Consider the following 71,455-nt stretch of genomic DNA (forward strand, 5'->3'; position numbering starts at 1 on the left):
AGAAGGTTCCAGCCTGGCCTCAGGGCACCCACAAAGAGCATACTAAATTCTGCTACTCCTTACACAAAAGCTATAGGTCCATTGCTGCCTGTTTGGAAAGGGTCTTAGCATACAATGAGGAAAATACAGAAAACTTAAAGAGCCTAGTCTAGTTCAGCTGGTCAAGAACAAAGTCCCTTCTAGCAGCAAATAATACAGCATGGCCCTGACTCCTTCCTCTAGGAGGTGACTTCCATCCAAGAGCTCCTCACCAGGAATTACACCTTTTCAGCCAGCTCTCTGCAGTTCCTACTGACTTGGCCTAATGAAAGTGACTCCTAATCAAGACTGGTTTAGTAAAGTTCCTACCGGATCAAAACTGACCTCAGCTGGCTCCTGTTGTTTCCAAAAAGCTCCTGCTGATTTGGCTGACTGTCCGAGCTCCAGGAAAATTGCATGTAAGCCCTGCATTTGCAGAGGGTAAATTCTCCTTTTCTGGAAGACAAAGGAGACAGGAGCAAAGCCAACAGGAATAAACAGAGTCAATTTGGATGGATGGAAATGTTTGTAGCAACCCCTGCTCTAGAGCTACTGACCCTGAGCAGGACACCAAGACATCCTGGGCAGACCAGCATCTGGGGCCTCAGCAACACAAGCTTCCCCAGCGCCTTGGCAACTTTCTTTCTAGCTTTTTTTGACTGCTCCAGGCCTGGACACCAGCACTTCATGCTGCAGCCACTTGCAGAGAGAACTATCCTTACAAAGAGTTATTTTATCTTGCAAGGGGCCAATAATTTAGTCCCAAAGAGGACACTCAGAAGCACCCTGTACTTTGGAGATGAGCCCAGCAGGACTTTCATGCACTTTCCTCACCCCTCTCAAGCCCTTGGCAGAACCGGGATTCAAAACAATCACTTTCATTAGAGGCTTACGGCCACTTTAGCATCTGACTTCCATGCGTGGCCCACCTGGCAAGGCAGGCACACCTCCCCCAAACCCATGCTGAGCCCGTAACATTTGCAGGCTGTGTGGGCTGCTCTGCTTCAGGGCCAAGGAGCCAGCCGCGTCCCCCTCCAGCTGCGTCGTCAGCAGTGTCATGCTGACAGGTTCAAGCCTTGCAGAGAGGGTTGTTTTTATAACTGGCTCTCTTTTAACAAAACTTTCCCAAGCTTATTCCTCTATGTTATAGTAAAGATCACCTGCTGCTCAGGGGGATTCAGATTCTTAAAGGAAAATTGCAAAAAAACCAGGAAAGATTGACACATAGTGGCATCCAAGGAAGAAGAAAGCACCTTAGCACTAACCAGTTACTCCAAATACTGAGCTCTGCCAACATCCCTCGCTCCTGACTGGCAACTCCCCTCCTTTTTCTGTGTTCCCTGGTGTCACCACAACAAACTCTGCAGATGGTTCTCATACTGACCTGCAGCTCCCCTATTATTCCAGCCCTGGGACCACAACATATTGCTCAGTAGTTGTCTTTGAGCCTTAATCGATAGACCCCAATGCCACAGTGACATGCTGCTCTACTCACAAGTTAATCACAACTCAGCTCCGTGATCCCATAACCCATCTCTGCTGGCACACCTTGGCCTTCACTTCTGACACCCCAATTGTTCTTGCCCCAGATTCGCAACACAGCTCATTCCATGCACCTCAGTCCTGACTTGCCACCTCCTTTAGCCCGTACAGACAGAAACCAGCAGATGTGGAACATGTGAGTCACTGCTGTATCAGTCCCGAGGTCTCTATAGTTCAGTATTTGGCCTCTATAAAAAGCTACCAGACAAGTCAGGAGAGGATGTAAAATCCACTCAGTAACTTGTCGACCATCCAAATTTGAACTGACATTAGTTTAAAAGCCTGAAACATGATGTTTATTCTGGCTTTCAATTATCTTCTTAATAACTACAGTGACTCCACATACTTGCCATTCACACACTGCCCAATCAAGTATATTCTCAGTAATAGTGATGAGCACACTGAGTAGTGTTGCTCAAATCTTTTCCTAAACTAAAAGAATTAAATTAGAGCACTTCAAGATGTCTGAGCAAATGAGTTTTCTCCCAGTCATGCATTATCTTCTGCCATTCTACAGGGAACTTAACTTGCCATTGAGCTGCCTTTTCAATAAGCTTAGCTGGGTCTCTCTGAACTTCCTTGCAGTTCCTCCCTAGTCTTGACCAACCTACATTTGGCTAGTGCTCACATACTAAGATTTAAAGCTCCCGCAGTGCAAATGAAAAAAACATGCTATAACAGGATTCTAAACAATGCCATTTGGTTTTTGTTTTAAAATTTTTGTATTGAATTTCATGCTCTTGAATCCACAGCTCTGGAGACCAAAGCCCCCTTCTTATCCAAAAGGAGCTGCACAGGCAAAACAAGAACAAGTTCCTTCCCAGTGTGCTGGAGGATCAATTTCTATGTTCCCTAGCGAGTTTAGACTCTGAGGAATATTTAGTCCACAACTTCTTTGATTAAACTATCAATGAGCACAATGAAAGTCCAGTGCCTTTTTGAGACAGTGATATTCTCACCCACTAGGAAACGGACTACAAAAAAACAACTTATTTCACACATGTGCTGCCAAAGAGCTGTCAGATGGAAACAGCCTATTGTGAAATGTTTTTGTCATGAGAATGAATATTCACTCAAGAACAAAACAAAACCTATCAACCTCTCTGACTTTAAAAACAAAAAGCCCTGTGGCCAAGAGTTTCAAAAAGTTGTTCACCACCCTCAGTTAGCTTGAGATCCAGGATCCAACAAAGTTCAAGAGCTGCTGCCCAGTAGGGCAGGGAATGAGATCCCAAACAGGTGTGGACCAGGTGTGAAAAAGTAGAAGGTTAACACACCCCATCCATCACCAGACAGCACATCTGTAAAAATGGAAATAAATATTAACTCAACTCAAAATCTTGTCTGGAGATGAGCAGAATTATCCCCAGTGGCAACTAAAGAATATCGTGGTGAGGACTGCAGCTGAGCTGATTTACTGCTGAACTGTGCTTGTATGGCTGCAAGAGGCTCTCGTTCCCTCGCTGCTGAATTGCTTCTTCTCAATAAGAGACAAAGTGTCCTAGTGCTCTTCTGGATATCTCTCTGGTTCATTTTTCCAGTTGCAAAGCAAATGGTTTGAAGTTTCATTGTCTTGCCAGACTCATGAAAAGAAACTATCAAGAGCTAGCCAAATTGTGAAGAACAGCATGTTTTATGAAAACCCAATTAAACTCTGGCCATCAGTATCTCACTTTCATCTCTGCTGAGCACTGTCTCAGCTTTCTTGTTGCATGCCAAGCTCATATTCTTCTCTGATTCACTCAGCGAGATTACAGTTAACAGTTTTGTTTTGTTGTTTTGGAGGGGAACAAAGGCAGAGTCCTTCTTGTTTATATACTAGATCTGCAGGGTACCAGAAACAAGTATCTTTGGGGTCAGGAGGGGGAGTTTATTTCCATGTCTCAGATATCAAAATGGGAATTGCTTGTCATTATCACTCACACTTAACAGACACTGAATGCCTTTCCCAGAAAGAACTGAGAAGCTAAATGAAAAAAGAGCAGCACTGCACTGCAATACACTTTGGAAATCCTCATCAGTGGAACAGCTCTTTGAGCTGCACAACCTGGCAGAGGCCCATGTAGACCCTACAGTCCAACATACCAGGAGAATTGGAAAGTGTCATAAAAGTACTCCCGTGCCCTTCTTTCCCCAAGGGAAATTCCCTTTTCCCCTACCTCTAAACAGATAAGGTATCCAGCCGGCTGTGACTCATATTAGGAAGCCATAAGAAATGCAAAAGCATACTGTGTTTTCACCTGACTGGCAAGGAGGCCAACACTATTATTTTCCAGCACCTTCCAAGTCTCTTCCAGGACACTGATTAATGAAAGTAAAGAATTCACTAAAAAATGCAATGAAACAGATTGCAAAGCAGAAAGCACATACAGCTAGGGATGAAGCAAAACCGCTTTTAATAGACCAACAACTGTCACTCCAGCCCATCTGATCTTTTTTCCAACATGCCAGTCCAGGAAGCAAGCTTGATGATGACTGAAACAAAACAAACAAAGATGTCCTACTGTCTTGTACTGTTATCACTCTTCCATTGTCTTCTACTGTCTTCTATTTAGAAGACTAATAAGACTGTCTCCTATTGTCTACTACTTAGTGTAATTTTGGTGCTAAGTGATAAAAATCCAGTGAGAAGGGCAGTCCCTGCTTTTATTTGTCATGATATTTGGGGCTTTTCATATCAGAAACATGAACAATATCAGAAAATGTAAAAAAAAAAAAAACCTAGAGAGCAAATATGTTCTTTCCAGATTTGCAAAATGCAAAGATAAATCAAGGTTCAGATAACTATGCTCTGCTGATTAGACAAATCTGCTAGGACTCAGGGTGGTAGCAAACATAGGTGTGTACAAGAAGTGCCACATTCTAAACTTCTAACCAGCTGGAAAACAGCAGCATCACAAAGAAATACCACTCTGAGAGCTACATCAACAGCACAGTTGCCTAAATGAGTGCTCTTCTCAGAAATACTTGGAGGAGTTAGATGACTGAAAGCCTCCAGAAGTGAAGGGCTTTGAGGCGAATCCAGCTGATATATTTGTTATATGGTGCCAGCATAATTTCCCCGAATGGCTAGAGAAAAGGGGAAGCATGAAAAGGGTCAGTTGGGAATATATGTGCATGTGGGGGAGGGGGGCAAAAAAAAGGCAAAACTAGCTGAGAACAGGCTCCATTTAAATTGCATACAGACCTCACACAAAGCACAGTGAATTGGTCAGTAGATTGAAGCCATCTGGCTGGAGGAGCCATAAGAGTAAAACCCTGCTGGAGATCTCTCAATCACATCCCATCATGGTCCAACATCAGAGCACAGCATGGGCTTCCCCCACTCCAATCTCATGGAGCTAAATATGGGAAGAAGAGCAAGAAGAGGACTGCAAAGTTCATCATTATGACAGAGCCTCTACTCTTCTCACAAAGTATAAACCCAGCTGGCACTTTCTCCTGCAAACTATTTCAGTCTTGACTCTACGCCTTGTTACAAAAACCCCGCTTCACTTAAAGTTTAGGTGTTTGATTCCTGGCTGGATCGGGCTGCAGAGCCTGCTCTGTGCTCAGACACCATCACGTAAATCTTGACCAGAGTGATCAGAGGCTGAGCTTGTGGGTCTTCCTGCACTCAGAGACAGGGATGTGAAGCTTACAGATGTCCACACTAAATACTCAGTGAAGCAGTTTCTACAGTGACACATTGGTTTGCCAGAACCAATTGGGCATCACTGGTTCTGCCTACGCTGTCCCAAGGCCTCTGTGGTAAACCTCAGGCTTTGGTGGCAACAGGAGAGAAACTGAGTCAAGGCTATATGTGCTGCAGCCAACAGCACAAAACACTGATGCAGACAGCTGGCTTCAGCCTTTTGTGACTCCCCAGTGAAAGACCACCCCAGGGCTCTTCCTCATGTGAATGAACCAAAGGACTCCATGTCTCCTCCTGCTCATCCTCGCCATTTACAAGCACGTCTGTTGTTGAAGGCAAACTCAGCATTCGTTACAATCCAGCCTGGAAATGTCTGAGGACACAACATTTTTATTATAAATGCATATAAACATGTTTTAAAATTAATAAAACATATTTTATTTTTATGGCCCAGATAAACCCTCTGACTTCAGTTAATGCAAATTAACACTGCTTGTGTTTCAGCACACTGGTATCTGAGCATTCAATGATGTGGTGGTCTTTATGCCAACCATCCCTTACAAATTCAGTGTTTTTCATTGTCTGTTTTTCTGAAGTTCCTCCTTCACCTGGGTTGGAAAACAAAAGGCACTTAACATCTGGAAATATTAAAGCTTTGGAAGTCTGCCAGTCTGATTGCCATGGTGTTGTTACAGAGTTTTTGTTCCTTATGATTCTCCCATGTAGCCCAAATATTAATTGCCAGAGATCAAATCTCAGTGCAAGTGGTTCAGTTGTTTTCCATCATTTTGACTTGCCCATATGGAACATGCCCAAAATGTCAAAAGTCATTAATATTTTTTAAACACTGAAAATCTCAGAACTTATCATTTCTGTATCAGAAGTGATCTTCAGGGATCCTAGAGGTTTCTCCGTCTAACAAATGCCATCACTGAGTGTCAGCAATGCCACAAACACTGGGTATAAGAACAGTAGCAGTGAAAATATATAAGGGGGGGGGGGGTGGGGCAGGGAGACACAGAACTGAAGTGCTCTTGAAAAAGGAAGTTGGATTAATTTTCCCACTGGATTTTTCTTGTTTACACTTAGTTTGAAATCTTGGAAGGAAACATAATGAAATTATTACTTGGTTATTTTACTTTGAAAAATAACCATATCCAGTGGGAAAATAAGAAAACCTTAAAACTATAAACAAGTTATTTTCAAGTGAGTCGCTCATTCTTCTACCAGGGTGCCATCCCTCCCTGCTCTCTTTGCAGCATTTCCTTCTTACCATCTCCAGCCACCTTTTCATCCCCCTCCACACTTTGAATTATTAATTTCTGTCCAAATATCATTCTCCTCCACCCTCTAAAGTCTGTTTCAGAAGCTGATTGTTACATCTTCACGGACACAGGCATTTGGGGCAAGCTATTGTTGTGTGGAACAGGCAGGCCTTTCCTGCTGACGAGCATGTAGTCACTCTCAACCAGGACACCTGATTCATATACGTGAGATGAACCCTACAGGAGCCTCCACGCCCTAACAGACTCATGACACGGGACAACCTTCAGAAAGGTTTCTGTATCGCAGTGGTTGAGTAGGATGAACTGCATTTTTGGTGCAACATGGTTGTTATTCTCTTCCTTATTCAGACTTAAGAAAGCTTTTGTCACTTTTGGTTTTTACAGTCAGAAATTTCATTTGAATTATCCAGACTTTTTTTTTTTTTATGTAACTATAAAATATTATTGTAATATGCTCTTTCTAAGTATGGACTACCCAACAGGATGAACCTTTGTCTTTCTCACTACAGCCAAGCATCCCCAAAACAGTTCTCAGAATCTGTAGCATTTAATATACATACATAGCTAACAAGAAATTTTTAAGAGCTCACTAAATTTCCTCATTTAAAATCTTGGATGATCAATTGTTGGATTTGAACACATTTCTTCTGGTTTTGATCACCCAACATCAAATTACAAGCTATAATATAAATTCTAGACATTTTGCAACCTACTCGTCACCAGATTCAGGTTTCCTAATTTTTCAAGGGGGAAGGGAGACAGGCTATTGGATGCAAAGTGAACACTGACCTGCACTGACCCCTTCTGGAAAGCACCAAAAATGTACCATTGGAAACGAACCTGTACTGGTCCAGGGGGGGCGTGTGGGAACTATGTGACCTAATAGCTTTTTCCATCTAGATTTCTATGACTTTTAATCATGTTTGGTTGGAACAGCCTCAGCCTTCATAAGCTATTTGCATGGGTAAGGCTCTGGAACAGATATACATGTCATCCATTAGCATCCAAGGGACCAGAAAAGGCCCAAAGGACCAGAAAAGTTTCTTTGTAGTTGGAAGCAGAAAATAGTAATACATTATAGGAAGCAAGAGAAATAGCAAAACATATTCCATTTTTCAGACAAGAACAGAACTCAAATTAGTATGAAAAGAAAAACAGAGGCTTACAGAACATCTACAACGTCTAATCCCAAAGCAGTTCAAACAAGGGAATACCATTTCTTTGAGACCAGTCCCATAAAATCTCTAGAGGCCATAAGCAATTAGGACACAAGTTTCTCATCTAAAATACGGTACTTCCTTGCTCCTGACCAGACCCACATTTGGGAGCACAGGTTTGATTTTAATTCAAAAGGAAAAGGTGTCATTCTTCAATGGCCGGTGACATCCCATTCCATTCCTCGGAAACGTCCAGTTCTATCTAAACTGGACAACCCTCTACAGTGTTGACAAATCACAGACCATGGCTGAATCGACTTAAAAGAAAGAAAATCACTTTCTTTTCTCTCTTGTATACACAGACATAGTATTCAGGGCTATTTTTCTTTTCCCCTGAATACAAGGGCTTGATGGAATAAACACATTCAAAAATTATCTGCAAGAAATCAGAAATATGTCAAATTTCCATACTTGGAAAGAGATGATGGGCTTCAACTCAAATTGGCACATGCTTTGTTTGTCTCCTTGGGACTCGATGGTCTGCATTGCTAACTGTTGTAGAAAACATTCAGAAGACAAAGAAAACATCTCGGAACAAGAGACAATCGCTCAACCCAGAGACTGCAGGTTTTTAAGAAAGCAACTATTTTCCTTCTTTGCATTAAATTGTCACTTAAATTCCTTTAGAGACAGCATTTGTTTAAAGGTGAGGTGAGCAAGCAGAGTACTTACTGTATCTGAACTACCACCATGTTGCTGGCCTCTTTCTGTCCAACCAAAAGCTATAGTGCTGCTTAAGTGTCTCCATCAAAAGCCCTATTGACGTGGAGAAACTCTTGAACAGCCCCTAACCCTTTGTCTACGTATCTTTACCATGGTGAGCCAGCACTGTGCTTACCAACTGTTGGTTTCTATCCCATGAAGAGAGCCTTTAGTTTTCCCCATCATGAGAGGCAAGGAAGCCAGCAGAAGAAATTGCATTTAATTTAAGCCATTGAATAAACTCTCCTGTTAGGTTGTTGCAATCAAACTCTTTCCACTGGGATAAAACTCTCTATATTAAGAAAAAAAGAAAAAAAAAACCAACTCATAAATACGTGACATCGCTACACCACTATGCCTAGCAATGTTCCTTCTCCTCATAAGGAAGTTATCCCTAGACTGGATGGCAGTAAATATTTTGTTTGGCTCTTATGTTTACGCTTTTGGACAAGCTAAAGATCACCCTGCTTCTAGAAATCATTATATAGCATAATGCGGCAAGAAAGGAAGAGATCTCTTCCAGTAAGCATTCTTACTCAATTTGTTCTGTGAATAACTGGGATGGCCCTGTTTTCGTTGCTTGGCATAGAGCACGAGAGTCTGCACAGAAGCCCTGCCTTCATTCCCACTTCTTTGGAAAGTCCCGGAGTTGAGTGCTTAGATCTGCCACAGGAGATTTGCAAACTGGACTGTAACAAGAAGCACATGTAACACACAAGAGGAAGGAGGTGGAAGACCTCCCTAGACAGGAAGATCAAATTTTATTTTACATTAAATTTTATATTTATGTCACAATTTATATTTTACACCACATTTTAGCTAGAAACTCAGAAAAATGTACAACATCTCACATGAGCACTGTTGACCACTAACGGTATAGAACAGCATCAATGTCCATCAATGCATATGACTTCCAAGGGATTTTATCTCACTCCACTAATTTTGCTTCCTGAATTTTTTTAGAGTTGAAATGACAAAGAGAAAGCAAACAAGCACTTGGGGAAACCCCATGAATGACCTTTGCTATCAAGTACAGTTCAACTCAACTTTAAGCATGCTCCTCGTGAAGATACAGCATTACCATCTAAAATTAATGGTTTGTTGGTCTCAGCTATCTGACGCATCCCCTCAACTGGCACCTCTAGGCTACCTTCCACCAAAGGCAGGGGGAAGAAGCTAAGAGATGAGGCATGCCAAGAAAGATGACGGGAGAAGTGATCTCTCAGCAGCCTACAAGCAACCCAAGACCTGTCAAAGGCAAGTAATATTAAAACAAAAATGGAAAGCATCTAAACCGGACCAACTGGTTACAAGAGTAAGTTTACATCCTGGCAACATGCTGCTTCAAATCTTCACCTGCCAAATCACAAAAGCCAGTGCAGGAACATGCACTGACCTTGGCATCACTGGCAGATACAGATTTGAAACAAGCCCCTTCCCTGCACCCCACAGCTGGCCTGAAACACCCCCCACAGCCCATCCAAACAGAGGACCCTCTCCACCACATAGTTTAAGCTAAACCACCCCTTGTTCTCCCTCTCACTGAAGAGCCAGGAGAGATTCAGGAGCTGTGGCAGGAGCGTAGCTCAGGCCTCCGTAACACAAAGCCAGCACTACCTCTAGATTCACCTCCATCCCAAGCTCATACAAGCTCAAAAAAACCCAAACAACAACAACAAAAAACCACAAAACCAACAAACCCAACAACAAACCTTAAAACAAACAGACAAACAAACGAAAAAATAAGGAAAACACCCCATGGGGAAGATGCTGGGCAGGGGAATAACAGCGTCCCGCCTCCTCCTCCCCATCAGGTGACAAGCGCGCGGGAGAGACACGCATCAAAATGTCGCCAGTAAAGCCCGCCTTCCCGCCGGCGGAAGCGGGAGTGACGGCAGCGTCAGCGACGGCAAGATGGCGGCGTCCAGCCTGCTGCGCGGTGGCCTTAGGCGGTTGTTCACCGGGCTCTTTGGAAATGGTTGGGCCTCGCCGCCGGCCCGAGCCCTCCGGGAGGGTGAGTCCGGGGGTGGCCCCGGGCTGCCCCGCGCTGCCCTGCGCCCCGTTGCCTCACGGCGGTCGGAAGAAACGGTTGCGTTCGCTGTATTTCACCCTCTCCCCCCCCAAGATACTGTTTGTTTTAGGCTGAATGAGTCTCATTGTGTCTTCCTATCTCTTTTTTTTTTTTTTGCAGTTGTGGAGGTCACTGAAGGCAACACGACCACAGTAAGTCCCTGCACCCCTTTTCCTCAGTAGCTGCCTTTGCTGTCGCTTCTCCCTCCTTCAGCCTCCCGTTGTGTCCACGTCTGTGTCCATGTCCGTCCCCCGCCACCCCCCCCCCCCCAAGAAGAAAAATAAAAGGGCAAAAAAGTCGGTTTTCTGCCTGAAAGACATCTCAGGGTGTGAAGGCAAAACCAAAGGAGGAGTGTGTTGCACGTGGGGGTAAGTGATGGAGGGTTTGGCTGCTGAAGGTCGGGATTGTCACCCTGTTGCTGGTGATGGGTGGCTCCAGTCAGAGCCACCCATGAGTGCCAAACCTCTCCCTGCACCCCTGGTAAAGTTGGAAGCCGCGACCAGCGGCATTTGGGACCCAAAACACAAGAGGCAGTTCTTCAGATGGGTTCCTTTTTTAAAGTAGTGACACTTGGCATCATCTCCAGTGTGGGCAGGCACAAAGGAGACTTGTCTGTTGGCTTTGTTACTTCACCCTGGGCCGGCAACACAATGTGGCATCACAGGATGGCTCTGTACCGACTGCGTACCACGCATGTTGCTTGCCTTTGATCTGTGTTATGTTTGTTAATCACTGAGCCATAGTGACTGTAGGTGATGCAAAGCTTGCATCTTGTAATGCACTGGGTAAGAAAAAATTTTCAGTGAAAAGGGTATTGTCAAAGGAAGCGCTTAAATACTAAAAGAAAACTGCTCCTGAAAATAAAATAGAAGTTCTGAAGTAACTAATAAAGAACAGCATTTTCTCAGCTGTGGTTTAAGACAGGAAGGAAAAGACCAAAGCAGCAGAATTAGAATTTTACTTAATTAACAGTCTGATCTGTTGCACTTTATCAACCGAATTGTCATTTTGTAGAAGAAGCACTGAAATTACGGGGAGGGGGAAGGAGATTGCATTATTCTGCTCACATTACATATGCCAGTAGCAATCTATGCCTTGGCTGGAGCCAGGTGGTACAGGTATTTTGAAATGTGTAAATATGATTAGGAGAGTGGAGCAGGAATTATTTGGGGATAGCTAGAAGACAGTGCACCTAAATGCTAATCTATATATACATAAGTAATAAGGAGGGGACAGACTTTTTTGCTTGCTGATGAAACAGGCAAAACCTGGTTGTTCATGCCTTTGAAAGTCTGAGTTTCCTTCTTGTCATATTTGTATTAGTGGACACTGTCATGTTTGAAACCTGAATGGAGCAGGTTACTTATATTTTAGATATATAATAGAATATGGCAGTTTGCAAGATCTCTAAGACTGTCAACAAAAATAAGTTTGAGGTGTGACAGTAGGTATGATGGAATGTCTCTTTTTCTTCTCTTCAAGTGCCAGACTACTAATCTTTGACCAGAGACTTGAAGAGAAGAGCTTGCAAGCATGCCCTGAAGTTGTTTTAACCAAAACAAGCGGGGAGTGTGCACACCAACACAACACACACAGTGGATTGCTGTACTTTGCACTCAGTTTCAAAGGGGTTGTAAATTATAATTGTGAAGTCCCAATACATTAACTGAGGCTTGAAGTAAAAACGGTATGCATTGCAGTAGCAGAGCCTTTAGAAGAATAATTCTTCCTGGCCCATTGTAGAAACATAAGGGAGATCTGGATATATCTACTGTATAATATCCTAGCATCAATCTAGGATCTATCAGTGCCCCTAGATGAGGAAAATCTTGTAATAGGTGGTGTAAATTGACCAACCAAAGGGTTGATACGTTTCTCAGCACATCCTCTGGTCACTCCATTTATCCTACCAATTCTGCGTCAGTCTTTTCTGAATCCATCTTTCTATGCTTATCTTTCTATGTGTCCTTGCTTTTATCAGTATTGAAGGAAGTGTTTGACATGAACCAGATGAATGAATCTGAGAGAAATCTGGATTTCATCAGCATACTGAGAACGTAGAGCCCCTATATTCCCTCTTAGTTTTCTAACGGAAGAATAATAACTGAGTGGGTTAACAATATGAAAGTACTCAGTAGTTGGGGAATAATTGCCAGAAAAAATAATTGCCAGAAAAAATTTATCTCAAGAAAAATTGATATTGACATAGCATTCTGAATCTTTATTCATTTCTAAGATGGAATTACAGTCAAAGTACAGTCTGAAGCTAGACTGGAAAGAATCAAGACCAGATACACCGGCTTCCCAGAAAATAACTTTACCAATTACTAGAAAATTAGATACTGACCTGTATTTTATATTCATAGTTACTATTTTGTTTTTGTAAAGCTGGCTGTTCTACTTGTGGAGGAAGGAATCTTACTTAGAAATTGACATTGTTCTCTCTCTTTGAGGTACTGAGGTGCTTGAACTACAAATAACTTACCTGTTTCCATTTTGTCATCACTAGACAAGAAAGACACAAATCCGTGGTATAAAATAGTTCTGACAGTTCAGCTGGGTGCCAGTGTCCCATGCACACTTACAGAAAATGTCACTGGGTGCCAGTGTCCCATGCACACTTACAGAAAATGTCATGCTTTTCTCTTCCCAGGTTTTCAGGCACAGAACCTGACAGTTCAGTCTAAATCAGTCAGATTTTTTTCTTAAAATTAACACTGCATTCCACCTAGGGGCTTGTGCTGTTTGAAGCTGTCTGATGGTGTTCAAAATCTGGTTTTAATCTTAATTTGACCAGAGGAAACTTCCAAAACATTTTGGAGAAAAAAATGGCTTAGTTTTATTGTCTTTTCTGTCCGTTCAGCTGCAATTTGAGATAGCTCTTGCTTCTATTCATAAGTCCTGAAAAAAAAGACAGGCACACATGTAGATAGACTTCTTATTCCTAAAATACCTACACTTACAAAACAAATTTCTCAGGCTCTTCCCACACACACCTTCTACATCTCTTTGCATGTTAATTCTGAGAAAACTTGAGTGTTAGATGTCACCACTTTGTAGTGATATAGAAAAGGTTGTAAAATGATCTCATAAAGGAATTGTTCAGGGAATTAAACTGGATAAAATATTGGTGTGTTTAAAAAAAACAAACAAACAAAAAAATCCAAACACAACCCAAAAAACCCATAGACATCTCCTAATGGTCCTTTCTTAAATTTAACTTTTGCTCAGAATTTTCCCTGTTGGTGATTTATAATCTAGCAAGCCCCTGCATGTTTTCATCCAAAATGTGCATCTGCTATTCTGTGACATTCTCATAGTCCCAGAAAAAATGTGTTTTAAATCTTTTGGCTAAAGGGCCAGTACAATTTCAAGGCATGGTGGTTCAAAGGAGTACTGCAATAAATGGAATTCAGGTGGATACGAGAACTTCACACTGACTGTGAACTAGTTTACACTTAGTAAAACATACACAAGAATTTATCAAATCGTTCTCTATGGCCCTTGGATTTGTTCTTTTCCCCATAGTCTGTGAATATTCAAAGTGCTTGGTACGTCTATATATAAGCGAGTTGAATAATGCAGGTACTGTTCCCCTTACATCTGCGCAATACTGGTCAACATGTTGTGGACTGGAGGAAAAGTATTCCTCGAGTCACAGGTGCAGGTAGAGGTCTAAACTATGCCTGATCATTATATCCTTTGAATTGTTTCCTAGATTGAAGGGAGAATTATAGAGGATGCTGAAACACCAAATCCTCCAAACCCCTCTGGCCAGTGTCCCATCTGTCGCTGGAACCTGAAGCATAAGTACGACTATGTGGTAAGTTTAATGAAGGAGAGTTCCCCCATCCTCATAGATAAATATTGCTCTCAGATCTACATACTGCATAATCTGCCCCTCTTGTCTTTTGCTGGGTGTAGAAAAGATAGTTAACTCCATCTCTGCTTCTCTTGGGTATAACAAGAGCTTCCTACATAGTAATTGTTTGCCTTGGCTGATGGTGTTCCTGGGTAAAAGAAGGATGAGCTCATATCAAATAGGAGGTCTGGAATTATACACAGGGCCATCTGATCTAAGAAGGCCATATATCTCTTTTGTGCCCAGCTGCCTTTCAGCATTGCACTTCCAGGAGAATTAAACTGGAATGCAAAATTTAGTCAACTGATTCAGGCCTGTTCTAATTCCAGAGAGGCCAAAAGACTTGACTAGATCAATTATATGTCTTCAAGCACTACAATTTCTCTTTGGTCATTATCCATTAAGGTAATAACTGTTTTATATAACTTTTAAAACTCGATGAGTATGAAGAAGGGCATACGTGCGTACATCCCTCGCAACAGAAAAAATAGGTTTGATTCAAGCTTTTTGCAGGAAATGCTAATGAGAAGTTTATTGACTAATGAGAGGATTACTAACACTAAATGTAGAAGGTGGGAGGGAAATCCTGTAATGCCTTACAACAAAAGCACAACAGTCAAGAACACCTTAGAATAAGAAGCATGAGATAGAAGATGCATAGTGTAACTTTACAAGAGGTCATTCAGACACTGAGTTTACAAAAGGACTAAGTGCCCCCTTGCAAGCTAAAACCCCAGTACTGGAATTAGAAAAGAAGAAAACAAGACAGGAACATGCTGTTACTAAGATAAGGCAACAGAAAACTCAGAATAAGTTAATGTCAATAGGATTAGAGCGAGAGAGATACAAATGCATATGGAGGAAAAGAAATCTTTGTGAGAAAGAAAGTCCATTAATGAGAGGAGAAAGGGATTGAAAGCCACATTGGCTGCAGAATGACTAAGCTGCTCGCATGCAGTCCTAGTGCATGCACACAAAAGAAAAATTATGTTTTAATACCTAGGTAGTAATGGCAATCTTGCAAATGTAAAACAACAGAAAAAAACAGGTGCAGAAGTAATTTAAGCATTGAATTAGGTACAGACCAGCAGGCCTGGATTGCGTGTAGCCCCAAGATCTTAAGGGAATTAGCTAACTAACAAATACATTGCTTCACTTGCAGGAATTGCCAAATGGTTTGAAAATAGCAAGTGAAATACTAAGTAGTTGAGAGAGGAAGGAGAATGATGCTGATGATTACCACTTGGTAAATCAAATGTTGCAAATTCCAAGTTAAATGGTATCAACTAGGAGTAAAAACAAATAACCTGTTGGATAGGACTAATTATGACTCATGAATTATGAAGAACATGAGTACAGAAATAGTGCCAGACAAAATACTTGCAGTTACTCCAGGCAGGTGAAACAACAGATGTGAGATGTAAATGAAATACCAGTTTACTATCTTTCAAAGCCTATGTTGCAGAAATTAAGTTGTCTGTGATCTGGGTGTTGTCAGTGATTCTGACTCGGGCTGGATGCAATATTAAACAGTGAAATAAGTTGGGGGAGGGAAGTATTTAGTGTTCTCTGGTATGGTTTCCCAACAATTTGGGAAAGCTAAAAATACAATGAATTTGCAGACGATAGTAAATTAGGAGAAATGGCATATACCATTAAGGTTTGGAAAGTACTACAAAAACAGATCGCATTTGTTTTGTGTTGCCCATGTTTGAATGCAGTGATTTCTTGCAGCTCTTTTCTTCTTCATGGTTGCTGAATTGTGTTGTGATCAAAACAGACCAATCACTTTTACAATGGAAAATACTTTCTTAAGGTTGATAGAGTTTTATGTGACTTTTAAATGCAAGGAGTCAACAGCATCATTAAACAGGGTAGTTCTACAGATTTCCGGAAAGCATTCCGTAAGTCACACATTAACAACTCCAGAGAAACTATAAACTATATAAGATGCTCAGGGATGAAATGAGCCATGGGAGTGGATTAAATCTTGGAAATTAATATGTAGACTCACTTTCTACTGTTGTCTGTGGTAGAAGACTGTTGCACGTAGAGGTAACAGTGCTATCAAGAACCAAAGAAGCAGTTTTAGACAATGTGATGCTGTAGAGCCTGAGTTCCCCAATTAGAAGTAGGCTGTTGGTCCCAACAGACAATGTAAAGCATGAGCCTTAGGTGTGCTTGTAGAGTGAAATAAGATTATGAGTTTTCTTCCACACTTCAGTTTGATTCTTAGATCCTGTTTTCTACTGTTCAGTATGGAGGCAAGAGAAAAATGTGAGGAGAGATCCTGCAGCCAAAGTCTTGAGAATCATTGCTGACATCATTCCTAAGAAACTGTGGTCCTGAGAGACAAACTAGGAATGTGTCCATCCTGGCTGTCATGTAGTTTTTGAATGCATATGCATCTGGTGTATATATATCCAGTACTCCTGCTATAGAGCAGAGGAGAACCTGGACAAAAAGCTAGAGAGGGCAGCGTGAGCTGGTATTTCAGAATTGTAGAAGGTTCTTACCTCAGTATTTAGAAGGATTCCTCTGGGGCTCTGATAAGAACTAGGAGAAATTTCAGTTCTGGAATAGACCACCTCTTCTGCTTGAATAAGTCCCTTATATGTTTGAATGCTTTGTACCAGTCATAGATTTTCAGGCTTTTAAATGTTAAGGTGAATAAGATCTTCCTTTTCTTCACAAAAGCACTCTGCTATTTTTCCTTGCTGCAGCAGTGATGAGTAGCAGAATCTTGAAATGCTTAGATAATAAATTGCAGGCTTTTAACTGTGTGAGTAATTAAACAGTGGTACAGTTTACTCACTGGTGGTTAATTGTCCTAAAAGTCTGTAAATTGAGAACAGCTATTTTTGTTAAAGATACAGCCTAGTTCATACAGCGTAACCTATAATCTGTGCTTGGTAAGAGATCAGAATAGATGGATCACAGTGGTTCCTTTGAGATTGATAAACTGAGATCAGTCGGTTGCACAGAAGGGAAAGTGTGAGCTTTTTTGCTTGGGATGCTTGTAATTGGACTGAATGAGGCACTATGAAAAGGGAAGTGTTGAATTAGCCCCTGAGGGAGCTGAGTAATATGACCTCACAGGACTTTCCTTTTGTCATGTGCAACTAGCACAGTCTAAAGTAGTGGCATAATGAGTTACTTTGGCTGTCAGAGAACTGGGGGACCAATGTCTCCCAAGTTATTAATCAACTGAACAGGCATTGTGAGCACTAGCAGGTCATGATTCCAACCTGCTTCAGCTGTGGTGTGGAGGGCTGCAGTTGTCTTTGCCAGTTCAGTCCTTAGTCTGTGATGAGGCTCAGGATAACAGACCCCAAGGTATACATTCCCACAGTTTGTGGTCTGCGTGTGTCTGTCCATTAGAACTGAGAGCTCCGTTGATTTTTTTCACATCCATTGGAGATAAAAAATTATTTTGGTCGTTGTCAGGATGCAACTAGATTGAAACCTGCAATCCTGTTACTAACTGCCTGGAGAATGGTGTATAGCTCCCAGGAGTAGGGGGGAAAGGAAGAACTAGACTCTTGTATAACTGGAAATAACGACTGGCAGACTTGTCTGATACAGTCCAGTAGTAATTTGGCTACACAGACAGAACTCTTCTTGCAGTAAATTAAAGTTTTAATGAAATTGCATGTAAGCAGTCAAGGATCCTGCTTTTCAAAGTGTCTGCAGATATTAAAATGCAGAGATGCCTCTGCATTTTGGTTGCCATCCATTCACAAGAACATGCTGTACATAGTGTTTCATTTAGCAAGTTTATCCAGCCCTTTTAGAGGTGAAGGCTAAACTTGTTTTTCATTTTCCCCCTTATCCACTTCAAACATCATTAATCTGAGTAGGTAGTAAATATGTCATCTTGCTTTGGCAGCAATTAGGGGAAACCAAACTGCAAGCTTTGCCTATTAGCCCTAGATTAATTCAATCCAAGTTGTTTTCATCAAATGCTGCAGATTACAGGGGTGGGAATCTGGGTCCAGCCTCGTGGGAGCTGTCCAGTGATTAAAGCAAATCCGTGGTTACAGGCTTGGCTGTCCACTAGGCACAAAATGTGAATTTCATGGAACATGACGGCACCATGAGAACTTGCCAGACTTTTTTTTTTTTTCTCTGACTGCTCCACATACTTGTTCACTTCCCTCCACAGCTGCCCCATAAAGTTGGCTGTACCTGTCTGCTTTCTCCCTGGGGTAAGATGCATCTGTGCGAGTACTCTGGGAGAGGCACCTGGCCTGTTAACTGTGGGGATCTTCAGAAATGGACAAACCTTCTGTCAAGTGTGCAGCATTTTAAGCCAAATGGCATGAGTGTAATTTGGAGCTGCAGCGGCTGGGACATAGATGATTTCAGTTAAGAAATGACTGCCACACAAGGGTGTTGGTCAGTTGGTGACACTGTTGGTCAGAGGTGGTAACAAAGAACGGATTTTGCTGATTTTTTCCAGAGGGAGAAAAAGAAAGACTATCTCCCTTTGCTTCCCACCTCCCCCCTTTGCATGGAAACACTTGATAACAAGCCTGTGACTCCTTGAGGCGTGGTGGTAATATGAGAAATCACTTGGACCACACACACCCTTCACAAGAGCCTGTGGCCTACTTAGGATTTCACGGCTGCAAAGGCTGGAACAGCCTCAAACTTGCCATCAGCTCCCTTTTTCCTCTTTCCCACAGAGTAATGCAGCAGGCTAGTAGAAAAGTCTAGAAAGTTTTTCTCTTTCTAGGCACTTGGAGCTGAACAGCCCTTTTTCACTTAGAGAAGTGATATGTTTGTGCTAAATGGCAAATTGAGCTGTTGGTGATTTGGAGAACTGGATGGCTAAAGAGGAAAAAAGGGGATGGAGTCTTGCTCTGGTTTCCTGAATTCAATCCAGTGCATTTCAGGAGTGGCCGAAAGTCAGGGCCCTTGGACGGTTTGGCTGGCCTCCGTCCAGTTTCCACCAACGCAGCTGGCACCAACTGGTCCCCTTGTTACTGTTCTCATTAGCAAGGCCATGTGTTAGCTGGGCTGAGGACACTTCACTTCCATTTTAACCTCTCAGGAGCTTGCTGCTAGTTGCTCAGCTGTGCTTTTCTTGTTCTTTGGATACAACATCACTCTGTATGGTGCTTGATTAGTCATTTTGTATCAGTGAGAAGTTGCCTAACCTGCCATGTTTTCAAAGGAGCTGGATCTGAAAATCAGTCTGAACAACAGACAAGTGGAGGTAGAAAGGAAGCCAGATAAGGGAAGAGGGAAATTGTGTGTCATGATGATATTAGTGAGGGTGGGATTGAAGGCAGGGAGCGGGTAGGACAAAAACAAACCACAAAAAACCAAAACAAAAACCTCTAGGTTTTTACTGCAGCACTTGTACGGCAGCATCTGTCAGAATCAGTCATTACCTGAAAGCCATACTGAATTCCAGCAGCCTCCTTCAGAGCTGAGCTGGTCTTGTGCATTGAGGGTGGGTGTATAATTCCTAGATAGCTAGGTTTTCTGAATATTCATTTTTATATCCACTTGTGATTGTTTGCTTTTGCAAGGGCAGTAAATGAAGCTAGGAATGCTCCAGGGAGCTCTTTGTAAAAGAGCAAAGATAGGGGAGTGGGAGCAGGTCTGCGAATCTGTGAGCAACAGGCAGAGCCAGGGTCACCCGATGTGAAAAGCAACAAGTACTTTTCATTCTTGCCTGTTGCCCTAGACAGTGGGGGTGTAAAGTGCTGACGTACCTGGTTTGAATTCTGGAGGTGCTCACTGGCAGGTCCCTTCCAGCCTGCAGGTGGCCTCCACATGGTCCAGCTACCTCAACTATGAACGTGTTTACAACAGCGGTGGAGAAGTAAACTCTCAACCAGCAGCAAGTCTGTCAAGAGATGGGGAAAAAAACAAGCACAGAGTCTCCAGAAGGCCTTTGGGCCAACTTATGCTGATGTCAGCATGTCAAGGGGACCTGCTTGGCCTGAGGGGTACATTTTCTCTGGTGCTGTGTGTGGAAATGTAGAGCACGTATCAAAATACTGGGCTGTTGTACTGTGTACAGTTAATGGGACACTCGTACAACAGCTGTTGCCACTGTGTTTAAAAATTTGTCATCCCAGTACTGTGATACTATCTGATCCTAGAGATCCCTTTAATTTTGTTTCTATTGAGTGCTTTACATTTCTAGAGCTCTTAATTGGAAAGGTCAACAGCAGTGTAATCTAAATGATTATTGAATCACAGACAAACCCTTGGCATGCTCCAAGTGCTCCTTCCATCCAGCGTGGCTGTAACAGCCCCATCTAATGCACACACAGTCGAAGGACTGAAGGCAGCGATTTATCCTATTAGGTCTTTCTCATCAGTACACATTCTTTCCTTACAAAAAGCTTCTTCGTGCAAGATCTTGGACCATTTTCCTGCTCTCCACCCCTCCAGAGAGACATGAGGGAAGTTCCACCATGGGAAACTGGATAAAAGTTTGAGGAGTAGATGGCAGAGAACAATCCTGCTCTGAGGGAACAAGAAGGGGGCCAGAGGTGATCTAACATATCTGTGACCTTTAGGATAGCAGCTGTGATGGCATTTCAAGTTGTGTAAACAGTATCCATCTGTAGGTCTTGTGTAACTGTGCCTGAGTACCTAGGACACATTATCTTAGCTAGAATCTTGGAGCAAGCAACAGTGAAGTAGCAGGAATTGCAGCTGACATCATGTGTTTACACTAGTGAAGTCGGGGGAAGGCTCAGACCATCTGAGTGACCTTACTGAGCTAAGCTGGCAGGCAGAGTGACAGCAAGCAAAAGCCACTTGTCAAACTGCAGCCAAAATGCGTAGGAAGGAATCATTGTTTTGCTTTGCTTTGTTTTGAGTTCTGGACACAGTGCAAGGGTCAGCACAACACCTTAGAATCACAGCAGTTAAAGCAGCTGTAGCACTGATGGTTTTGCCCTTCTCTTGCTCCCTCAGGACGTCTTGCTGCTGAGTCAGTTTATCCGTTCTGATGGAGGGATGCTGCCACGAAGGATCACAGGCCTCTGTTTCGAGGAGCACAGGAAGATTGCTGTCTGTGTGCAGATGGCTCACCGTGCAGGTACCTAGCCTCCTCCTGAGACAACCCTTTACTGTCGGGTACCTGTAGAACCCTTGAGAGGGGTCTCCTGCCCAATTAGTATAGCTCAGTGAGATGTCATTGTTCAGTCACCCAGCAAACTCTTTATGGTCCAAGTGCTGGGACAGGATGATGGACCAGAGACTACTTGTTCCACTTTCTGTGTATCTTGGCTCCTGCCTTGGCAGCAGACATTTATCCCCATAGATGAGTCTACCATTGCAGAAAGATCTGGGAAGTGGCTCAGTCTCTAGTAACTAATGATTAAATACCAGCTTCTGAAATTACTTGATTTAGTGTAAGCTTGACCTACCCCATTAATAACATGCACGTGTCTATCATCTGCTATGTGAAGACTTTTTTGCTTTATCCTGGGAGTGGGACCCAGGTTGACACAGTTGGAGTATTTTGCTGATCTTCATGCCTCGTACCTGAGTTGTATCCAAATTAAATGGACTGAAAATTTTAATAGTCAGATTTTCATCATGGAGATGGAATCTGATTGGACACCAGTGCCCTATGCCCTCTCAAAAAGCCTCTTCAATGAGACCAAGTGGCTGTGTCTGGTGTGTGTTTCCTCTCTATACCCAGCAGAACATCCTAGCTTCTCCTTGGCTGGGGTGCACATTCAGCAATGACTAAAGATAAAATAGCCTTTCTACTGTACTTGAGTTTTTGCTGTGCTGTCCCAGTAGGGACCTAGGTTGCCTGGCTTACAAGGTGTAATGTAACTTCTGTATGTTACAGAGGCAAGGAGGCACTGCAAAATATTCTCACACCTTTTTCTGTTTCAGGTTTGTTGCCAAACCACAGGCCTCCACTTCCTGAAGGGCATATTCCCAAGAAACCCAAGCTCAACAGGTGAACAGTCTTGTCTTTCCACATCTCTCTTTTTCAGGAATACATTAGAAGAGGAAAAGCAGTTCCTTGTAACTGGGTAAAACATGCCTCAGGCAACAGGGCTCATGAAGAGTACTCACAGCATTTTGGAGAAGGAAGGTCTGTCATAATACTCTCATGTCAGTCTTTTAAGGACAAACCACATCTTACTCAAACAATTTATCCACACAGGATTAAAACTGCCACACATGTTAGAGTCTGCCCTCCCTTCCTCAGCTGCACTTGCCTCCTCATCACTAACACTCGGTAGGGCAGTCACAGGAGGATGCCACAGACATGGAACCACAGGATCATAGAGTGGTTGAGGTTGGAAGGGGCCTCTAGAGATCATCTAGTCCAAGCCCCCTGCTCAAGCATGGTCACCTAGAGCAGGTTACCCAGGACTAGGTCCAGTTGAGTTTTTAATATCTCCAAGGATGGACCTTCCACAGTTGCTCTGGGCATCTTGTTCCAGAGAACAACCCTCATAGTGAGACAGTGTTTTCTTAGTTCAGACAGAATTTCTTGTGTTTCAATTTGTGCCCATTGCCTCTTGTCCTGTCACCAGGCACCACTGGGAAGAGCCTGGCTCTGTTGTCTTTACACCCTCCTTTCAAGTGTTTACAAACATTGGTAAGACCCCCCTGAGCCTTCTTTTCTCCAGGCTGCTCCCTTCTCTCTTAGGCTTTTGGTGCCTGGCCCCCAACAGCAGGAGGGTGCCCAGGAGGGGTACTAGCAGTGAGTGGGGGGCTGAGCAGCCAGCAGGGGCCCATCACAAGCCTGTTCCCTTCTGCCCCATCCCCGTTTCCCCCAGTCAGCGATTTGCCCTCTGCCTGCCCTTCCTATGCAACAGGGTCTCTTCCCCCTCCCCAGCCTGAATGGCCCCTGGCCTTTGATGGGCGAAGGGAAAGCCTGCTGCTGCCTCCTGCACTGTGCTGGGCGCTCAGAGGTGCTAATCCCCTGTTTATGACCTCACACTCTGTTTCCATGGGGATGTCAGAGCGGTTTATGAACCTCGCATTAGCAAGCCATGGGGTTACCAGAGGCCATGGGGCTGTTGCTGGGAGAGCTTAGGTTGCAAGGCTGAAGGCGGCTGGAGACTCCTGCATTTCAGGTCTGACTCTCTGCAGTGGAGATTTGAGGCAAGCTCTTGGAAATGTCCCTTGGATGCTGACAGGCTGCGTACTGGCTGTCAGTGAGGATCAAATTAGAGGACTCTAAATTTGATGCAGCCCTGTAACCATCAGCTACTTCAAGTCTGAAAACTACTTCTTTCCTGTGTCTTACAAGTCTTTGGGATTCTTAAGTAGCTGTGTCTATCTAGCAGCTGTGGGGTGGAGCACATTGTCTGGTTAGCATTCGCATAGCAACCCTGCATAGCAGGTTGAGACAGGAAATGGTAAATCTTGTGTCTTGCTGGCATCACACCAGGACTCCAGATCTAATGTCCTGACTCTTATAAATTGTTCCACAGACTTTTAGTGGGAACAAAGAACGGATGCCTCTGGATACGTTCTACATGAAAGTAGGTGTGCTACACCTCTAAAATCAAGAGATTTAAATTGGAGATTACTATCCAAGCCCTCCCTATTGCATTATTAGTCCCTCCCTACGCTACCCTTGTTTTTCTTCTCCCAGCAAGGGAATGTAGCAAGCAGGATGGAAGCAGAGTTTAGAAAAAGAGAGCACAGCTGTTGCTGAGGAGATGGAACAGCACTGAAGTAGGCAAGCTTTGGGGTCTGGGTGGAGACAAGGGAATGGGATCAAGAAAATGGATTGAAAGTTTTGGTGGTGGGGCTGGAACTAAACAAATGAGTCCCAGAGCCAGGATAGAGCACAGTGGTACTTCAGGAGTGCTCTCCTGGTCCCTCATGATACTGTCTTCTCAGCCTGCTGGAAGGGGAATGCTCTGCATGTTGGAGCCTTGTGAAATCTTGGCCATTGCGGTTCTGTGAGAGTTTTGACTGTGCGTACCCCCACCTACACTTCCTGCATTGCTCTCTGGAACAGTAGCTGACACCACATAAGGCAGGAGATACAAATTGCTTCCTTCCTCTAGCCTGAAGGCTACATGCTGAAGACATTCAACTAGTACTTATTTGGGTGTCGTGGTTTAACCCCAGCCAGCAACTAAACACCATGCAGCCGCTCACTCACTCCCCCCCACCCAGTGGGATGGGGGAGAAAATTGGGAAAAAGAAGCAAAACCCGTGGGTTGAGATAAGAACGGTTTAATAGAACAGAAAAGAAGAAACTAATAATGATAATGATAACACTAATAAAATGACAACAGTAATAATGAAAGGATTGGAATGTACAAATGATGCGCAGTGCAATTGCTCACCACCCGCCGACCGACACCCAGCTAGTCCCCGAGCGGCGATTCCCCGCCCCCACTTCCCAGTTCCTATACTAGATGGGATGTCACATGGTATGGAATACCCCGTTGGCCAGTTTGGGTCAGCTGCCCTGGCTGTCCTGTGCCAACTTCTTGTGCCCCTCCAGCTTTCTCGCTGGCTGGGCATGAGAAGCTGAAAAATCCTTGACTTTAGTCTAAACACTACCGAGCAACAACTGAAAACATCAGTGTTATCAACATTCTTCACATACTGAACTCAAAACATAGCACTGTACCAGCTACTAGGAAGACAGTTAACTCTATCCCAGCTGAAAGCAGGACATTGGGAATGAAGCCAAAGCTCTTACCAAAAGTTTCCCAGATAAATGACTTGTCCAAGCTTACCTTGTCTTTGCCTCTGTACTTGTTTCTAAAGCTTTCTGTAAGTCTGTAGTAATTTGGGAACCACTCAACCTGTGGTGCTGCCAAATGCAAGTGAGCTGATGGGAGGACAGGGGCAGAATTGGGCTGGGACTTTTGAGTGGAACAAGCTGCCTTGTACAATGCCATGAGAACATGACCAGGTCATTCTCTAATCCTGTCTAGTGTCATATCAGGGTTACACACCTAACTTAGCCTGTTCCTTCACTGTGTTTGTGTTGTCTGGGTTTTTAAGTGCCAGTTCAAGAAGGGATCAACAGGATCTACAGAGAGCCTATTATAGCAGGCAGTACATTGCACAGTTAAGTGATGTATTTTCCAAATCCTTGAGCTTCAGCTCTTCTTGGGATCACTGTGTTGGCTGTTCTAGTCATCTTCACCTCTGCTTAAATGAGAGGTAACAGTGCCTTTTTGCACTGCTGCTGTAGCTCTGGAATGCCAATGGGGAAAAACTGAGGTGCCTCATAATATGCTTGGGCCCCTTGTTAAAGCTCTTTCAAGACAGGAACACAGGTAATGTACATTCCTTAACATCAGTTTAACCAGCCCTTGTGCTCTCCAGCTCTGCCTGCAGTGATGGCTTTTTCTGTGTTCCACCAGTGGGTCTACTCTGAGTGTGGTGTTGAAATATGCCCTTCTGCACCCCATCCTCTCCAAAACGAACCTCACCAGCCACAGTACAGGAGCAAACTGAGGTGCCCATGTTTTAGATGCTGGAGCTATTGAATTGTCACCAGCTGCTTGAGGGACCTTTAATGTGATCTGTGAATGAACCAGGGATTCTGGCACAGCAGCTTGCCCATTGCTGTGCACTGATGCTTGCAAAGGTGAAAGAGGCATCACTTTCTTGGCTCTGCAGGAGTCTGGTCCTCCTTGGTCAAAAGAAAGTAGTCATGCAGAAACAAGCCAGTGAACAGAGATGGAGACAAACTTCTATCAGGGCTGCAAACTGGTAGTTCTCACAGGTGGCTAGCAGTATCCAGTATACTGAGAATTTAGTCCATTCCCAGTGACATGTCCTCATTCCTGCTGTCTCTCCCCCTCACTCATCTGCACTTACTCTCTTGCCATCAGGAGCTTGCATTGCACATGGAAGAAAGCTTTGCATACAGAAGACAGTTCCTGCTATACTGTTCTAAAATAGGAAGGTGCAAGGTGAAAAGAATAGACAGAGCACTGTAGAGGCATATAGTCTGTCTCAAGACTGACAATAAGCTTTGCCCTGCTGAAGGACAGCGTTTCTCTCAGAGTCTTATCTGTTGTGTGTTCACCCCTTCTGCCCTGAAATTCCTTTCATTGCCCCCCTGTAAGCAATCTGTTGTCTAACTCTTCACTCTGAATTGAGAAATCTTTCACTTTTTTAAAGGAGGGACTTCTGAGAAGTCACTGTCTACTACAGATATTACTCTACATACTTCTATGAGGATTCCTACTATCTGGGGACAGAAAATCTTACACTGAGCTGAAGAATGTTTTGCTGATGATAGAGCTCTTGACATTAGACTACACCATCAGCTGCTAGAGTGACAGGACCAAGATGAAAGCCTAAGCTAACCTTAGGGACTGATTCCACTCACACCACCAGAGAGTGAAGGAGATTCATTGTGGGGAGTGTAACTTGAAGTGGGAGTTAGAGCCCAGCACCTCTGCTCTAATAGAGACCTGAGCATTCACTTACTGCATGTAGACTCTGTGGATGTTCTGTAGACTCAGAGCAGCAACCCCTGCCTGGCAGAAGTCTGGCAGGTTACTTCATTTGGATGAGCAATCCCTTTCATTTCTTTCCAGTCTGATAAAGTTCTGGTTGATGCTCCCTTTGGCCAGGCTTCTTCCAAGGTTATGTCAGTATTTTTGAGAGCAGCTTCATCTGCTGCCAAAAGAGGGACAAACCAGCCTGATGAAAAACTGCTTTGTCTCTGTTCTTTGCCCCTGAGATGATATACAGGCCAGCTGCATGGGAGAAGCTCTGTGGCTCCTGGGCAAAGGTGCTAAGGAAGTACATAAAGACGGGCTGAGGAGCTGTGTTAATGTATACTTTTGAGAGCACCAGAAAAGCTGCTCCTCAGCTTTTCCTTGGCTGCACGTGTGGCTGTCTTGGCCAGAATATTTGGCCCATGTCATGGTCACCCTGTTTAAAGTGAGCCTGCTTCAAATACAAAGTGTCTGGCATGCATTGGCTATCACCTAGCTGAGATTAAAATGTAACATGCCGCCATATGGAACTATCAGCAAACTGTCTGGTTTTAACAAGGGTCAGGGGTGCTACCCTGCTGTTGATCTAGTGATGTGAATTGTAGATTTATCATCCAGAACCCCTCTGCCTGCTCTGCCCCTCCAGAATGTGCTCTTCTGGTGCTTGCTCAATGTTTTCCAAAAAGCAAAATCCTTGCTCTATTTTCTGAAGTGGTTTTATTGTCTCCATTGTATGAACTTTGGACATTCCCTCCTACATGCCCCAGATTTCTCTGCAGAGAGGTAAGAATTTCCCTGCTTTGCACTGGGTCACTTGGCAGCTGGCCTCCCACTACCCACTCCATCTCCTGATCCTGTTTCTACTACTGGAATGCAAGAGGAAGAGCAGAATGCTTTGGGAAGTAGCAGCCTGCAGATCCTGCCTTGTTCTCGGTCTCCAGCTGTCTAGTACAGTATGGGATCACCCAACCAGGATGTAATGTAACGTAGAGGAGGAGATTAGGAGCTGCAGAAGAAGGTATAACATGAAAGTGAAATGCCAGTTTGAGCCAAGCTGTGTGGTCCTGGGGGTGGTAGGAGACACATGAGAACACCTTGTGGTCAGAATTCAACTGGGGAGCACTCCATAGCTCACTCTTCTATCCCCTGCAGTTGGGACACTATCCAGGTGAGACTTACCGTGATATTTCTCATTTCTTGGACATTAGTTCTTTTTGCCTTTTTGCTTTCTGCCTGATTTGTTTCTGACAATGATAGCTCATGAATGTTACCACTTAACTGCTTTACTAGCTGTGGGTGCTTTTGAAGAAATATGGCCATGGGAGTACCCACATCATCCATAAACTCTTGAGTCTACTGCCCTCCTCCTCTCTTCCATATCATTTGTCTGCACAACTTGGACATGGAAAACCAATGAAGTTTACCCCCATCAATGCAGAATTACTCCCTACAGTTCATTTTCTCATGTTTGGCCCAGTCTGGGGCTTTCACTGTTTCCAAGGGATGATTCCACAAGCAAACCTGTCTTGCAGCCGAGGATTGTTCCCTCATCCTCAGCCTGAATTCTCCCTTTCATAACTTCCTGCTGTTATTTCTGCATCCATTTGTGCTCCAGCCTGGCATGTTCCAGTGAAGTGCTGCAGCAACAAAATATTTTCACTAGCCCATGTGGCCAAGGAAGTTCTCAGGGATTTCACCAGCACCGTGCAGAGTGACAGACTGTTCTCATATTCCAGAGTCATGTGTGTGCAAGCCACCACACACCAGAACCATTTGGGAAACAGTCAGGCACAGCTGCAGAACAAACTTCTATCCTTGCTTTCAGGAATGGAAACCTGAATAGCTCAGCAGTTTTCTTTCCAGCATGGAGGTTGTTGCATGGATAGGGTGGACTAACACTCTATCCAGAACAGTCACTGAGTTCAAGCCAGCATCTAGATGCTCTCTTAATGTGAATATAGCACTCATTTTCTTCTGGCAGATCTAAAATACTGGTTAAAGCACAACACTGAAGTTGTTCCCTTTCCAGAAGGACTAAGCGATGTCACGGGTTCCCCGAGTCTGGGCTCTGTCAGCAAGAGGTGCTGTAGATTATGGAGTACTTGATTTTGAGTGCTCAGCTACCACTCCATTTTCAGCTTCCTACTGGAAGAACAGAACTTGGCACAGATAATATCCAAGTCAATCCCTCCTCCATCACCTGAACTGAAGAAGTTGCTATGTGTTAGGAAAGAGGTAGGTTCCACGTGAACTCCTCATGAATTACAAAGTTCTCGGGCTCGTCCCTGGGAGCAGAATCTGGTTTCACTATCGGCTTTTCACTCCAGCAGCATGTGGTTTCGCTGATCTGCATGGAAACTGTGCTGTGCATAGCATGTGAATTCAAAAGCAAAGAGCCAGAGTGGCTGCAGGTGAGCAAAGCTAAGGGGTGTCACGGGAAGGGATGTGGCAGGGAGGAGGCAGTCTTGCCAGCACTTTGATCGAGTGCTTCCTGCAGACTGTAGCCCTCTGCCTTCTGCTCTTAATCCAAACAAAAGCCAGACTGAAAAAGTTCAGTGAGGGTTCGGAAGTTCAGCCTTGAACTGCACCAGCATGGCCTTTACTTGGGCTGCATGCAGGACTGCAGTTGCCTCATGGGTACATCGTTTCCCTTACCCAGCACATGGAAGCCCTGTGCCTAGTCCTAGGGGTTAAGTGGCAGCCTCTGAGTGGGAGGGCTTTGGGGCCCTCCTGCCTACTGAATAAAATCCATGGAAACAGAATTCCATGTGCCACAGAGATTTTAGGCAATTGCAATGACTGCAGGTGACTAACCATAGTTGTTTCCATCCTGTTTATAGCTTGCCGTTTCCCATCAGGAAAATCCCACCAGGATTCCCATCACTTTATCCAAACTACTCATTTATGCAGCTGGAGTCTAGGGATTCTCGTTGTTGCCCAGGATCCTATCATACTCAAGGGGGCAAGCAGAGCCCCGAGGTGCATTGCCAGTCCCAGAGACTGGCAGTTCTGTCCCCTTTTGTCCAGAGCGAGAGCTCTGCATACTGAGATAACAGGAGACTGCGGACCAGCTGCATTTGGCATCCACATGGAGGTTCCGTCCTGACAACACTCAGCTGGTTGAGAAAATTCAGACCATCTGCCAGTGTGTGTTTGTAGGTCGTTATAAAAACTCCCCAAGACAAACTGTGTGGTTGGATACAATGGAAAGTCAGGTGACTTGGCTAGGAAGGGGGTATACTACCTTACATGGACAGCAGAGTTTGCAGAAAAGTCCTGTGTGCTGGACTTTGAAGCTCTCATATGTGAGTTTTGTGGATTATTTTTACTCTCAGAAAAAAGATAGTCTGTGAAATAGTACGAACTGGGGTTAGTCAAAGAGGAAAAGGAAAAAGGAACTTCAGACTTGACTGCTCCCAGGCATCAGGCTTCTGCCACTGCTGAACCAAGGTAAAAAAAAAAAAAATTTTAAAAAAGACGCAGCAAACAAAATAGGACAAGTTTGAGTTTGGGACAAACCAAGTATTAAAAGCACTAAAAGCAAATGTGCTCCAGGAAGGGAAGGCATCCAAATGTCTGTTTCAGCTAACAATGAAAAGCCCCAGCCTGCCGTCCCCAAAGGAAGCCAAAAGCCTGGACCAGAGGGCTGGATTAGACCTGCTCAAAAGAGAAATAACAAAAGCTTTAAAATCAGGCCATTACTAAATCCTCCTTCCTGTGCAGAATTGGGGTGTGCACTTCCAGCCCCCCAGCCCCAGAAACAGAGGGATTTCTTAAAAAGCCACTGTCTGTTTAAACCTGCACACAGCATTGATGTGTATCTCACATGCACGCATTCACTTCTCTCCCAGTGAGATCATTTATTATCACAGGAGCACTTTCCCGTAAGCATGTGGACACATGACCAGAACTGCAGTTGGCACAGTGATGCATTAAAACAATTTGGGATTTTTCTCCTCTGCTGTAAGCGCAGTCTTGCAATACCAAAACCTGTGCTACAGACCTCCCCGTGCAGCAAGGGGAATATGAAAAGAAGGACCTAGCCCCATGTGCCCATCTAATATCCCTACAGCTTCTCCCAAAGGAGCTGCCTTGCCATGGTTCTTTGCCAGATTCCAAACTGATGACCTGTGTTTGGTCTCTCTGAACTCCCCTTGCATGTGAAATTAGAGACAGGAGAGTCTCTCCTACTTCCTGTCCTGATGTTGTTATGTAAGGGATTCCACTAATGCACTAGCATAACATTAAAGGTCAAAAGGGGCCAATTTAATGCACGCATAGAACAAGTGGCTGGATCTTGCTCTGTGCTGTCTCCCAGATCCCTCCTGCTGTTGCTTCTACGTGTTTTAACTATCATAAACTCCTCGAAGCAAAAGCAAAGCATTTTGGAAGTGGCTTCATTTCAGTGGCAGGAACCTCCAAATGTGATTCATTTTTCAATTTATGCTGTTCAGGATTGCTGAGGAAGAAAAGTGCTAGGAAAACAGGCTGCTGTTATATAGTCTGTAGTTGCCTGGCATAGCAAGCTTTCTTTGTAGTTCTCCGGAATGTGCCAAATGCCTTCAAACAAATGCATTACATGGTCTCTGTCCAAAGTTCTTAATATCTCAAATTTGCACAATGCAAATAAAAGGTAACAAAGCTGTTTGGGGAGAGGATGACTGATTGAGGTTACCTTAAGACTATGGGATTACTCAACAGAGGCATGCAAACATCGCTGGACAAAGTTTATCAGTCTGTTCCAAATTCTAATTTGTTGGAGCATTGTTTGTGCAGATTATGCTAGGGTTTTACTTTGGATCTGTATTGTCTGAAAAGACTCCTCTTTCTCTAAGGACCTCTATTCCCCTCTCTACTGGTAGCAAAAGATTTAAAGCCTAACAAAACTCCAGGCCACCCAGCCACAGGGTAAGATTTCCAGTAACTGATTCTGGATCTGAAATCCCCTGCTTGTTTGCAAAGCCAAGTCTAAAACTTCAAATGGTAAAAAAGCAGAGGGTATTTGCCAGACATAGCTCTTCACAGAGATTTGTAGTTGTGATGATAATTCCATTCTAGTACCTCTTACACTGTAAGTTCTGACATCCTGCACCAGTAAGCTGCAATAGTATTATACAGAGAACACTAAAGCAAATTTGGACATATGAAAATACAAGACTAGGCCAGAAACCCATCCCATGCAGAATCGATTATCCACCAAAAGTAAATTAATCCCTTTTTAGAGACTTTATTTCTCACAGAGTTTAGCCTTTGTAATTAGTTTACCTTATTGAGGCCAGCTGTTGAAATAACATGTCCCATAGAGGCTGGATGCATTCAGTCTTGGACTTAGTTGCAATGAAGTGATTGGCACTCCAGTTTAGCTACAGGTGGACAACTTGCCAGCAGCCTGGAGACTACACCTGGTTTGTTTTGTGAGACTGGAAGTCAAGCAGGTGCCAGTGGGTTCAGTACAGAGGTGCACCTTAGAAGTTCCAAAACAAACAAAAATTCCTTTCTAGTGGTCCCTTCTGAATTGAGGGAGCTCTGCTCATGGTTATTCCTTTTATAAAGAGGCATGTGGGGAGGCAAAGGCAACAGTGCCTGCTCCTGCTTCAGCTGGAACCTTTTCTCACTGATCAGTCTCAAACTAAAATGTGTTTGTGTTTTGACAGGTATCTGACCCGCTGGTCCATCAGATCAGCAAAGCCCATCTGGAGGAGGGGCCCTAAGTGGTGCAAAAAACCCATGCCAGTCGGACACCCTTTGCTGAAGGATAATGTCAAGTATACACACAAGCCTCTCTATTTAAACCACTAGGGGCTGGGACTGGCATAGTCAGTAAGCACAGCTGTTTTCCACTGTTCTGCTTTTTTTGCAAGTTTGTCATTATCTCCAATTTTCTTATTCCAAAACTGTCATTAGTACTCTGTATTGCCTCCAGTGAATAAGCTGCGATCTGCTCCTCTAGGAGAATACAAGATTCAGCAAAGCAGTTCAATGTGCAGAATGATTTGGAGAAAGCAGGGGGCAAAGACTTTTACCTCAAAGCCAGAAAGGATGTGAAGGCTTTTGTTTCATTATGGTCCACAACTGGGTTGGAAAAGGATGTTTCCTTCTTTTGCCAGCAGTGAATGGTGATTCCCCATTAACTTGTGTTTCAACTCGGATTTGCCTCACTTGGGCTTTTGTACCTGTGACACTGATGGAAGAGAAAGTCTCCTGCAGCACTATGTTTCCTTGGCAATAACAGAAATTGTTAATGACTACTGAAATTACGTTTTTAATAATAATTTGCAGCAGAACACCTGTGGCAGTGGTAGACAGGCATGTGTGTGTCCTACATGCCCCCTTAAAGATTCCTGGCTTGTGCTTCACTCCTGGATCTAGCAAATACAGAATGTTGACATCCTTGATGACTTGGTCTGTTTTTTTCCCCTTGCAACTACATTTGCCATAAGTCTTCCATGTCAGTGATATGGCTGCTTCCTGAGATAGTTTGAGGCCGATAGATGTGTGTAATTTTCCACCCTGTAACTAAAAGGTGGCACCATTTCTCTCCCTGTACATTACATGTATGCACCTTCCACCTACTGACCACTGCTACTTGAGAAGTGCTACTTATGGGCCTGGTATGAAAGGCTCATTACATTTATCAGGGTCATTATTGCTTTGCCCCTTTTATTTGCTATTTATCTGGGGGGTACAAATCAACAGGGTTTTTATGTACTACTGTGCCCTTAACCTTGTACTGCTTTCATCAGAATCATCTGCTAATACCTATCGGCATGAACAGGAAAAAAAGGGTAAGGATACACTGGTATTACCCAGGAAATCAAATTAGATTGTAATGGTTCTTTTTAGCCTTACTTTGTGAAATGGAAGCCGTACATTCAGCCCCTTCAGCTGGCCAAGATCTTTTTGCTTTGGGAGACAGAGCCAAGACTTCATTAACTATACTGAGATATAATCTCTGGCTGACCATCTCTATTTTATGAAGCTTTGAAACCTACAGCCCTTCAGAAAGGAAAAGATTTTTCTTTCTCCTCCTATGTACAGAAGTTACTATGTCTTCTATCCCAGGTAGCTTGGCTTAGTGATCTTTACTAATGGAAAAGTCACTGGATTAAACCACTGCCTTGAGATGAACCTGAACGAGCACATTTTGCAAAAGACCAGGTGATGCCCATGGTTAATTTTTTTCTACAGTTTAGTGCCAATAGCTGGAAAGACCCCTCTAATTTTGGTGAAACCTAACATCTGAAAAACAAAATACTCTCCTGTCTTTCATATGCCTTTCCAGAGCTCAAGGTTTAGTACAGATCCCGTACAGTATGCATCAGCTTTCTACTCTGACTCCAACTCTGGTTTTGTTTGTCATTCATGAGTGACAGCAGGCATTCATTCATGTTGCCTCCACATTAGTTTTTGTGTAAGCATGGTGTCTTTGTAATCAGACAGATGGCCTAGGTTTGATTTCTGACCTAGGGCTTTGCCTGTCGTGGAAGAAAATGCCATTTGTTACTATCTAAACTATACAGTGACATATTACAGGGAATTCAATCTGGAGTTGAGCGAGGATTGCACACAGTGAAGTCCTAGGAAAAGAATCAGGGCCAGAGTCCAGGCACAAAAGAATCCCGCTCAAAGTGCAGAGGCTTCACACATTTATTAGAACAAGCAGTAAACAAAAATCTCCTAAGTATAAAATCTAAACGTTCTCGAGTCCTCATCCCAGACAGGGTAGTCACAGCATGAAGGGCAGATCGAAGTTCTTCTCGCCAGTGCCAAAATAGACGTAGCCGTATTGCTTGGTCATTGGGACATGGTAGAACGTCAGTCCCAGCCACAGCAGGCTCCGCAGCACCACCACAGTGTCTCCCTTTTCTAGCTGGACAGTCCAGGAGCCTGTGTGAGAACGCATGCTAATGAGTCACTGGAAAGGAGAAAGAGGCAGTGTTCCTGGAGCAAGCTGTCCCTAAGCTGAGAGAAAGACTGCAGCGGGTTCTGCCTGACCAGTTAACAGTGCACAAGGCTGCACTGGTGTTTGTGACACCTGAAAAGAGGGAACTCAGGGAGACCAGAAACCTTGATGCCCTTTTTTCTTTTGTCAGTTCAGCATTATGTGCTGCCCTCATTTCCAGATGTCTGAGTCTAGGTTCACACAGTAGCCTATTCCCATAGCTATGATGGTGATCTCATACGCATCACAGGAAGGGACCCCTATAGCTCCAGACTTGTATACTTGATCCCTAGGAGAGGCTACAGCTGTTCTTGGCTGCTTCTGAGTGGGCAGCAGTTACTCTTAACAAGCTCTGCCACCTACTTGGCCTAGCTAATAGCTATAGAGACCCAAGAGTAGCTATAGCAATCCTGCATATGTATGAAATTTCTTCTTAAATAAACTTGTAGCATTAGTAGTGGGAAGAGGAAGGCAGCGCTTTCTGTTCCAGGGAAGACTGGTTTCCCTGATGCAGCAACTGGGAAAGAGGAAGAAGTGAAAAGCAGGGTATTTCCTATCTGAGAGAAATTTACAGAAAAGGTTAATTCTCTTCAGTCTTTCTTGGCTCCACCATTGAAGAGGATGTGCGTGGTAGGGGCAAAGGGATTAGTTTCCGCATTAATTTTGCTTTGGCTCTGCAGATGAGGTTCAGAGCCAGTGTGAAAATCCAATTTCTCCTGGATGCAAGGAGCTCTGAGCCACTGAGGATTTGTTTTGCATCTGACATGACAGCGTGGGAACAATGCCGGAGGGGAGGGGGCTGGAGCATCAGCTTGGATTCAATGCTGGAGGTCAAGGAGCTGCCAGGAGAATAAAATACCAGCTTCAGCACCAAATCAGTAATGCCTAGACGCTACAATGTAGGGAAGAAGGTTCCTCCTGAATCTCCATCTAAAAGCAAAAGCAGCAAGCCCAAATAAAGAAAAAGAATGCAGTTGGAGCTGTCAGGCTACTACTGGCCTGGGGTCAAGTGGTCAGCCTATCTGCACCCAAAGCCAAAATCTGCCAATTCCAGAGTAAGCAGAAAGCCCGTAATGTGTTGGGCCAGTTAGACAGTATTCATCTTTGTAGATAATTTTAGGCTCATCAATTTATGCTATGACTCATGCTTACTCATGTCATGGTTAGCCTGGGGAAGGGCTTCTGTGATTGCTGTCAGCTGCCAGTCCTCCCCCTCCCACTAACTTCTTACTCTTGGCCAATTTTAGTCACACCCGACAAAGGGCTGAAGGGCTTTAACACCACAAGTTCCTACAACAGGTCTCCACAGGACATGGCCCAAGGGTTGACTGCAGCTCATGAAGCTATTCATTTGGTCTGCCCGCAGCTGTGAGAAAGCACAGGCCATTGAGCTTGCCTGGCAGCCAAGAGGCAGCAGCTAGCTGGGGAATTGGTGTTTATGTAGCTTTGGGCTCTTGCACACTTGCTCACAGTACACATAGTCTCATATGCAATTTATGGCAAACTACAGTAGTTGAGGGCTTGAGGGAGGAGGGAAGTTGAGGGGAAACATATATATGGTGGCTGCAGAATCAGAAAGGAGCAACACAGTTCAAAGCCCTGTAAAACCAGGTGTCACGAGTTGTGCTGCTCACCTGTTACCTATCTCTTCTCTTTGTATTTCTGTACTTTTCAAGTTTCTTGGACACCACTGTTTCCACTGTCTCCTTCAGTAGCAAGTTCCACAGGTTTGTTATACCATAATATGCACAATGTAAGTCCTGTGTCATCTCTGATCTGTTACCTTTCAAAGTACCCTCTTCAGTTATGTGCAAATATGGAACTAAATGAACAGCAAGAATGCCTACCTTCTGTGACAAGCCACTGAACTTTCTGCAAAATAGACTATGGCTGCAGGATAGAAGTACAAAGGAGACATTCACAGTCTTTAAAGACTTGGGAGACTTCTGCACTGGAGAGCTTACTTCTAACTCACTCAGCTCCATGTTTCCACTAAAGAAAAATAGCTGGAATCACAGTAAAGCAAAGCACTACTTAATATAGGGCAGCATCAGTAGAGGTGTGTGTCATCTTTTCACCTTCCTTGCACTGTGACATTCTTTGCGCAGGTCCTAGTTAAAACATGACCTGGTGTCTTCACAAGCAGTGGTTTCACATACAAGGCAACCCCAATCTCCCATGCAGTCTCTCCAGTGCCACTTATATGGACACAAACTGGACTGGATCTTAATCATACCTGGAGTGAAAACACATACTATGGTTCAGCCACTGGGATTACAAATTCTGACTGACTGGGCCTCTGACAAAATCTTCATGTTCTTAAGAAACTTCACTACCTGGATAGCATGGAAACCCAGATGAAGAACACTTCACTACAAGGCAGATCATCCAGTGGCTGAAGCACTAGAGCCATCTGCTGTCAAAAGGACAAGCTTTCAAACAGTTTCTTGAACTTTGCCTCTACAAGTTTGCAGCATTTGCTAGTGGCAGTAGCTAGACTGTGCATAGGGGTGTTGAGCAACAAGTGGCAGGCAAATAGGTCTGAATGTAATTGTGACAAAACTTTTTCCATTTCTCCTTTGAACACTGAACTGACTTTGCTTTTGGTGCAGGGTTCTTGCAGCTTGAACTTCCAGAAATGATCTGCAAGACCTTCATCCAAATACTGGTGGTTCTTGCTGCAGCTTTACACATTGGTTTGCAGGGGGGACTGTAAATTTTTGGAAGAGTTTCTCTGACAAAAAGATAATGGAATGAAGAACTCTGTCTTTGATTTAGGACCAGTCCTCTGAAAAGCAAGTCTGTCAAGAATAGGACTGTGCCTTGCTTTGCTGGGTGGTGAAAGCCTTTAAGGATTATCTAGTTTGCTAATGCCTCCCAACATACTGGAAGCATCCAGCAGCCTGGATAGCTTGTATATATATGTTCATGTACACAGATGAACCCTCTGCCACAAACTATTTACAAAGAACAAAAAGAAATGCCTGGAGCGTGACAAGTGGGAAAGGTGAGAGGGAAAACAGGGATATTAATGCTCTCAGGAACTATATCTGGATTCAGACTTCTTTTTGTTGGAGAAATTTGCAGAGAAAGTAGAGTAAATCAAGTTCAACTTGATTAAAAACCCATATCTATGCTCTGGGGCAATACAGTACATGGATCCATGATCTTCTCAGAACATTTACCCCGTGTCACACAAGCTTATCCATCTCTGCAGAGTATTCATCAGCAGTTAACTCTCTGATCAAAGGAACTTCCCATGCACCTTCACACCTGGCAGAAATGGACAGATGTAACTGACTCCATTCACTTTTATGCTAAATCTCTGAAGACTATGATGTGCAGATGTTTCATTTCCCTACCATCTGTCCAAACTTCAAACTCTCAAAGGGCTCAAATTTGTCACTTCATAAATGTGAGACCTTTGGGGAATACTAAGTTGTTATACTTTCTAGCTCTTCTCTGATGCTTGATTCTGCATCTAGTTCTATGCAAATATGGACAATGAAGTTTTGCTGACGCTGTGTAAGTCTTCCTGTGAAATGAGGACCTGAACAAAACAAGCAGGTTACTCTAAGGGCAATCCCAACTGGACCAACGCAACATAGGTGGAGGACAGGAAAAAATTATAAGAAACTGCCTGAAACTATAATGTCATTTTCACTCGGATCCTGTTTTCAGCCAGAATGATGATTAGTCATAGAGTGGCTCTTTATTCTGCAGAGCCAAACAGCAACAGCAGTGCTACCTTCCACATTTTACTGACCAGATCACTGGGGACGTTTTTCTAACCCACCTATCAAAGTTGATTTATTCAGTATACTTTTCTATACTGGACTTTTGCAACACACAAAACTCATTCAGAAACTGCATTTGATACACAATGCTGGTGTCTGCCTTCTAAGAAGACATCACATTAAAGTTCTAGAACCTATGTACTTATTTTGGTCCTTCTCTTTAAAGGAAGACATTAGAGCCCATTATCTCAGCATTTATTTTTTTCCATACCTCACCACATTAGCAGCATTTGAGGAAATGGTCCAGAAAACAAAATTAGTATTTGAACTCATGAGACATGGAGAAATTTGTTCTCCTTGAAAGATCCAAGACAATTGTCTTCTCTTCCATCACAGTTCAAATCTCACAATCTTCAAACAAGATGCTTTTTCAGGCCCACCTTTCTTGTAGGAGTTTGAAATAATGATGTCATAAATCACTAAAAGTACTTTAATCAGTAGCTAATGAACAGTATGACATAATAGCTTAAAATGAATAAGCCTTCTTTCCTCCTTCAAGAGAAAGTCTGAGAAATGCATTAAATAATTCAATATAAAATATTGTTATTATTATTGGATAATTATGAAAATTGAATGCTGCTTTTATCTTTTTTTTTTTTTTTTAAACTTCCCTGCTATTACAAATGGTTCTAGGAGTAAAGTCATTGCATAGGTAGCTGTAGGTCTGTATTACTATAAAAATGCAGAAGCAGGATGCTGGGTTCAAAGCCTCTCTAATACTGGCTCAGAATATCCCATGGCAGTCCCTGTGCTCATCATTGCCCCTGTGTCAGACAACATGTCTCTTACTGGGAGGCTGGGAAGCTCAGAGCATCAGTCTGTAAGGTACACCAAGGCTCCTAGATAAAAGTTGTCAGGAAAAAAAATTTTAAATTATTGCTTTTTGCATTGGAGGGAATACAACTAGAACTAGGAGACAGCAATTAAAAGCTGGATTTCCTAGAGTTAAATACTGATTTTAACTTGCATCTACATGTGAGCTGTAGCCTGTATTGTCCCTTAATCAGGCAGCAGAGTTAACTTCACTCATCATGCAAAGCTCGCTGAGGTGCAGGGAACCAGAGGTCATTGCTCTCATGCCAGAGACTTCTAACAGTAACACTGCTCTGGTTAGGTTTCCATTCTTCAAAATACATTTTTTTTAAAGACCAAGTTAATTCTTAAGCTGCACCCAGCAAACCTAAGGAAGCCAAGCACTGTCTGTGCTGAAACTAATGCCTGTTGCTGCTCCAGAAGGGAAGGGAGGGAGCTGCTGTGTGGGAGGAAAGAGCATGGGAAAAATACCCGCTGGATGAAGATCTGGAGCTTCCTATTCCCTCTTTGGATCAGGCTGCAGCCTCCACCCCTCCAAACACAGGCAAGAATTCTGAGGAGTTCCTTACATCTTTCCCAAACAAGAAAGTGCTTTGAAGATCCTGATGCTCACCCAGTGTTAAACCAATGCCTTTTTTATGGCCCTTCAACAGCTGCCAGGACACCAGGACTGAATTTCAAAAGTCAACCTCCTTCTCAGCTTCTTCTTCCTTTCCAGTCACCAAGAGAAGTCCCTGTCTCATCCCCTGTGTCTGTCTCAGCTACGGGCTGAATCTTGTAATTCACAGAGGCAATAGGGTGCATGAGACATTAGCTTTTAAACAAAAGCCTTTTAAGAGGGCTGTCTGCAGAAGAACTTTCCTGCTGTAACTGGTCCACTTTCAGTATGACCTCTCATAACATTGCTGCTTTGGAGGTGATTCAGCAATGCCTCATTTCAGTGCAAGCTTGAGAAGAAACAGCGTTAAGAACTAGACAGCCTGATAGAGAGGCTCCACGTCACAAAAGCTCACAGAGGGTCATAAAAGTGACATTATCAATTCCTCTTCAAAGGAGGAAATATCTCGAGGGAAAAGCAGCTACAGCATGGTTGCACTTACCATTAACACAATATGCTGCCACAAGAGCAGGTTATAAAATATCTTGCTGCAGTCAGTCCTGAGTGAGAGTGAAGTATGGAGTTATAGGACAAATATTAACACCCAGAGAGGGGCAACATAACTGTTTCCCTTTGCAAAAGCAGCCACTGCTTGGCTGCGTGACCCCAAGCACTTAGCTCTGACAGAGCTACACTACACCCATAGGATTTAGCTTCCATTTCCCTCCAACAGAAAATCCTACACTGGGAAGAGCTTCCTACTTCTGATTTGCTGTTTGTAGGGAACAAAGACAAATTGCAAAGCAGAGCAGCTGCAAGGAAAGGTCACAGTGCTCTGGCTCTCAACAAATTTCGCCGCACAGACATTTCACACGCAGCCTACCAGCTGTAAGGACACATCCAAACGCTCCTATGTGGGGCTCAAACTCCTTCATGCCACTTACTGGCTGCAAACTAAATCTCCTTCATTTGCTTGACACACCACCTGCACCCCATATGTTAACACTGCTGTCAATATTTCCAATTCCCCATATAACTATTTAATTATTATTAAATAAAAACACAGACTGGTTGCAGGTTCAATACTATTTTAAAAAGACTCCAAAGCCAGGAAAGCACAGCTTACAAGCAGTCAGATGCTGCCGAGCAGCTCTTGCGTGGTCCTAATGCCTGCCACGTATTTGACACACAAACACAACCATGCCCAAACCTCAAAGTAAAATGATCTTACTTCAGAGGCCTTTTGTCTCCATTATCCTCTCCCACTGGGGATGCCTCCACAACACAAATGATTAAGACAGGCCTGGGCCTTCCATTTACACACAAAGTACCTGTTTCCTGCTGACAAGGAAGACTCAGGGTGTTGTTGCAATGGTGTCCCAGATGCACAGTATTCAGGTACCTCCAAGTACTGGGTGAAATTCAGGCCATACTCGGACATCTGACAATAGTGCTGCTTAATCCAGTTGAAGCAGCCCCTGCCCTCAAACCCTTATTCCCCCCTCATCACTCTTCCATCATAGAGACCACAAAAGTGTTTATTTACTGCTCAGTGAACCAGGTCAAGGAAACGATCTGGCTGAAAAAGTCTAGCCAAAAATAGTTATTTTTCCAGCTGGAATCTGGCTGCACAGCCAGCAATGCCAACACAAAAGAAGGGACAATACAGAGACATAAATGAGCAGCAGAGGATGGGAAGGACTGAAAAAGCTAGCACAGAAGTAATACACATCAAATTACAGCCTCCCTTATAGCCCACTTAGTTTGCCCTTTAGTCCTAAATCCACCTGATAATGAGAATAGAGCTAGAATCCTTTTACTTTTGTTGCTGTTAAGAAAAAGATGCAGACTTTGCACAGAAAGCATCCAGAACAAAGATTTGGAATGGGGCTGTGCACTAGAGGAAACAGCAAGATAATATGCAATCCAAATGTATAAGAAGTAGGAAAAACTGATTAAATCCCTGCTATTTGGATTCTGACAACTACAATACAGATCATTGTATCTTGGGTCTTCTGTAGTAGATTTAGAAATTTCTCAGAGTGGCAAAGCACCCTCCTTCCAAAGCGCAAGTTTACGCTGGATCTTGTCACACTCGGTATTTCTTGTTCAGTTGGTCGCTGTGGAAACATTTTTAGAGCGTGCCAGGAGTCACGTAGCATCTACCTGGGGAGCCCCTGCATTAATCCGTCACCTTCGTGGGCTTCTGTGAGCCCATTGGTTGGTAGGACGAAAAAGAAGGAGTCTCTCGCCCCTCCCTGCTCTGAATGAAAGACACTTCCTCTAAATCTTGCTACAGGATTTCAGGCTCAATTCAGCTTCTTTGGGGCTTTTGTCACCAAACAAATGTGATGTCTTTGAAAGAAAGATTAACAGTTTGATGAAAGGATGCAATGGACAGCTTTGTTCTAGCCTGCTTCCCCCTAGAGCTTTCGGTCACTGTCACTTTCTTACCCACAGGAGAATATCTGTCTGACTCTGAGGAGATTATGGCCACCTTGTAAGATTTTTGCCTATCCTGATAACAAAGTACTGGCCACTTTGAGGATGTGATAATGATGAACAGGGGCTGGATTAGGGGCAAAGAACCTCACATTGATCTCTGAATTCTGAGAGAACACAAAGCAGTCGATGCTGGGATTCAAAACCCACCAAATGCTTAGAGCACATCCAATTCACTCTCCTGCAGGAGAGGCAAGGCTACAAGCCCTGTCAGTCCCCCAGTTGTACTTCTTACCTCATCATCAAATTAGCAGGACTGGTTAAAAGAGCTTAGGACAAGGAACAGATGGCATGGATTATAAACTGTCAGTGTTTTCATACTAAACTAGTACAAATTCTGGCCCAAATTACCTGAAGAGTTTACCAGTTCCTGAGAAGACTGTCACACTGAGTGCATCCACACACCACAGTGTAGTTGTGTTGATTTTCAAGCTAATTCTGAACACTAAAGATGGCTAAGCATCTTCCAATGCCTGGGATAGCCTAGCTATCTCTGCACAGCACAACTGCTGTACAAATATACCCATAGATGAACTGTCCCTTGTCCTTTTCCCTCTACACACATCTACACACCCCTTCAGCATGCAGAATTTCAATCCATATGATATTTGTGTACAGTAAAACAAGACAACGCCCATTGCCTTCCTCCCTGCAAAAGTCCTATGGCCAAAGGGGCAGCAAACAGCAAAGCAAAGCTATATGCGTGGCTGGCACTAATACCAACTGCTGCGCAGGCAGGAGCTGCCACTCCTTATGTGGAGCCCCTTCAGAAATAGATCACTCCAAGCAAAAGCTGACCTCGTTCTGACTTCAGTGACACACAGACTGCCCTAGGCTTTCCCCTGCAAGTAATTTTTCATCATTCCCTAGAGAAAGGGTTAGGCCAAGGCTGACTGATGTGGTGATAAAATACAACTTCTGGTTCTAAGAGGCTTTACCAGCATCTCCCCTCAGTTCAGCAAGAAGTTCATCTCCTTTTCATGTCCAATGAACCAGGAGCTGAAATAGACAGGGTGGGCCACGATTTCTTTTACTGAGGAGGAAACAACTTTAAATACAATCCCTGGAAAGTTGCTAAGACTCTGCTTCTGTCCTCATTCTTTCACTGCAGCAGTCAGGAGGGCAAAGAACTCCACCACAGCTCTCAGTTGATGGGCAGCCCTGCTCCAGTATAAACTCATCCAAGGCCTCTGACTAAACAAGACCCCTGAGGTGATACAGACCTAGGACCCAAAAGCAGTGAATGCACTGCTTTATTACCCATAGACACAAAGTCCAAGGAAAACAGACTCCTTTCCAGAAATCAAGGCAGACCACGGACAGCCAGTCGAAAGCAATAACACTAGCTGGCTCTGGAGTCCTCCTGCTGTGCTGCCACATGAGAGGTTCCAGTCTGATCTTGAACTCCTGAGCAGGCAAGCACCCCAGCTGTAAGAGGGACAACATCTTGTATTGCTCCCAGGCAACCCTCTTGGGTCACTGCAGGAGTGGCCTTAGCAGCCTCTAAAGGCTCCCCAGTCCACACATCACTAGCAAAAATGAAGAGTGTCTCTACTTTTGAAGGATGTAAGAGACGTGCTTATGTATTTGTGTATGCATGCCCATGATAGGTAAGGATGCTAAGAAAGCTATTGGAAAGCCCAGTGACCGTTCCAGAAATTGCCTAAGCTTGGAAGGGACAGAGTTTCTTCTCCATACCTACAGTTCAGGAGGTCAGTACAGTATACCACACAGTCTGGAAACTCAGGCCATACCCTTCTCGTCAATTTGATGCTGCTCTTATGCTTTTCTTTCTCATACTTTTCTGTGGTTTCCTTTTCTGTGCTGACAATGCTGACACCATAGTGCACCCTGCTGGAAGGTAGCAGCTACGGCCATCCTACAACTATTTCTGGGGGTGGTTGACCAGTTTTAACAGAGAAAATCAGGTACCAATGCTTTAACTAATAACCCACTGAGCCAGCTATTCGGTTGGATTCCCACATCTGAAAGCCGACTGTTCTGAGACACACTAATCTGTTTTACTCCTGTACCGCTGTGTTATAAAGCTTGTTTGTCAAAACCACTTGTATAAATGTCAGGTAGCTCCATGGGATACTGTAGCTCAGTTTCACACATTCACTGAGCCAAAGGAACACCTCTCCTAACCAGGAATGAGGATAGCTGTGAGCCACACTAGGTATTTGAGTCTACATTTTGCCTACCTCTTTTTATCCTTGCTAACATGAAGCACTACCCTTTCATTCATTATGGGTCTTTTAGTTTGGATTTCCATGAGACAGCTTGAAAAGCCTTATCCCCATGTGGCTCTTGGCAGGCTAAGAAGTAAAGTGCTCTTGCTCTCAGCTTTCACAGAGCTGGGGAGGTGCTGCTTATTGTTAAGCAATGAAAGGGGAGGGCTCAGGTCACATCTGTGAAATGTTAGCAGAGAAGGGAGGCTGGGTGAAAGTAGGTGGCCAGCACAGCATAGCACTTTGCTGGATTTTGCAAGGCCACTGGGGAGATAGGCAGCCATTTGTCTTAGAGACCTGATAAGGGGCAACTTGCTCTCTGCTGGCTAGCTGGGGGTTGTAAATACCTCTGCAGACACAGACTCTTCAAATGGCTGGAGACAGAGCCTGATAGGGGATTAATCGCCTGGAGGGGGGGGGTCGAAAGGGAGTTAATTAGCTGTGTTAATGCGTGGAGATAAAGCAGGTTCTTGTCTCCTGGCCTTCTTCCTTCCAGCACCTGGGCTTTTGGGGCAGCCAAGATGGGGCTACCAAAATGGCCCTTGAGAGCGGCCAAAGGAAACTATCTCCCACTTAGAAATGCAACCTCTCCATCTTCAACAGCCCATTAAGCACCAGCTTTTGCTAAACTGATAGAGTGTGCTAATGAAGTTTAGAGGACAGGAGGTTAGTGTTCTAACCCAGGCTATTGTTCAGCAAGTTTACAGAAAGGCTAGTGCCCAAAGTATTCAGCCAAGGAAATAGCCACAAATCCCTTTGTCTGTAATGCTGTAAAAGGAATGCTACAAAACCACTGCACTTTCAGGTGAAGAAACAGAGCTACAGACTGAGTGGCTGTCACTTCCTCCACAGTCAAAATGGTAAAGGAGCTGAAATGATCTTCTGTCTAGCCACTTCTCCTCCTCCTCTAGCTGAATCTTGAAACAGCAAGTAGCCAAGACTCACTATGATCCACCCTGCCACTGTATACCCATTTAGAATGATGCTATAAACACCTCTCCCAGCATTACAGAGTCAGCAATTACATCTGAGAGGTCTCAGCTCCCCAGTTTACCCTCCACAATGGACAGAGATAATTCAGGAATCTCCTCAGTCCTCTTTTGAGCCCTCATGCATCATAGTTCAGGAAGCAAAGCCAGCTGTACTGAGAGTCCTGTGCTTAGAGTCACTGTCTCAGGAACCCATTGTCACCTTTGTGTTACTGTCACTGACAATGAAGAAGCTTGAGCTAAAGATCACTCTCCACAGCTGTCGCCAAGTTTACAGCCAGGCGTACCAGGAAATCATCTCTGGATTCCTGCATACCACTGCCCATTAAACTGAACTCAGTTACGTCTGGGACTAGCAACTTATATTTGCATTTGGCTAAAACATAATTCCCAAGAAGACATCCAGCATGATGCTAAGATACCAAGAGACACGGACTCATCCATTGCACTTGCTAGCTGGTAATCATTTCACTGTTAAAATTCGTACCTTATTTTTCATTTTAGTTTTTCTGGCTATAATTTTCAGCTGCTAGTTCCTGTTACGCCTTTGTCTGGTATACTAAATAGATCTTCAGTACCCAATACTTAAACTCCATGGAGTATTTACACAGTGTAATACAGTCATTCGCATGTTCTTTTCTGTAAGATAAACAGATTGAACTGTTTATGTCTCTCACCAGCCCTTGAATTATTTTGTGGCTCTTTTCTGCAACTCTCCAGCTTTGCAGTGTGCAGTAATCCAGTTCTGATTCCACTAACAGTATATGCAAAAGTCACCTCCCTGTTCCTATTTGCTATGCCCTTGTTTATACATCTACAGATCGTATTAGCCTTTTTAAGTCTTAGGATCAGACTGGGAGCTGACGTTCAACAGGTTGTGCCTGGATTTCCTTTCAGAGCCACAGCTTCCAGAATAGAAGTCTGGCTTCCAGTTCTGCTCTTAGATATGTAATTTTGCAGGTAGCAACATCAAAATGTATTTTCTTTAAGTAAGTCCAGTTTACTAGATCTCTGTAGCCGTCCTGCCCTTGTCATTACATCTCTCTACCAATCCTTTACTTCTATTATAAATAAGTTGAAGAATATCAGTACTGACACTGGTCCCAGCTGAAGCCCCTTCTGACCCCTTCCAGAAATACACCCATTCAGTGATTTCTGAATCACAACTACTAATCAAGATAAGTTTAGGGGAATATTTCTGCAATGCTGGTATTTATTAAAGGTTAGCATCATAAGTATGCCACAAGACTCCTGAGAGAATGATTTCAGAAGTAACTTATCTGGCTCTGCCATTTTCATTTTTTGACGAACAGAAAAGGTTGCCTAACTCTACCCTCCCTTAGCAAATAGTCTGAATAGTGTCTGAAATATTATTTTATTGTCTTAATTTGATGTGAGTCCATATTCTTTCCAAAAACAAACCAGAAAAAAATTATTGAGCATTTCTGCCCTTCCACATTCTTACCAGCCTTTTTACTGTCACCATTTAGTGACAGTTTCCGGTACCATTACTATGCTTTCTTTTCCTCTCAATATACTTGAAAAAATCCTCCTTACAGTTGTCACGGATTACTCCAGGTTATTCTGGCTTCCTTTGTCATTTTCTACTCATTATCAACACCAATTTATATGGATCATTAATTGTTCCCAACTTTCTGCATTTCCTTTTATATTGCTTTTTTTTTAATTCTAATTCCTACTTTTACTCCATCAGTGAACTCTGGTAGGCTTTCAGCCAAAAGCAGCCATTTCTTGACTGGGAGTCATGACTTTTGATTAAACTCTTTTCATAGAAATCCTATTTCCACTCATGTCTTTTCCTATCCACATTTTTTCTTTCCCTTTGCCTCTGACATACCTCCCCTCCTGCATCAGTTTTTAACAGTGCCCTGTTGGTGTCCCTTATCTCCATGTCAAAGTGATTTGAGTCAGTAATCTGTAACAAACCTTCAGAGTCAAGCTACTGCTTTTCTGAACTGTAGTTTGAAAGTGTCAAAGAACTGAATTCTCCATCTCCTGTTTTGCTTCCTCCCAGGCTTTCCATTCTACGCTAGTACCTTAGGCTTTCTACCATCCCCTTCCTTTATCTTTGCAGAATGTAGCATTGCCTGACCATGGTCACAGTAAAATCAGCCTTCCCCCTCCATTTTCACTTTCCCCATCATGCCAATGCCTGACAAGTGACTATTATTTCATATCTACACACCATTAGGTCATCAAGTGAAAATGCTGTAGGCATGCTAGGAATTATTGCTATTTGTTTTACCATTCTATTATCTACAAGCACATGTAAAACTGCCACAACTCTAGTTCCTGAAATGCTAACACCCAGGGTGCTGAACTCCATGCAGCAGAAAGGACCATACTGGCAATCTGCCAGCAGCTGAAGGGCTACATCTAATTGTGCATAAAGTTGAGCAGATTGTCTGCTTAGACTAGAGCAAACAAGCTTATCTTTAATGCAGACATATGGCCAGCAAAACCTACAGATCCCAGCATGCAACATTCTGGCCAGCTGGCCACTTGGATCAGAATGAAGCATTACATGATCTGATACTGTGGTGACAGAAGATCAGTATCGCAACTCCTCCATGTTCAAAAATCATGAGTCAGGCCACTCAAATTCATGAGTTTTGCTCAGAGAGCTGGAGATTTTAAAGGGGATAAACCAACTGAATTTGTTTTTGAGACAGGGTTCACATTCTCCCACTTCTCTCTACAATAATTTTAAAAATGTATTTTTTTAATAAAAGCTAAGTCACAGTCACTTGTCTCTGGGAGCTGAGACACCAAGAAAAAACAGACAGACTCACAGTATGATTATGGGAGGAGCAGCAACATATTCTGAACCCTTAAAGTGTAAGATAGCCTGACAGACACACAGACAGAATCTGGAACCTGCAGTCACCACAGATATCACTGGTAAAGATAAGGGTGGCAGACAGTTTTGTTACAAAACTCCAGGTTTTCCAATCTTGCACTAAACTCTCTGCTTTTACCATTGTTTCCTTTATTCAACCCGGTTTTAACTTCCTTTCTTCCCACCTCTCAGCTGTCATATAAAATGTTCCCTCTGCCTCCAACTTTCCATTCTGTAAGATACCTCTGCTTTCCTATAATGACACACCATACATTTTGTGACAGTTACCCCCTTGACCACCATCACAGATGCTCAGTCTCCCAATCCATAAAGAAAACTATTCCAACAGAGTTGTTACTTTTAGACATGTTAAAATCACCCCTTAATCTCTCAGTCCTGTTCTTTATGTCTTTTTAGATGACAAGGGAATTCTAGCCCATACAGGCTGGGAGCATCACTCAGATGTCACTCATCCCTGGTCCACTTTTTGTGTATTTGTTGAGGGCAGAGACAATTCTGGCTTCAGTCACAATTCTAGATGCAACAGATTTGGGAATTCCTACTTCTGCTCTGACAATAACTGTTCAAGGGAGGATCTAGCCAGGAAAGACAAGACAAGCTCCAGGTTAAAAATGAGGGGATTTGCCAGAGCTATGAACATGTCAGGAAATAGAAAACGCACTGTCTGCTCTGGTCAGGACCAACATGCACCGGCAGGGTTGAAGGAAGGTAATCCAAGAACCGCAGTTTCAGTGCCTTGCAACCAGGAGCGAGTGACTTTGGCAGAGCCATGCTCATAAGATCAGCGCAAAGCCTGAGTCTGCCCTCTGGTGGTTTTTTTTCTCCCCACATTTTCACAAGCAACCAGTACTTTAGGCAACCTGAATGCTTGTTAAAGGGTGGTGGGTTGATCTTTCTTTAATGTCAGAGCTCCTATTTGAATGTGATAGAGTGCAATTAGAGAGGCTATATGCCTTGCTGATCCTATAACCAGTTCCTCACTTACTTACTTACTTAGCCTCACAAGCTCATTCCATCAGTCCCCAGGTTTAGTCCAAAAAAGAGCAGGACAATACAGCCGGAGCTGCACAGGCACTATGATGAATCTTCTCTTCTTCCATTAAGCAGCACTCAACTGCACTTGAGCTCAGGTAGTCTTTGAGAGGTAACTTTTTTTGAGGAGACTGAGATCTGCACTAACAGCAGCAACCTCCCAGGAAGGGAGCAAAGGTTCACACTTACACAGACCTCAGGTTGCCACAGGAAGACAAACATGACAGTGGCACAGCTGAGCCCCACTTTCTATCTGCCACTGGGTAAAATACAGCTACAAGTCAAATTTGATTTAAAGACTTCAACAAAACCGCCATCTTCATGTCTAACACACAGCATGACCTGCCAGTTGCCTGGTCCCTTGAACTAGATGTGAAACTGCAGAATATCTGTAATCTTTCAAAGGTGCAATTCTCCATCACAGCTGAAGGTGGCTAAAACCAGCTTTGTAATGCAAAGCTGCCTTCAGGCTCTTAGCCCTTGGTGCCTGTTTTCTAATGGAAACATAGAAAGCACCACAGATTCATCTCTTGCTGCAGTGGCCATGTGGTTTCAGGCCTTACAAAATTAAAGTCTCCCTACCACAAACCCTACAAAAAAATAAAAGGGGGAGGGGGGCGGGACAGAACCACAAACAGTAGCCCTACCATACGAAACTGCAGCTAAAATTTTCTTAGGAGGTATCTAGGACCTAACCGCAATTTGCAATACTCCTTTTTGAGTCAAAAGGGCCAACTCAATGAGCCCATGTATGTAAAAACGTGCAGTGTCTCCAGACTACACCTCTGGAAAATGACTGCAGCAAGGACATTCCCAGTAAGTTGAACAATGGTTTAGATTTTAGCATTGTTTATGCTCTGAACAGTCAAAAATGCTCAGAATTCAGGCAGAAGCTCACTAGATTCATGCTCAGGTGTTTTTTGCCAAAGGAAAGATTGGGGGGGGGAATATATATATGTGTGTGTATATATATATATGAGACAAAGTCTGAAAAGCTATTTACAACACTGTCAATTCACTGGCCTTCCAGCCAATTCCATCCGGCACAGGTCACCTACTATCCTATCCTGCTACTCCAGAATAGGAATAAAATAGCAAACCTAAGTTCTGATTGTCCCCCAAGAATCTTTCTAGACAGAAGGATGTGAAAACACTTGGCCCAATCTGAAAAATGCAGCAAATCAGCAAAAAGCAGTTAGAAACAAGTAATAAGTCATTCCCATCTCTTTAGAGAAATAACCTGTCAGAGGAATCCCTGGAAGAGGCTTTAAATATATTTAACATTTGTCCAGCAGAATAGTAGAGATGTGAACTGAAGATACATTCCAGTATGCACATCTTCCTTTCTCCTTCCACAGTGTGTAATCCCACTAGAGTACAGATTATTCCACACTACAGCATTTCTAACACAGTTTATCAAAGGAACGTTTGAATTCAGCCTTTCAGAGATATCAGCTTAGTGTTAATGAAAACCCATTTAGATAAAGAGCAGCAATACTGGGTGGGACAAGAGGTGTGAAATACTTCAAACCACATAAATTCCCTCTATCACGGGTGGAGTTATTTCTCCCCATAGCAACATCAGCTGTCACAGGCTTTACAGAAGTCAGGAGGGAATATGGCACTCAGACAGAGGGGGTAACTGCTGGTATGATCAGAAGACCTGTTGTGAGGATGTGACAGCCCTGGTACACTCACATCTTACCATTCTGAGCATTTATAATCACTTAAAAAACGGAATTAAGTACAATATTTAGTAAAGGATAAAGTTCCTTTACAGATTCCCAGTAGCTTCTTGCAAGCATACCAACTCCATAGTAACCCACACCTTGTCACCTCAGCATTTCCCAGGCTACTCAGACTGCCTTTCCTCTCATTGCATATCTTGATGCTGCTACCTTTACCTTGTGGGATATCATGCTCCAGAGAGTCTAGAAAGTCAGTGGATGGGTCCAGGTCAGCCTTTTCCAGCAGGGTTTTATTCTTCAGGTTAAAAGGCTCAGTAAAATGGAAGTAGGAACTTAACTTTTTTGCCTCCATCAAAGAAAGACCTGCAAACAGCCATTGGTGACCATTAATACAGTGAGCTGGGCTAACATACATTATACCATCAAATGTCATACTGTTTCTCTAACACCCACAGCATAGGACAGAATCACAATCTTTCTCCAATGGACTCCACAGAATACCAAAGACTTGCCAGAAACGCATCTGCCAAATGCCAGAAACTCCCTGATGCTGTGGGCTGCAGACCATGCTAACTGCAGTCCCAGATAAGCAATGGGCATGAGTTGAGATCAACTCTCTATGCCCATTTGGTTACATCCTATCTCTAGATGGAGAATTCAACGCAGCTATAATTGCTAAACACTGACACAAAATATACACAGACAAATGAAACTACAGGTTTAATGACTCAAAGCCATTACTGACTCTCCTCCCACCTTCCAGAGTTGAATCATACACCTGAACTTTAGTGGCATTGGATTCTCTCCTCCCTGTTCATCTTACCCAAGGAAAAAATAAACCTGAAATCAAAACATCAGCAGGAGAAAGTAATCTTAATTTACAGCCTTTATGATCAAAGTACAGTTGATCCTGATAAAGACAATGAGAATTTACCTTCAAAGTTTCTGTTTTCATGCACAGACCCAAGAGGAGTCTTCACAAATGCCCCCCGGGGGATGATACCAACTGCTCTGTCTATCTGTTCTATCGTAGCTACGAGGCGGGCCTCCTCCTTGATTGTGGGCTTTAAAGAAACATAGGCAAATTTTAAAGGCAGGGCTTTCCTTGTTGTCATTTCTGAAAATAAACTCAAGGTGACAACAGAAACCACAACAGATTCATCAGCTTGGAGCCCGATGGCACCAAGAGGAGGACCACGAATTGGACATTCTTCTCATAAGAAGAGAAGCAGCAGCAGTCTAGATTCACCAGAGAATTAACTGTCCATCCCTTCATCCATCCTTTCCTCCCCCTCAATTAAGCTACTTATGACTTGTCTATGCAGTTATAAAGAATGGTACCTGCAGTTCATATGTAAAGCTTCAGACACTGCAGTGAGGATTTGTCCCAATTGTGCATAACAAAACATAAAGGAGGAAGAATATTTCTGAGCTGTGTCTAACTCCAGCAGTAACTGAAGTAAGAGTTCAATCAAGAAGCTGTTGCTACACAATGACAGTGACCTGAGTGCAGACTCAGGCTGCTTATTACAAACACGGAGGAGGAGCCACCACCTGTCTAGTGTGAGGGGTACAACTGTAGCGAAGAGAGTTCAAAAGTGTTTGGCTGTATTTACCTCCTTACCATCTTCAAACAATCTTTCAGCATCTTCTGCATTTATCTCAATGTGCTCATACTCAAAAGAAGGATCCCCCTGGAAACGGCCCTTCAGCTGCTCAGCCTGTGCAACCATCTCCTCGGTCGCTGGTGGCAGGAGGCTCCACCCCACGCAGTTCAAGCTGCCAGCGACAAGCAAGACACAGGCCCGAGCCCACTGAAGAACAGGGCTCGATGCAGCCTTGCCATACCGCTCAGGGCACAGCCAGGCTCCCTCCAGGAGAGCTGAGCTGACCCCCCGGGCTCCCCAGTCCCCCCTCTTCTCCCCCCAGCCCTCAAACTAGCCTCCCGAGGCCGTTTAGGCGTCCCCGGCCCCACCTCCCCGGGGAGGTACTCGTCCCCTGCACGGAGCTGCGGTGAGGCCCGGCCCAGCCTCCACACCTGTAGAGGCGGCTGCGGGGCGCGGCACGGTCGGGGCCCAGCCCCTCGGCGATGTAGTAGGCGCCGCGCACGCCCTGGATGCAGCCCCAGAACCAGACCCGCTCAAAGCGGTAGTCGCGCTGGAGGAGCAGCAGCGAGGCCCCCAGCACCGCCCGCTTCTCCGGGCTCAGCCCCGCGCCGCCGCCGGCCGCCAGCTCCAGCGCGGCGGGCAGCGACGCCGCCTCCATGGCGGCTCCGCGTCACCGTCGCCAGGCAACCGTCGCGCCGTTGTCGCGGCGGTGGGGTCAAAGGTGACGGCGTACTTCCGCTGGAGGGAACGGCCCAAAACGTCAATCAAAGTCAGCGCCCCGACAGTGGCCTGGGGGAAACGGCGCCGACGTGGCACCGGCGGGTCCCGCCTCTCCGCTGCCGTGGAAACGGCGCCCGGTGGGCGCGGGCGGACAATGGCGGCGGCTCGCCGCCGCCGTTCCTGGTGGGCGGCCCGTACCGGGCCTCCAGCCCGGGAGGGCGGCCGCCTGGGGCCCAGGGCCCAGCCGGGCAGGCCCCGGGGGTGAGGCGGGAGGGGAGCCGCGCGGGCCTCACGGCAGCCTCGGTAGCTCAGCACCTGAAGAGACACGGGGCAACGGCACCTCCCGTGTGGTTCAACCGCCGCCTCGGCCCGGGCCTTCCCTCCGCGGGGAGCTGGGGAGAGCGGGGCAGTCACTGCCAGGAGGTTGTGCGCCGTTTGTGGGTCTGCCGCGGGCTTCCTCTAGAGCAAGGAAGGGGAAAGCAGGGCCCTGGAGAGCCTGCAGGCAGCTGCCTGCACAGGCAGATGTGGCTGTGTCGGTCCTGTGTAAAGCTAACCCTGTCCCGAGACCCAGAGACACTGACAAGCAGGAACCCATTAAGAATACAACTAGGGGTGGCAGACCTGCTTAGGTGTCCCTCAATTTCAAGAGGCCCAAAGCCAAGGGTAAGTCCAAAAAGCAGGAGGATGTACAATTTTATTGCAGCTGAGCTGGGATATCACAAAGGGCCCTGTTTTCTCCATTTCTTACATGACCAGCAGCAAAAAAACCCCTTCTGAATCTCACTGCCTTACAGTGCCATTTTTACAGATCTTATCTAGCTCATGTACATCTATAAATAAATGGCTTATTAGAAATGACAGCATTTGGATCACTCCTGGGGGGGCTCATTTTGCTGAATCACATACAGTCTGACATCCATGAAACAGCTCCTGCCCTAAAAATCTTGCGATCTGGCTTACTACAAAATGCAGTAAGTAATGAGATTGTGCAGCTGCTTAGACAAATAGAATTTCTGTTTGACATCTTTAGGAAGTTTAAGCTTTTATATGTGTGCATTATATAAATGTATGTGTGTGCACTTACATTTCAATCCATTGTCACATCATAAATTCTTGGATTTCTTTTTCATCCATTCCCATTCACTTCTAAGGAAAACACTGATCCTGGGACTGCTGCCTTAACAGCCGTCACCTGCTTCTCTGTTAAGTGAGATGGTTAATGAGCTGTACAGCACACAATCTGACCCGTTAGTTTTACTTACGCCACACAAGTGACTCAGAATCCTGAAGGTTAACCGCCTCTGATGTGAATCGTGCAGATCATGTAGGAGTGACCGCATAATTTTGTCCACGCTGTCACCTACTGCTGTGCCATAGTCTGATTTTCTTTATGGGAATAGGAATTTTCAGGCTTTGTAAATTCATTTAATCACCAATGTCTCTAGAACCATGTGTTAATATTTTATGTTATGGCTGTTATCTGGCCAGTAAACAGTAGAACTGCAAGCCAAACTCATTTTATATGAGTCAGAGAGGCAACCTGAGACCATAATGAATATCTGCCACTGTCAACCACAGCTGGATTCAAACCAGATGCTAACAGCTGAGAGGCTCTTTAGCCTGTTATGGATCTTCCAAGCCACCCAGTCTCCAGTCTTTGCCTGTCTTGATTGAAGATTATCAAAAAGGAAATCTATAGCTTAAGGAAATTCTTCCAGGTTTAGTAAAGTCTGGTGGGTAACTGTACTCTGCCTTGCTTTGTCTTGACCCCAATTACTAAACACTGATAAGGATCGGGAAGTAAGTGGTTGTATTATTTAACAAATGAAAGGTCAAAAGCGCTGCTATTCAGCAAGGTCAAAGGTTAACATCACTGTTATTAAACAGTTTGAAAGCAGTTTCTCCCATCCATTGCCATCCCAGGCTCAAACAAGGAACTGCTCAGCAGTCAGGCAGCCAGGAGGGAAGAGAGGCACCAGGCATCATTCAGCCGGCTGCTGGCTGGGCAGCTTTTCTTAGAGACCTGCGTCAGGGAGGGAAGGTGCCATGCTCCAGCAACACACAGCAGCTCCCATCGGAGGACTGAGCTCTCCTGCCTTTGCACAGAACACGCACGTGCCTGCGTACCAAACAGCTTCAGCTCCTCCCAGCTCCACCCCCTTAGAGCTGGCATCCTTTTGGGTGAGAAATCAAACTCTGTTTTCCTTCCACTCATCTCAGACAGGGTACTGATGCTCACAGAACTATTTGCAGCATCAGAGTTAAACATCTTGAAATACATGTAAGTTACTACCGAGTGCACAGTGGCTCCTGTACACTTGCACTGCTTTATAAAACATTTGAAAATACTTTTAGTGATATAGTAGGAAATTAGCTCATCTTCATGTTCTTTAGTATACCTCATATCAAGAGAAAGAAAAATAGTTATTGATCCACGTCACCGTTTCTGCTGGTACAGATTAAGAAGGCTGCCCTCAAAATACTCTTGCAGGACAACTGTTGTACTGTCCTGGGCATCCATTAGGCTGACACTGTTCACAAATTCTACTGCTATCCATCATCCAAGTCACTTCTTCATGTGGTAGGGACAATCTACATTTTGTTCTGATGCAGCAAAAAATAGATAGGGGTTATTCCTCCCAGGTGTGTTGAATATAAAGTTATTCTTCCCAGGTGTGTTGAATATAAAGTCTGATTTTCCTCCCAATTATCTCAAAAGTTCAGACTGTCTCTGGCTTCAGAAACATTGTGGTTTTGAATCATTTTCCTGCATGTAAGTCATTACTGTATAAGGTAAATAGGATAGTAACAGATAGTAAACAAGAAAGGAAAGTACATTTTTTTCTCAATAATTCTCAATAAGGAAGGCATGATAGATGGCTGCTTGACGGAAGGGGAGGACATTGTGGATGGCAAACAGTTGAACACATTTCAAGCACTGCAAAACGAAGCCTTGAGCAATGCTGAGCTTAAAGTAAGGAACTGGAGCCAAGTAACAGTTTAATGGCAACAGAGGGGACCAGGGATGTTCCTATCTGGTATAACAGACACTTTCCTCTGTTTTGTAGGTTTTACTAAATATGGCAAAACTCTGGGAATACTTTGACTGCAAACTGTTCAAAGAAAAAGGATGTGGGTCTTTTGGCTTGTGCGTGACCAATGCTGTTTTCTCCATTAGTGAGACTTGAGCTAGCTGTGTGCAGTCACCAGGAGACTCAGAGAGGAAGGGGTGAAGGTGCAATGTGTGCCACAGGCTGGGCTCCTCCACATCTGGAATCCCTGCAGTAGCATTCTTAGTAACAAGTCAGCAAGAAATCAGGCTAGTAGGTCAGGATGGGAACAGCTGTGCTGAGATAAAGAGGAAATCTGCAGGATGACTGTGACAAGCCTTCCCTGGAGATTCTCTTTGGTGTAATCCTGGGCAGGCAATATTCCCCAAAAAGTAGTTATCCTGCCCTACTCGGAAAAAGACAGGCACAAGAGCCAAAGAGCTTTGTTTGTTTTGTGACATGAAGTTTTCTACATCTTTGAGGTTCATCTCATGCTTTTCATCGCTCCCCTAATAGCATCTATCTTTCTGAGTGCTCTTGGCACAGGGGACAGGTATAGAGTTTACTGGAGTAAGAAGTACCAATGTGCTGATTATATCATCTTGCCTGGGCATCACATGAGTAGGTGTGATACTTCCAGCTGGCAACTGAACACACACATCTTTCTTTGTATTTCAGGTGCCCAGAGGGGTGAGATGCAGCCCTCTGACCTTGTACCCGCCATGCTGCCAAACTGCTGACAGTCTGGGTAGGAGGATACTGTCGAAGAACCCTGGGAAAGACAAAACAGCACAGTGAGAAACTGCTATGTAAGTGTAGTCCTGACTGTGGTTAGGCTTCAGGAGGATTTAATGCATTGGTATAGGTATTATCCGCATTTCAGGCTGCCCATCATCTAGGAGGTAATATATTCACAAATAACTAATACAGGTTTTTTTAGACATCCTAAGCAAGGATAGGCACTGCATGAAAGACTGCCAAATTGTTTTGGTGATTCCCTGGAAGCAGCTTGCTGACAATGATCCCTGGTCTTTACAAGTTCAATTTTTAGGACTGACGCTCATCTTGTCTCTACCAGCTGCAGTTGCTACAGCAAAACGGTGGAAGAGCGTATCTTATAGTGGCAGGGACCTGAATGATTTAGGCTTTTCAGAGCTGTGACCAAGACTAGATATCACAGAGAGGAATGAATCTGCAGCCATCAGTAAGCACAGTCTTGGTGTAACAAGGTTCAATCAACTTGTCCTTGGAAGAAAGCCCAACAAGTCTGCAGACTGCAGGTGGCTTCAGGCAGAACCTTTCCAAACCATTTAAGCACAGGGGCAGCAAAGACCTGGGTGACGCATGAGAAAAGCACATGGCAAGCTGATGATGGGATGAGCGTTTCTGGCCTACCACCTGAGAGCCCAGAGCAGAAGTGAGCAAGGTGATCCAGGGGAGCTCTGGGATCAGAACAATTGACAAGGCAGATCTCATTAACTAAAGATGACATTTTCAGAAAACATCCTTCTAGTAAGCTTTGCCTTCATCTAGGCAGAGCTTATTCCCATTGGAGACATCCGCATCTCTCCCTTTGCCAGATAGTCAGAGACCACTGGCCTTTTCTCATGTCACTTTCTATAGTGATTGCTATTTCCAACACCTTTTTTTTTCCTCAGGAAAATACTTCCCAATCTGAAATTTCTGCTCAGTCTCAGGCACCTGCTTAGAACTATTAACCTTTAAAAATGAGCAGGAGCCAGAGACCAACACAGGTGGGGTGGGTGGCTTCAGATGACTGCCTGCACCCTCCAAGCATCAAACACCTGGAGAAGTGTTTGCATCCCTATCTCTGGGGCACCAACTCTTGTCAGCAGAGCTCAGCCATCCCCTCATTAAACCTTTTGCCTTTGTGTGGATTCACTCTTCCCACCTGCTGCTGAATTACTTTGAACAACCCAGCTGCGTCGTGCTGACACTTTTATGTGGTTTCTTTTCCTGGTAATAAAATGGAGCCAGGTATATTATATCTGAAAAGGGGAGGAAAAGAGGTCTCCCTGCACAGCATCTGCTGCAGAGTGTGTCCCTCCACATGCAGTGTGTGGCCCTCACCCAGCAAGCCTTGCAGCTGTGCTAACAAAGGAGGGTCTTCCTCATTTTTACTGCGAGATTGAAAAATATGTTCTTTCTAGTTCTAGAGAAAATGTTACTCCTCTGAAATTTCCAGCCTTTCTTTCCTGTCTGTGCACAGTTCTGGGCAGAGATGGAGGAAATCTGAGATGACCCGGGAGAGAGAACAGCAGAGACCTCTGCCTAAACTGTTTGAATAGCTAATACCCTTTCCAAATACTGGCACCTGGGAATCCTTTAATGATTTGGATGGTGCTTTGGGTAGACTGAATATCTCCTTTCAGAAACAAAGACTTATTATTATTATTTATTTGTCTGCCTTAAAACTTACAAGCAGTTAGAAAGTAACCCTTTCTTGTATTGTATTCCTGGCCCTGTGCTGGATATCATGAGGCCAAAGTGTGCTCTCATTTACTCTGATTTAACAAGTGTAAGTATATAAGGGCAGATACTTCAGATTTACATCAAATTTTCAAAGAGCAGAATTTGTCCCTGTTAATTTAGTAAAAACTTAAACACACACTGCCCATTGAGAAGGGAATTATATGTGAAAAATTCCAAATATTAAATGCATGTGTGCCTCCAACATAGCTGTTGAAAAGCTAAGTAATCATTTGTAACAGAGGAGAAGGGTTGTCACTGAAAGAAGTAATAGACTACCCTGTAAAATGTATTTTATCATCTGTTCTGGGAAATTGTTTTAATCAACTGAACCTTTATTGACATGTCTATTGACAGAGCTCTGGTAGGAGAAATTTTTCCTTTTTGTCTGCTTAGAAATTCCTACTTGATCTAAAGGGAGAATGCAGTCTGTGGTTTCATGGACATGCATGAAGACTCTTCTTAATAACCTGATCCAGAGTCATAATCCTTTGAAATTTATTTCCTACCTCTCTCCTTCTTGCCTTGATTTGTTTATCATTGTCTGCATCACTCCCAAAACCTGATTAAATCTATAAAATCATAATTTGTAGGCTTGAGCCACACAGCTCCTTGCAGACTCCAGCCTTTCTTTGTTTGATCTTTTCCAGTTCTCTGATCTTTAAATAAGTGAAAGAATTTATAGCAAAAAAGTGAACAAGTAAATACTGCAAATTTAGAGATTTTTCTTTACATGAGCCCAGCTTACACCTGTAAACTGCAAGGGTGGAGGGTCGCTCTGGGTTTGTTCAGCACCTAGCAGAATTAATCCTCCCCCCCGTCTCACCTGTGGCCTTTGTCTGTATGGGAATACAAGTAGTGCCATGTATAATAATGATAATGACTACCAGCTTGCTTTCCTGCAGTAACTGTTATATTTGCCTTTGCTTCCACCAGCCTCTGCCTCAAGGATTTCCTGCAGCACAGTGACCTTGTCCTTGTCCAGCTAGGTCTGGAGGTCATTGCAGATCTGAGCCAGGGAAATTTCCTCAATGACAATAAGAGAAACCACATGCCCAAGCCCCCACTGTGAGTTTGTCAATGCAGCAACCCAGCGCTATGCCAATGGAAAATGGGGTGAGTCTCACAGTCGGTTGTTTGGGTTTTACAGCCAGCCACAGGGCAATTTCATGCTCACAACAACCTTTGAGGCATAGAGGTGCATCTGAACTTTGAGGCCTGGGACTGTTTTCCAGCCTGGAGGCCCAGATGTGCACTGTAGTCACATCCTGCTTGCTTGTCAGGATGCAGCCTAGGTGTGTAACTGTCTGCCCTCTGTTCCCTTTCCTCCCTGCCATGTTTCTGGCTTTCCATTGGAAAGAAAACTGGGATTGAGGGCAAAGGAGTGGGTGCTATGGTGGACTCCTAGTTTAGACAGCCATAGTGTTTCTTACAGTTCACCTCAGACTAGTAACAACACATCACAAAGCTTGACCTAGCACAGTAGAATCAACGTGGGATGGGCTGTTGCCAACTTTTGACCACCTGTGACATGCAGACTTGGACTACAGCAATGCTTTTGAACCACATTTCCTTTCCCAGAGAAACATCACGAGGCAACCTCAAGCACTGTTTGTTTTACAGCTACCACTACTAGCAGGGATGAATTAAGGTGTAATTGTTTTGGGAGAGAGCTGTTCAGGTCAGTACTGACTGATCTGGATGCCTAGTTCTAGGACTTCTGTGGGTCTCTGTGTGCAAATGCTTAATGAGTTTCAAAATACAAAACAACTTAATGTTTCCTTTTCATTTGACCACAGCTTTATTTTTGCCCCTGTTAACCCAGAATCATATCTTGGCAGCTTGAGATCATTTATCTTTGAAATGATAGGCCACAGCTGTATGCACTTGGCTGAGGGTAGGTGAAAGCTGCAGCCTATTTCAAAACATTATCTACTTGATGTAAGTAGAAATAGGAGCTCAGGTAGGCTGCTAGATGTGTGTATTGCTAAGTGGTTAGAAGAATTGTGCTGTGAAAAAAACCTGAAATCAGAACCTCTCTGGATTAAAATACAGGTTTAATGACAGCCAGAGGCTACTGGTTGAAGCCTAGGTCTGGCAGAAGTCAGTAGCAAACCTTTCCTTGATTTTGCTGTACCAGGATCTCATCTGTGGAGTGCAAATGAGGAGCCAATGGAACAGCAGTAGCAGAAACAGCAGTAAAACAGTTGTGGTAAGGTCAGGTATGATGCTCGATGTTTTGCATGGAGAAACAAAATTATAAACCTACAATATGAACTTGATGAGAAAGTTAAAGTGGTTGTGAGGTGGCTACATGCTCTCAAGAAAAGCTGAAAGATAACATCATGGGAGATGATTAGAGCATGGGGCTCTCTCTGGTCATTGGGAGTAGCTCTCTCCCAAAGAAAGCTCATAGCTGCCCCACATTACTGACTAATGTGGACTCCTAAGGGGAGAGATGCCTCACAAATTACTTGTTGTGAGAACACAACAGCACAGTTCAAATTCCCAGAAGACTTCTGGTTACAATTATATAACAATGCTAAAGTCCATTGAACTGATTGCTTAAGCCAGAAGTAACCTTGGCTGATGCCTAGCTCCATTATACGCTGTAGAAATCCTACCTTGTAAACATTCGTAGACTTTGTACCCACCAGAGCAGTCCCCTGCTCCTTCAGTAGTAAGAACATCAAGGTACTCATTCCTACCCTATAAGAATTGGTTTGGGAGAAGGCAGCAGGCAAGAAATCTCTTTTCTGTCTAGTTTAAACAGCACCTCCTTAGGTGTTACGAACAACTCATGAATAGTAACATTATCATTTCTCCTCTCCTCTGCTGTTTTTAAATGGAGAGATTTAATACTAATAGAACCTGAAGGTAGCAAGGGAAGCTTTTGTTTGTGCATTTAGTAAGTACCTCTCTTTTTAAAATCATATTTTATGAGGATTCTTTCTTTGCAGGGTTATGACTCTAGAAAAGACATGGGATGGATGAAGAAATCTCTCTCTCTCTAAGGTGCTGTGTTCCAGAAACAGATGTGAACGGTGTTCTATGGGCAACTCGTTGATTTTTTTATTGTTACAGCAGTTGGGTCAAAAAATAATGGGTCTAGTGAAAGTAGTCGAGACAGCAGGCCTGTGAAAGTACAGAGCAGGCAAGCAGCAAATGTGAATTTCACTGAACTGATTCTGTACAGCAAAAGCTTGGTAGACAGTGCCCTCTTTGTTCCACGAAGAAGAATGCATCCCTCTGAACCTTGCTGTTGCAAGAAATAAGCAAAATTCTGCCTAAGAAGTATGTTGAAGAGATGCCAGCCGTTCAGCCTGGCCTGCTTAATCTCTGTGTGTTTGGAAATCCTGTGCAAGTCAGCGCTCCTCCAGTCCAAGTGGAGATCGCAACAAATATTTGAGCATAGACTTCTGTGTCCCTGCAGGGAGATCTAGTAGACATGGACATGCAAGCCTTTGCCAGCAGAAGTAAAGAGGGACTTTGACCCTCTGTAGGAGCACCAGAACTGTATCTGCTTCAAGTGCTGTTTCTGTTGAAAGGCTCTTGGAATTTGGAGCCTTTGCAGGACCCAAATGCAGGGATCCAGTGAGATCCTCACTCGTTATGTTCCCTGTGCCTCTACTAGAGTTCAGCTAGGCTTGTCACAACTTGGAACTGTCTCTCCTTTCCTAATTTTGGTAGCAACAAGAAGGTGGGTCTTTTCGGGGAGCCCTCCTGATCGAAAGAAACACAAAATGCAGAGGTGCCAGGGGCTAAGCGCAGAGTTTTCACACTCCAGGAAAATAGGAAGTTTCTGGGCTTAGAAACAAACCTGCATGGGAAGGATCTGGAAGTAGCCTATTGCCCAGTGGTGTGGAAATGTGTGTGGTGGACAGGCTGCACTCGGCATCGGGGGATGCGGCAGCTGCTGTGCCTGGTGCATGCACACAGGTGCTATAGAGGCCTCAGCTCCTCACGGTTCCAGGAACTGGAGGAAGAGGCAGCCAGGAGGAGCAAAGAAAACACAGACTGAATATCAGGAAAAGAAGATAAACTGTGCTGAGTGGCAGCTGGTCTTTAGAGAGCAGACTGTGTAAATACCCTAAGGGCCTTGTGCATCATCCCTGGGAAGCTAGCCCCCAGAGAGGGACTCAGCTGGACCACCACACCACTCCACGCTGGAGGTATGTTTACTTCTGCACTGCCTTCAGTGTTTCCTGTGAGAACATTCCCCTGCTCATAACCAATATATGCTGACCTTTCAACAAGCAATGTTTCCTTTCTGTGTCTATACACATCTGTCTGTGCCAGAAAAAGCCTCCAAATAAATTATTTACTGTTTATCCTCTTCCAGGCACAGAAGGCAGAGGTATAGTCCAGTCGCACTTTTCCCAGTGTTGACTGCGGAGACCAGCCACCAAATAACAGAATTCTTCATTTTGTCTTCCATGCATAGGTGACATACAATGTAGTTTCTCTACCTGTATGTTCTTATACTAGATGCAGGTTGTAGGAAAAACTTGCCTGGCATAATTTTCAGCATTATATATACTGACAGTTCTATGCTGATACTGTTGCAGTGGTTGGGATGCCTGACTTTTGGAAGAGGAATGCAGCTTGCCAAGCACAAAGTTTCAGTGCCTGCTGTTAATGTTGCTTCTGGCTGTAATTGTGCAAACCATCATTCAATGAATATTTAACAAAAGGTATCACCAGTTTGCCCTTCTAATTTACCCTTAGGTCCATTTTGTGTCTGCTATGTCCCTTTCTTTTTCTTTTTATCCTTTGCTCTGTTTCCCTCTTCTCTGTTTCTGTCCCTCCCCTGGATCTCCAGCAACATGCCTTGTTATGTTCACTCCCTGCAATTCAGTTGTACTGGCAGACTTGCTAGCACTGGAGGCACACAGCAGTTTGGGCACTGGCTTTGATGTGATCTCCAGTGACCTTGGCAAAAGAACTGACCCCAGCCTGGAGCTGTGGGTTTCCTTACGGGGCTCTGCAGAGGCCCCACAGAGCTGGGATGGCTGAAGGAGAGGAACAGCTGAAATGATTTACTAACAAACAGTTGCTTTGTAGAAGCTGAGGTTTGGATCAGAAGACCAGTACTGTCAAAGCAGCGCTTAGGTGCCTTCTGACCCTCCCTGCTGGGCCCTTGGGCTGTAGCTGTTGTAGCAGTGAGACATTTGGTCTTGCACAAACCAAATCCTTGGCCTCTCTTCCACTGTCCCTAGGCTGCAGTTTCCACCCTCCTCTTCCACACTTTTGGTACCTGTCATCACCAACCAACACCTGGTTCAGCAAAGGAGCTGTCTGACAGAAAACTTTCAGTGACTGATTTACTCTAGGAAATTAATAAATAAGAAACTCTTCTTAGTACAGTCTACACCATCAGCCTTTCAAGTGTACTGCAGTGCTATAGGCACACTGTGCTTGCTCCCTGACACGGACAACGTCCTTGCTCTAAGAAACTGTCAGTCTGATTTAGAAATGAAAAATGGCAAGAGACAACAAGGAAGAAGAGAGAAGATGTGCTCCATGGCAGGGATCTGCCCTCTCTCCAAAGCATGCATGTTACTTGGAGTGTTTGTTTCATGCAGGGGAAAGGAACTGGGGATTAACTGTTGTCTTTACTCTGCAAGTGAGAGGCAGGTAGTAGAAACAAACCAGAGAGTGGAAAACAAATGTAAAGAAAGAACTTGGACATTCTGAAAAGGAGGTGAAAGAAACTGATCACATTGTGACTCCTGGGATCTACTTCTGAACTTACTGCCCCACTCCTTAGTTCTTTAAGATCCATACAGTGTCAGTTAAGAAACTGAGTCATCCTCTTGTTTTTTGGCTGTTGATGGTGCCCACAGGCTCTAAATGAGAACAGATAATTACTTGCATTTATTCTGGTACCAGGGAACTTCTTCTGTGGATCAGAATCTAATTGTTCTAGAAATACAAACAAACAGAAAACACAGAAGCACAGAAGAAAAGCAAAGTCCCTTTCAGTCTAAGTAGGTAAAAGAAAGAGCTGGAGAGAGAAAGCATTATCACCTCCTTTTCATGGATGGGAACTAGAGCATTAAGAGATCAAATAACTTGCCCAAAGTCACAGAGAGGGTGGGCCAGGAAGTGAACCCAATCCATCACGAGTCCTTGCTTGCAATCCCATCTCTTCTTTGCATAAGGACTCTGCTCTATCTGTGCAGGAAATGTGGTCATTTAGCTACCAGGCAATAGTCTGAAAGGGAGCATAAAAATCCCATTTTAGGTTGTAAGTTAAGTTGTAGTTTTTATAAGTTATAAGAACTAAACTTGGGGATTTCTGTAAGAACTGATGCTGCTAATGACTGGCTGCTTAATTCCATGGACCCACGAGAAGGACTCAGATTATTTCTGTGTTTATACTCACTTGCACCTGTGACTTGCCTAAATCTGACAATTTACAGGAGGTGCAATAACCACCTAAATACTAAGGGCAATGTTTTAGGACAGGAAAGCAGGGGAACTAAAGACTTGGAACAAAAATCTGGTTTGTGCTACCTATTTTAATGGAGACTGTCTTGAATATCCTCTTGAAGAAAGCCTGTCTGGAAGTTGCTGAGGGTTGGAAAAGACAGCTTGTTTTTCCAGAGGCTGAAGTGGTTGCAGCCACTTGTTGTATTGCAGGTGGGCGGTGGGCATGCAGCTGGTGGCTTCTGTGAGCCCATCAATTTGTCACTGTCATCGCAGCTGCTGGAGATCCATTCCTGTATCCTGCCTTCTGTAAACAGCAGCTCATAACCACAAAGCACCAAGTGTCTCTGGTCCAGCATCAGCTCAGGGAGCCAGAGAGCTGCTTGCTGAAAGCTGCCTTCTGTTTGCTTGCAGACGTGTCAATATTTACAAAAGTAAGGCTCCACTTTTGCCCAGCTGGAGCATGACAGCTTTGCCACTCTTGCACTCAGTGGCCCTATCTTCAGCATTAACATCAGGAGGTGATGAGTGACCAGGCTGGCCTGATAAATGAGAAGAGATCTGCAAACAGAGAACAGCAAACACTTCCTGGGGGGCTCAGGACACCTGCTGAGAAAGATGTTCTCTTTTGCAAGGATCAGGTAGCATATGATGCTGTAGCAGGAAAGACAGAGGAAAGGTGCTATTGGTGGTGTTGTGTGCTGGGGAAGGCCCAGCTGCAAGCAGGGGTACATGGTGAGCTGTTAAGGTGGCCCTGCAGGGAAGGCATGGTGTGATCGCAGAGCTATAGCCCTGTGAGAGCAACAGCCTGGAGCATGCGACAAGGAGCAGGACTGTCTTTAGTCCAAGAAGTGCACCAGCAAGGTTGACCCCCTCTCCTCTTTCTGACTATATAGGAGATGGGGAAGGCAGGACGCAGGATACACTTGCGGGGAAAGTGCCGTCATAGGCTGGAAAGCAATGAGCTCCACTGCATGGTTACAGCTGCAGTTCCTCAGTTATCAAACGTGTACAAGTGAGCCATCATATCCAGATAAAAATCAAGAGGCTAGTTTTTCTGCCATTAAGTCTTCAAGCTTAATTCTCTGGGATTTCACAGCTATTTGTGGATACTGTAGTGGTAGGCACATTACAACTAATGGTTTGAATTTGTCCGGAGTTTACTGGCATGTTCTGCTCTGCATTAGGTGGACAATACCTCCCAGTGGTGGGGACTGACAGAAGGGAGGGATCAGTAAACAGTAGAAAGGGCTTAGAGATACTGAGGGAGAATATTCAAAAAAGGGTAAGCTGTTCAGTTTGGGCTGTTTCTTCTTGGTTAGGTTTTTTTCATCCCTCTCCATCAGGACCGTCTAGGGAAAGAAATTTAAATGACTGAAGACTGGGCCTTTTTGTACTAAGTGACACAGGAGCATAAGCTCTCCAGAAGTTGGCTGAGGCACCTCTGAAAACCCGTCAGAGATGTCAGTGTGGGTGGCAGCATTTTCCTGATGATTTAGGAAAAAAGAGAGGGTGAGCAAGGAGGATATGCGGAGAGGGACTCCAGCCATTATATGAGTAAATAGTGGCTTGATACAGCAGAGTGCAGAATAAGGAAGGCAAGAATAGACAGAGTATTGAAAGGAAGGCTATGGACAATGAAAGGAAGGCAGGAAAAAGATACAAAAATGGGGAATAATGTGGCTTATGCACTAAGTGAGAAAAATGAGTTTTGGCAGCTAAACTGCATATAGAGTCAGGCAGTGTCAGTAGCCCATTCTGGCTTTTCTAATGGCAAGCTTTGCATCACGGATGGTTTAATGTGGCTTGGGACTAAATGACCCAGTGGTTCAGATCTCCTTTCCCATTATGGGTTGGATGGTTCACCTCAGTGGAGCCCAGCATCCCACAGTTAAATGCTCATGTCTTGTGATCACAGGGGTTCATTTAAATTAATTTTTACAGAAAGGTTGCCCCATTAAACAAGCTGCCACAGCAGAAGAGTGTACCAGCAGGGCCATACTCAGTACTGTCCTCTGAAGAGCAGTGCAAGGCTGCAAGGATCCCAGCCCTGCTACCCTGAACTAGCAGAGCCTGGGGCAGACAGCAGCTGCACCAGGCTGCCTCCCAGGAGCACAGTGGACAAGATCAGCCAACATCTGTTCCCCTTTAATCTCTTGTTCCTTTATGTTTTGGTGTAGCGCTTTTGTGCGTAATGAGTTGCATGCTCTGGCACATTCCCAGCCACTCTTCTGGACAGCGTTTCCTCAGGCAGGCAGTGCTGCTGGGACTGAAGAGCTCTCTGAGGCTGGGATGTGTCTGGAGACAGTGCAGGCTACAGACTGAAGTGTGTATCTGATGGCCCAGCTCCTCCTGCCCTACCAGACTCGGCAGGATTCCCAGGGCTCACCAGACCCTATCAGGAAGAGGATGAACTGTGCAAGTTGGTTCCCCATCATGTCACTGCTTCCAGTTGTTTTGATTACAAGGGGTTTGTGTCAGGACAACCTCCAGGGCTTCCTTTCAGTCACACCCCATTACGCAGTTAGTGTCTGCACCTGCAGGGGCCACTCGACTGGAGCCACCGATGCTTTTAACCTCATGTGTATGTCATTGAACATACTCAGTTGCATTAGGGGAAATGGAAAGAGGGGAATAATGTACTAACAGTCTTCCACAAAGGCCTTGTGCTTTCTCAGCTTCCACTGCTGCCTCCAGTAGTTCACTGCAACTGTGGGAAGGGAGCCAAAGACAGTCTCCTGCTGACAAAAGTGGTCACAGATACTCTGTGGCATCTTTCTCCATTTAACCCCCTGCTGAAGGAACTCACAAAGCAGCATCCAGGGCAGCAGCCTGGAGGGTGAAGGCTCCTTGTGATATGCATTTCTCTCCAAACAATGTATGAAACTCTAGATAACTTCCTTCTGCCTTGGTGTTTGACGGCATCCCTGCAACTCCTCCAGGTCAGGAAGCATAGGAGGATAATATTAATTGCCTTCCACCTCTGAGCCTTTTGAAACATGAGGGCCAAGATCCATGCAGATGTTTGTCACCCAGGAAATCACCAGCAAGAGGAATGTACACGGGACTGAACTTAGCTGAAGTAGTGAGGCACCAGCTCCTGCAAGACAGCACACTGCAGTCAGGAGCAGTAATGATGGCAGTATCGCACATGGAATAGCAGTTCAGATGGAAAAGGGATGTCAGGAATACACAATGGGACAGATATCAGAGGCTAGTGAACCCAGAGCAGCTCCAAAGGATTGTGAAATGACCCTTCTCCATGTCCAGCTGTAAGACAAAGCTGGCTGGATCTATATTCCCAAAACTCAGAGCAAGGGAGGATGAATGAAGCGTGAGGTCCTAAGCAGAGGGGGCTGCTGGCTTCCAGATTTCCCAGACCAACACCATTTCATGCTGGCCAGTGTGTCTCTGCTTTGGTGGACGCGTTCTCCTCCTCTTTAAGTCAAAAGGGGAAAGGGTGGGATAACACCATCCTGCAGCTAAAGTAAAAGAGTGAGAAAGCACCTGGAAAGCTGAGCTGTTGCCCTGCTCATGCATCCAAGAGGCAGGAGCCAGTGATGGCTGTGACTTGTTGGTGATACACCAGCAGATATTTGGACACCTTCTTCTGTCCCCATCTCTGTGCTAGGGGGAGGATGCTGGACTTTCTCACACCTCCTTCCTTGGGGTCTGTGCAGCAGGGAAGGTTTGTCATGGCTGGGGAGCACATATAGCTGTGGAAGCTATGGCTGTTCCACAGGTCGCTGTTCAAGGGTTCAACCCTTTTTTTTCTTTCACGCTCACAACAGCTTTATTTTCCAGAAGCCAGTGAAAACAGGATACGATGAAATCAAATGAACCTCTCTGACTGCTTCTCCCAGGAAAACAGCGTATGGGCAAGGACCCTACAAAGCCAGGAGGGAACTGCCAGGAAAAACAAAACAGTCTCCTAGTGGTGACTTCCCCTCCAGCAAGGGCGACCTCTGCCATGTCTTCTGTAACAGAACAGTTTGTATCTCCCTCTTCATGTCACTGCACAGGTCAGGTACTTGAATGCATTGCCAGATACCCTTTGTATGTTGCTTTGCAACAGTGGAACCTAAGGGTAGGAGATATTAGAAACCAACATAAAGCAATAAGCAGTTCAGTACTGGTCTCCTCCTTTCGCCGCCTTATCCTTGGCTCAGAGATACCCAGTTTCGGAACCTGCAGAGGATGCTGGTAAAGAACAGGTAGGGCTTTAGGCTGCCAGAAAAGCCATAAGTTAGGGCCCTGTATTGGAAAATCACTTTGTCTTTTTTTTCCCTAATAATTTATTTGCAGGATAGGGACCTCTCTTACGGGTTTACATCGTCCAGGTCCCAGCTGCTATGCCATGGAGGCATGAAGGCCTTTTGGGCACAAAGCTGCCCACACCAACTATCCAGAAGACAGAGAAATCTGTCCTCTTTCCTGGGAACCAGTGGTTCTCAAAACAAATGAACACTCACTTGGTTTGCTTTTGCTTAAACAGAGATCCAGTCTTGAATCAGTATTAGAGTCAAAACAAAAGCTGTTTGCTCTTTGATTATTAATCTTTAACAGGAACCTGAAAACAGTGGACTGTGGGGATAATGCTCTAGCGGAGATGGTGCATTAGTCTGCCTCCAGGCTGATGTATTTGAGTGTTGACTCCTCAATCTCAGGGTAAAAAAATATTGCTGCAGACTGTAGGAAGGGGATCTGGTTAGCCATATTTGCAAATAAGCCCTCTGAGAGGAGGCAATAGATTTGCCCATCTTTTTTTTTTTTTTTTTTTAAAGACCTGTTATCATTGGTACAGTTCAGTCCTATAACAGGACTGTTAGAAGAATTAGGATTTTCTTTCTTAAATAGGGCATCTGGGAAGGGAATGAGGGATTGCTGTCTTTTATTGCTTTCTGTTTGGAGTCAGTTTAGTTACCTGAGCTCAGTTTGCTTCACAGATTTTCAGGCTCTGTCACACTTAGGGCATGCCTACCACAGCATCAGTGTTCAATTGCAGCATAGCAACTGTATATAAACTTTAACAAGGATGAAGTAACAGCAAGACAGACTTCCAGGAAGGCCCATCAAGTCTGGTCAGGGGCTTGAGCAAGCTTGTTAGACCATGCTGCTGCAGCTTCACTGCTGTTGACATCCTGACTATTTGGAGCTAGATGAGTCTGCTGGTGCAGCGTTCCCTTCTCCAATTGCATTTTAAATAAGGAACATCTTGTGGATCCTTCTGCAAAGTCCTGGTGTAACGGGGCACTCTGTGTATTGGACAGGTCCAGAATTGCTCCTTTTCCAGGGCTCTCCAATGGCCCCAGATCACCCTGAAGCTTTTAGCTCTGCACTTTTTAAGAAAATGAATCCCAAATCCATGCAGGGAGCTCTGTGCAAAGAGCCGATTTTCATGCTGTCACATTCCAAGGGTTGTTGTGGTCCCATCAGTGGCTGAAGGAGGCAGATGGAGGGACAGAAAGGGAAGAAAGGGAGAGCCTGATATGGGAAGATTTGAATTTGGGTGCCAGATAGATGATTGACAGCTGGCAGGGGGAAAAGTGGGGAAAGAGATGGCTCTCAGCTATAGAAGTGTCCCTCAGACCTCACCAGCAAGGGATATTGAGAGGGGAATGGAACAGGAGAGCTGGGTTGGTGAGAGTTAGTAACTCCAACACCTGCACAAAAACACCCACTCAGTGCCACAGGGGAGCTGGATACGGCAGAAGTGTGGACTGGGCTTAGATGAGCAGACAGGAGATGCCACACCTGTACTGTCCTGGTTTGTAACACTTCCTTTATTAAGCACTGCTAACCTGGGCAGGCTGGCAGCTCCTACCAAATGACGGGCCATGCCTCTGTCTTAGCACCATTTTCTTGTGTTGTGCTTACAGGGGCACTCAGAGCTCCCCCCCCGGAAACACTGCAT

At 44.4% G+C, this 71,455-nt stretch overlaps 2 protein-coding genes across 3 annotated transcripts; one reads left to right on the plus strand and one right to left on the minus strand.

Moving 5' to 3' along the window:
• Positions 1-10,263: 10,263 nt before the first annotated feature.
• Positions 10,264-33,164, plus strand: MRPS18A (mitochondrial ribosomal protein S18A). Its single transcript, XM_052805467.1, has 6 exons — positions 10,264-10,413; positions 10,591-10,622; positions 14,189-14,293; positions 21,278-21,401; positions 22,214-22,280; positions 32,424-33,164. The coding sequence occupies exons 1-6, from the start codon at positions 10,314-10,316 to the stop codon at positions 32,566-32,568; spliced, it is 573 nt and encodes a 190-aa protein (XP_052661427.1). The 5' UTR covers positions 10,264-10,313; the 3' UTR covers positions 32,569-33,164.
• A 1,234-nt stretch (positions 33,165-34,398) lies between these two features.
• On the minus strand, positions 34,399-53,562 carry RSPH9 (radial spoke head component 9). 2 transcript variants are annotated; one of them, XM_052805465.1, is made up of 5 exons: positions 53,281-53,555; positions 52,859-53,021; positions 52,177-52,306; positions 51,459-51,605; positions 34,399-34,656 (listed from the first exon to the last, which is right to left on the minus strand). In XM_052805465.1, the coding sequence occupies exons 1-5, from the start codon at positions 53,505-53,507 to the stop codon at positions 34,496-34,498; spliced, it is 828 nt and encodes a 275-aa protein (XP_052661425.1). In that variant the 5' UTR covers positions 53,508-53,555; the 3' UTR covers positions 34,399-34,495. The 2 variants fall into 2 exon arrangements, with proteins under 2 accessions (XP_052661425.1, XP_052661426.1); XM_052805466.1 differs by lacking the exon at positions 52,177-52,306 and having other exon boundaries at positions 52,867-53,021; positions 53,281-53,562.
• Positions 53,563-71,455: the final 17,893 nt, after the last annotated feature.

This window comes from Harpia harpyja, chromosome 13 (genome assembly GCF_026419915.1).
Source record: "Harpia harpyja isolate bHarHar1 chromosome 13, bHarHar1 primary haplotype, whole genome shotgun sequence".
NCBI classification, from domain to species: Eukaryota; Metazoa; Chordata; class Aves; order Accipitriformes; family Accipitridae; genus Harpia; species Harpia harpyja.

Excerpts from the sequence above, each read along its gene's own strand:
- MRPS18A (XM_052805467.1), top strand. The coding sequence starts at position 10,314 with ATGGCGGCGTCCAGCCTGCTGCGCGGTGGCCTTAGGCGGTTGTTCACC. Across the intron at positions 21,402-22,213 it reads GCAGATGGCTCACCGTGCAG|GTTTGTTGCCAAACCACAGG; the intron begins GTACCTAGCCTC and ends TTTCTGTTTCAG. Across the intron at positions 22,281-32,423 it reads AAGAAACCCAAGCTCAACAG|GTATCTGACCCGCTGGTCCA; the intron begins GTGAACAGTCTT and ends GTGTTTTGACAG.
- RSPH9 (XM_052805465.1), bottom strand. The coding sequence starts at position 53,507 with ATGGAGGCGGCGTCGCTGCCCGCCGCGCTGGAGCTGGCGGCCGGCGGC. Across the intron at positions 52,307-52,858 it reads TGTTTGAAGATGGTAAGGAG|CCCACAATCAAGGAGGAGGC; the intron begins GTAAATACAGCC and ends GTTTCTTTAAAG. Across the intron at positions 34,657-51,458 it reads GGAGCATGATATCCCACAAG|GCTCCTGGACTGTCCAGCTA; the intron begins GTAAAGGTAGCA and ends GTTCTCACACAG.